This window comes from Populus nigra, chromosome 9, assembly GCF_951802175.1.
Source record: "Populus nigra chromosome 9, ddPopNigr1.1, whole genome shotgun sequence".
Lineage (NCBI taxonomy): Eukaryota > Viridiplantae > Streptophyta > Magnoliopsida > Malpighiales > Salicaceae > Populus > Populus nigra.
Window position 1 is genome coordinate 4703504 of NC_084860.1, and position 55920 is coordinate 4759423.

General features: G+C 32.3%; 2 protein-coding genes and 1 pseudogene across 2 annotated transcripts; 1 reads left to right on the forward strand and 2 right to left on the reverse strand.

The window, feature by feature from the left end:
* The first annotated feature begins 13029 nt into the window (after nucleotides 1-13029).
* Nucleotides 13030-15970, forward strand: LOC133703069 (NAC domain-containing protein 73-like). The gene is made up of 4 exons (XM_062127474.1): nucleotides 13030-13356; nucleotides 13609-13828; nucleotides 13943-14135; nucleotides 14946-15970. Exons 2-4 carry the CDS (start codon nucleotides 13676-13678, stop codon nucleotides 15530-15532), a joined length of 933 nt encoding a protein of 310 aa, XP_061983458.1. The 5' UTR covers nucleotides 13030-13356; nucleotides 13609-13675; the 3' UTR covers nucleotides 15533-15970.
* An 8300-nt stretch (nucleotides 15971-24270) lies between these two features.
* On the reverse strand, nucleotides 24271-33210 carry LOC133703116 (uncharacterized). Its single transcript, XM_062127545.1, has 14 exons — nucleotides 32767-33210; nucleotides 32281-32442; nucleotides 31939-32004; nucleotides 31591-31734; nucleotides 31392-31505; nucleotides 31092-31193; nucleotides 30798-30983; nucleotides 29220-29309; nucleotides 29020-29154; nucleotides 27718-27840; nucleotides 26731-26816; nucleotides 26038-26650; nucleotides 25837-25914; nucleotides 24271-25680 (listed from the first exon to the last, which is right to left on the reverse strand). The coding sequence occupies exons 1-14, from the start codon at nucleotides 33028-33030 to the stop codon at nucleotides 24643-24645; spliced, it is 3201 nt and encodes a 1066-aa protein (XP_061983529.1). The 5' UTR covers nucleotides 33031-33210; the 3' UTR covers nucleotides 24271-24642.
* Nucleotides 33211-45693: 12483 nt separating this feature from the next.
* Nucleotides 45694-54618, reverse strand: LOC133703670 (NAC domain-containing protein 72-like; annotated as a pseudogene).
* Between the last annotated feature and the right edge of the window lie 1302 nt (nucleotides 54619-55920).

Below are 55920 nucleotides of genomic sequence, written 5' to 3' on the forward strand. Positions count from 1 at the left end.
TTGTCTTCATTAGGTCTTTACGTAGACAATTATACCTATCATGTCCTCATTTTTAGGTAGATCTTCAAATTTCTATTGCAATGCTTCTTACAAATGGCATTCTACCACTATTCGACTTAATAAGATTTATGTATTTAGAAATGTAGTTTAACTGGTCAGATTTTGAGTTTATTTTTTAAAGATTATCAGTTTAAATTCCACAAACTTTATGGCCACTGGAGGCTTACATAATCGTTAACTTCAGAACCCGTAAGATTAATCAAAGTGTGCACAAACCGGCCCGAACACCCACGCTAATAAAAAAAAAAGATTTATGCATTTTAACCATACATATAAAGTATATAAAATTACTTTAGTATTTTAATTAAAAACCAAGGAATAATATAACAATTAGACATATAAGGATATATTAAAAACAACCTTTAAGATACATAAATGAGCTACTTATCCTATCTATAAAGGACATTTTCGATATCAAATTATGTCATCTACAAGACACGTGACTAGTTAGCTTCACCACTCTTAGATCGATAATCTCTGACTAGCTAGCTAGTTGCTCTTCGATAAACAGGATTAGTTCATTTTTCAGTTAATCAATGTGGATAAATTAAGAGGGAATGCTGTTGAGCATAAGTATGATAAAGCCGTGTTTCTTGATTTTGAAGCTCTTCTGTGTACAGACTTTTCCGACAGAATGAGACTAAATACAGGATAAATATCGCTTTCGTACTAATTATTTGGGAAATTCTTTCAGTTAACCTATGAAATACGCAAGTGTATTTCCTCGATACATACCCTTGTTGGATGCATAAGCACAGGCAAGTTCGTCAATCTCAGAGCCATGAATCTTCACTGCTGCTGATGATGATTAAGCTGAGAAATAATGCTTAATGGTTCCAAAAAGTACGTGATGCCTCAGAAGTCATTGGTTCCCATGAAAAACTTGGCAGCATCTTTGAAATCTTGGTTAACTTTCTGCGTCCGGGTGGACCACTTTAATTTGAACAGGAGCGCGACCCATGATGAAAAGGGATTCTCATCAGAAGATTTTTTTTTTCTTTGATGGTTGCTTTTCGTCTCCAAGAGATGACAATTTATTATGTTTTTCTTAATTCGTTAAGATACCTACGTAGTGGACCTTGATTTAGGAAATACGGCAGCTCTTCCGGGCTTTCCCAAAAGTCTTTACTTCTAGATAGCAAGCACATATGTAATTTATAAAAAAAATAAAAAAAATTAATGTTTTTACATATATTTTTTATTAATTAATTCATAGAATCCTACAAAAATTATCGGAATGATTTTATTTTAAATTTATTATAATTTAAAGGATATTAGATTTGAAATTGAAAATCAAAAAAAAATAATTCTCAATGATTTAAAAATTTGAGGAAAATGGCATCTATTTAGACATATTATTGGGGCATATTGTATTTAAAAATATTTCATTATCACATCTGAATTTTATGTAGGATGTGATGGGATTTCTAGGAATATTCTAGAATTTTGATGAAAAAAGGATGTAAATGTAATACCATTTTCTATTTTTTGACCTCTTATAAAAGAAATAGAGGGAAAGAAAAACGCAAGCCCTAGTACGTTTCACTTGTTTGGAAAGAGATGGGAAATGGATAAAAAGAAAAATGGAGCGAGAATATTCTTGCGAGACCCTTTACCAACCTTTCAATTTTGGAGAGGAAGTGAAAGGAAAAACTTATGAAATTAGATTTTCTTTCCTTAAAAAATAGACATATTTAGTTTTAAACTAAGGTTACATGCATACGATAATTTTCATTCTCCCTAATTGTTTCACTCCATATTTTATCATTTAGTTAGAAATACTAGATGAAGTTATGATAATAGCAAATGAGGCTATAAAATTTCAGCAGTGCCATAGCCAAAGCCTTGTATTCGGTTTTTGTGGAGAATCTAACAACAATTCGTTACTTCCTATATTTCCAAGAAACAAAAGTATTACCGTGATATACAAGATAAACACTAGTAGATTTATGATCAACAACACTACGAACCCAATCAGTATCAATAAAACTATGAAGAGACAAGGATGACCCTTGGGTAACATGTAAACCATAAGATGTCATAGCTTGAAGATAACGCAAAACACATTTAACACCCACCTGGTGATCCTTAGTGGGAGCATGTATAAACTGACACACCTTATTGACAACATAACAAATATCAAGCTTGGTAAAAGTAAGATATTGTAGGGCACCGACAATCTGTCAATATTTAGTGGAATCAAAGTATGAAACACTTAATAGAATGACTAATTTAGATGAAGAAGATGAAGGTGTATCAACTTATTTACAGGAGGACATACCTACTTGTCGAATAACATCAAGAACATATTTTTGTTGATGTAGTAGAATTCTCATAGTTGTGGGTTTAACCTTAATGCCTAAGAAATAGTACATAGAACCTAAATCCCGAAGCTTAAACTCTAAGCTGAGTAGAGTAATCAATAGAATGTCATCAACATACACAAGTAAATAAAAAAGAGCACCACTAACTTAACCGTTTGTACCAAGCTCGAGAAGCTTGCTTAAAACCATATAATGATTTATAAAGACGACATACATGAGTATGAAAAGTAGAACGAACAAAACTAGGGGGCTGTTTCATTTACATCTCTTCACGAAGAATGCCATTTAATAAGGCATTATGAACATCCAACTGATGAATTAGGCAACCATGAGAAACAACAATAGTAAGTACTAATCAAACAGTTGTAGGCTTGATCATATGACTAAATATCTCTGAATAGTCAATCCCTTTTTATTAAGTGAACCTTCGAGCAACCAATCGAGCTTTGTATCTTTTAATACTATTATCAGCGCGTCGTTTAACCTTATAAACCCATCAACTTCCAACCAAGTTCATAGAGGAGTGATAAGGGACTAAGGTTCACTTGCAATTAGCATGCAAAGCCTGGATTTCCTCTTACATAATATTCTGCCATGCTAAGGAATGATTTGCCTTTTAGAAAATGGATTGTTCATGGGCAGAAGAGGAAGAATTTCATGGCGCAGAGGTGACACTAAGATTAATAGTCTTGGGCTTTCATGGCTGAAAAACCATGATGTGCTGATGAGAAACCAGAGAAGGAGATGATGGAGCATCACTATCCGAGACCTACTAAAGATCAAAATGCAAGAGATCAATGATTAAATTCAAAGTAGGAGGAAAAATATTAGGAGAATCTATCAATGATGTAGCCAAGACTAAACCAAGTCGAAAGGAAGGGTCTGTAAGACAACAATCCAACATTGAACCAAACTGTGGCAAGACAATGGAATCAAGTGAGACATGTTGAGATCAACAAAAAAAATGCATGGGGAGATAATTTATGCGAGCTAATGCTCATGAGGTGAGGCAAAACAAGGGCACTAGACAGACAAATAAGGGGATTCAATTGTGGTATGCGAAACAGGGGTAAGATGTATAGGTAAATGATAAGAAGAAATATGTGATATAAAGGTTAATTGGGGTAGAAAAGTACTGATTTTTCATGTGGGGAGGGAGTGTATATGTTTAGAAGTTGTAAGAGGAAAAGTGTGTTAGTGTAGTTGAACATGACGAGCACTATAAATACGGTGAGAAGATAAATCAAGACAACGATAATCTAAGTGCGAGGTACTATAACCAAGAAAAACACAAGGAAAAGAGAAAATCTAGTTTATGAGTTTTATATGGATGGGGACATGAAAAGTAGAGACACCCAAAAGTACGAAGAAAACTATGGTAAGAAGTTGACCTGAAAAGACTTTCAAAAGGTGTTTTGTAATTGAGAATATGGCTTAGCATGCGATTAATCAAATAAATAGAAGTTTCAACCGCATAACTCCAGAATTTTAAAGGAGCTTTTACATTGACCCATAAGAGTAAGGCTAGTTTTAACAATATGTTGATGCCAGCGTTCAACCATACCATTCTGTTCATAAGTATGTATGCAATTTAAACGAGGGTGCATACCTATAGATTTGAAAAAGGTATTTAATTTATGGTACGCACCACCGTAGTCTATTTTAACATATTTAATTTTTAAAGAGAACTAGGGTTCAACTTGAGTTTGAAATTGATAAAAAAAATCATTAAAACATCAGATTTTGCAATCAAAGGAAAAAAAACCAAATATACTTTGTATGAGCATTTATAAAAATAACAAAATATTGAAAACCATCATAGGATAATATAAAGGAAGGTCCCTAAACATCACCAAAACTTAATACAAGGGGGGTCGAAGTTTTATGACTCGTAGGTCTTAAAAGACACAATGGAATCTGATAAGTGAGATTTTGAGTAAGTGTTTACATAATCTTCTTCTGTCCGAAGAAATGATTCATCGAAATAATGAACCACCATTGATATCGACACGACTGAGATCACCAAATGTTCGGGAGTTCCTAGATGCGATGATTTTTCTAACGAACAAGCTTGACAATCGAAATGAAAATGTTTTGATGTACATGACATTTTTTTATTTGACACAAAAACTAAAAATAAACAAACTATGGTGCCCAAGTCGACGATGCTAGATATCAGCAGAGGGAGAAAGACATGCAGACAAGAAGGCTTATGGCTATGAGGTGGCAGAAGACTCAGACATAATGTAAAGACCATCTCTACTCCGACTGAAAAGAAGCATCCCTTTACTTTTTAGATCCTTAACATAAAACACAAAAGGATGGAATTAAAAAAACACATTATTTTCTAAATAAAAATTTTAAACTAATAACAAAGGCTTTATAATATGCGGTATGTATAGAATATTGGATAAGGTAAATGTACGTTTAGGTGCATGGATTTTAGAATGAGCAATATGAGAGATGACAAGGCTCTTACCATTTCCAACATGCAGTTGATCAGAATCAGTATAAGATTCTGAGCTCGTCATAATTGCAATGTTAGGTGTCACATGTTGATAGCACCTGTATTTGGAAACCAAGTAATAAGAGTACTCACAAATGGAGTATTAAAGGTCAAATTAGCATAATCTTGCATGTTATTGGTGGATAATAGGAACATTACTGTGCTGAATGCTTAAATGTGTTGTATAGCTGACATTTGATTGACCAAGGATTGGACCATTGACCAGAACCATAAAAATGATTATCTTGTTACCCAAAATTTTATCCAAAAAACTAACTAGAACCGAAGCCATTACTGTTAAGATTCTGATCGAACTTATAGCCATTACCTCCACAATTGAAATGACCACGATTGTTGTTCATCATCCTCCACAAAAACAACCTTTGTGGCCAGAATTCTGATTATAATTATTACTTGAATGCCATATAAAAGGAGGGTTGAAGGAGGCTGAGATAGTGTTGAGAATAATAGAGTTGTCATGATAGGTTAAAGAGAAGCCTTGTGCAAAAACTCATGTGTGAAAAGATGGTTGTGAAGATTAATATGTGAAATAGGTTCTGTCCTAGTGGAGAAGGTGGTCACTAGGTCTCCAAAATCTCCTCTCAATCCACAGAAGATATAAAGATTAAAATCTTCTAGGGAAAATGGTTTGCCAACAATAGCAAGCTTATCAAATAACGCATTGGTTTTCTACAAATAAACACTAACAATGATATCATTCTACCTAAGGTCTTGGAAGGAAACATGAAGTTGCATATTTCATGAGTTAGAAGGTAAAGCAAGAACGGTTTCAAGGGTCATCCATAAATCGTGGGATGACAATTAACTACTAAATGTAACACTTTAGTAGACAAGAAGGCATGGGGCAATGGAGTGGTAAAACACTTAGACATAATGTAAAGACTATCTCTACTCCGACCGAAAAGAAGTACCTCATTACTTATTAGATCCTTAACATAAAGCACAAAATGATAAAATTCAAAAAACACATTATTTTCTAAACAAAAATTTTGAATAGATAACAAAGGTTATGTAATGTGCAGTACATATAGAATATTGGATAAGGTAAATGTATGTTTAGGTGCATGGATTTTAGAATAAGAAATATAAGAGATAACAAGGCCTTTACCATCTCCAACATACAGTTAATTAGTACTAGTATAGGATTCTAAGCTCGTCATACTTGCAATGTCGGGTGTCACATACTAATTAGCACCTATATCAGGAAACCAAGTAATAGGAGTGCATATAGAAGGAGTATTAAAGGTAAAATTAGCATAAAAGTGTAATATAGCTAACATTTGATTGACCAAGGATTAAACCACTAATCAGAACCATCAAAACGATTACCTTATTGCCCAAAATTTGTCCAAAAAATAGACCAGAATCAGAGCCATTACTATTAAGATTTTGACAGGAGTTTTAGCCATTACCTCTACGATTGAAATGACCATGATTATTATTCTTCCATCCTCCATGAAAACAACCTCTGCGAATAGAATTATGATTATAATTGTTACCTGAAGGCCATGAATGACACTACGAAAGGAGAGCTGAAGGAGGTTAGGATAATGTTATCGACAATGAAGTTGTTAGGTTAGGTTAAAGAGAAGTCTTGTGCAAAAACTCATTTGTGAGAAGATGGATGTCAAGATTAGTGTCTGAAATAGGTTTTTCCCTAGTGGAGAGGGTGGTCACTAGGTTCTACCCTAAATGTAACACTTTAGTAGATAAAGACGATAGAATAACACTTATGATCAATTGATCTTCCTGCTTTCATGATAAAAATAAAGGATTAAGAATAGACATAGACATATCAGCAGATGCAACATAAACAAGAGGACATAGGAAATAGCCATAAACAATAGAGTACACTCTTTGGCCTAACAAATAAGGTTTCATTTGTATCCTCTAGTACAAGAAATTGGTGTTTGATAGTTTTAAAGATATTACTTTTTAAGTGTTTGATATAGGAATAACAATCCCATGATAAGAGGTGGCTACAACCATGGGAGGTAAAGAGACAGTAGCAAATACGTTGGTAATGACAGTAACAGAGGAATTAATCATGGCGGTAGATGAAAGGAAACCACCAGAGAATAAATTTGCACAAGATGAAGGAACAACAATAGAGGAAGAAACATCAATAGGGGAATGAGTCGTTGTAGCAGAAGAGGGAATCGGTGCAGCCATGTGAAAGTAGCAGAAGAGGGAATCGGTGCAGCCATGTGAAAGTCCATTACAAAGAGGAATGCTAAGTATGCTCTCATACCAAGTTACAAATAGAAGAGCAATATATTTGTATGAATAATAATGGTTGCGAAAGAGAACAACAACCATCCTTTATGTGTGTGTGTGTGTGTGTTTAGGGTTGTGTACAATAGTAATAATAGAATACACTACACATGATAATTAAACTATATATACGGTAAGTCATCTTTTTCATAATAAAACAATGAGGCTATTAGAATCGAGTTTTAGCAACTAAATGCTAATTTAGCAATGGATTGGCAACAAATTGTGTATTTAAAATTTTCTAATATCAATCTCTTTCATCTTCTTTTTCCATTATTAATGCCAGTAACGAATAATTCGTTACTAATAAATTAGCAACTACCAATCTGCTCTGATATTTTATGCTACTGATTTCGTTGTTATTTTTCTTTTCAACAATAAATTCTAATTTTATTTGCAACGGATTAGATAGTTGCTAATATCCTTATTTTTTTAATAGTGGAAACAAGAAATTTATTTCTACTCCACCTTGTTTCCTTTTCATCTACACCCTATTCAAACAAAACATAAAGAAAATATTGTTAATTTTTATCTTATTTTCTTTCCCAACATTCTTGTAAATATCTTTCCTCTTATATTTTGCACCCTAGCTAAGACAGATTTAGGTTGATTGTGTTAGCAAAGTACAATGTCAATTTGTTTAGTTAAATTGCCAATATGCAAAAGTTACTTCACTAGTAGAATCAATCGAATTATTTAAACATATAACTATTTTTATTTACACTTAGCATGCAAATAAAATTATAATCGATTGATCATGACTGATTATAATCAATATTGATCAATCATGGTTGGTAACATTCAATCTTAATTAATTATATCCTATCAATTATAGTCAAGAATTTAATTTTGTGTTCTTAAAGCTTAATTGTCCATAACTTACTAAACGATCTCAAAGCAAATAGTTTTTAAGGAGTTCAATAACATCATCTTGAAATATTGCACTATCGATCAAGATCTATAAATTATTTTGAATAAATAGAGTCAAGTTTTCTCTATAACAAGAGCTTAATGCTCTAGAATAGACAATGGATTGGAAAATAAAAAGAAAAGGAAAATAAAAGGTGACTCAAGATTGTCGCTAGCTGTAAGGTTTTATCATATTGATCTCTTATCTAAACATCCTCTTCCAACACTATTTATACATGATTTTTTAGATAAAAATGATGCTTAATTAATTCTGATTATCACTAGATTTATTTCTTGTCAGTTTTAACCCTTAAATATCAACTATAAAAATTGATATTTGTCTAAAAACCAAAAAAAAATTTCTCTTACGAAAATTGTTCAGGTAAAGGAAGGTTACTAATCAGGCATGTTATTCATGAAATTAAAAAAAAACTTTTATGTGCTAAAAATTATTTTACAATGAACTCGAATCCAAACACAAACCACAAACCAAGCATACGGGTATGGTTTAAGTTTAAAACCCACATAGTTTAGGGCTTCTACCTTCTAAAGTTTTGGTTTTCTACGAGTCCATTTTTAATTTCTAAACATTTCACTATATAAACCACTTGAAAGGTTTGTAATCTTTCAATATAGGATACAATAAATATTTTTTTTAGGTTTGCATTTAGCAAACCAATAATTATTTGACATCAATTTCTTATTCATCCACAAATAGTTTTAGAAGTTTTGATATTTTACATTAAAGTACTTATATTAGAGAATATTTTTCAACAAAGCTTAACCCTTAATGTGCATATTTAGTTTGACCTCAAATGTGCTAATATTAACTATGTTTAAGAATTTATTTTTTCAACAAATTGGCCTAAGCGGTGTTTAAGATATATGTGCTTGGGTGAATGCATAATTGTTGTAATGAAGAAACAGGCCATCTAATCTATACATATAACGAAAATAGAAGACAAGATTATACAAAAGGTTTGTATTGATACAATTTAGTTTTGTGCAATATCCATTTATTTAGGAATGTTAATAATATTCTTTTGATCAATAACTACAATCAATCAACAACATAAATGTTAGATGTCCATTACATATTCTAATGGGAGAAAACAAAAAGTCAAGTTGTGAGGGGATTTGTGTGGTACTAGTCAAGCAATGAGCAACAAAATGGATATTCTTCCTAAAGTTTAGATCGAGTTTGCTAAAACTTGTTATCAAAAACAAGTCTTTGTAGTTGGAGAAATATTAAAGCAAACATCTTCAATTGAAGAAATATTACTACATCCAAAGATTTGAGAGTAAGCTGACTCTCTTTTTTTCTATGGTAAATACATGATAATTTGCTTTTAGGTAGTATTTAGGTTCTCTTAATTATTAATCTTGATGTAATTGTAATATTTTTCTCAAATGATATGAACCGAAAAAGCTATCATAAAAGGAAGATAGAGTCCCAGAGAGATTATGAAAAGAGAATCAAGGTACAACATTATTTTTCATTTCCAATCATTGAAAAGGAGACACAACTAAAGTGACAACATGTCCTAAATGCTTTGTAGATGTGAAAGCCTGCAATCTTAAGTTTAAATTTATGTGAATAAATATTCATAAAAGAAGAAAAGTGAAGAGGTAAGGACTTGTTCATTTTATAAGTCTATCCAATTCATTAGATAGCTAGACTTGGACCGTTTGGCAAATTAATTAAGGACATGTTCTTTTGTATTAGTTAAATCTAGCACTTAAATTTATTTTGAAAATTAATATTGTAATAAACTTCTAATTGCTTATGTGTGTGTTTTTTTTGTTTTTACCCGGGTATCCTTATATCCTTTTAAAGGATGAGATTAGTCCCCTTCGAGATTCGTGGTTGTCCTTTTCAATAAGTGTGCTTTTAGGGATCAAACTTGTGTTCTCATCTTTATAGGAATATAACAATACCTTAACCGCTAGACCAGTACTTTATTAGTGCTTATATGTGTATTTAAATTCTCATAATTAATTATTGAATTTTTTTTGCATCAATTACATTATTGAATGCTTTGCATTCGAATTCTATATCAAACATGATTCCCCGACATGATGTATATAATAACGCGTATATATCTCAGATTTTGCTTCTAGGGACAACCTATTTAGCAAAATAATGTAAACGCTGAAATAATTAATTTCTCGTTCATATTCAATTTTTCCATAATATTCCAAGACTTTGAAGAGAAGCTATTAATTATTGACTCATCATATCTCTAATCATCAACGAATTGACATTTGTTATTGTTTCTTTCCCTCTAGGTTAATGATGAGAAATGATGTTTAAGACCAGGAAATAATTAAAATCTCATTTCTTAATTATATGGAATATCCTAATCATATCTATTGGATGCCATCTCACCGTACTATAAAGACAAAACAGCCCAAAAATGTTTTATTTTTGCCTTTTAAACTGTGCTTGACTTGAAAAAATATCAATTTAATACTTGTTTTTAGTATTTTTATTATTATTTTGATATGATAGTATAAAAAATAAATAAATAAATTTTAAAAAATTATTTTTACCGTAATATCAAATACACATATATCAACACCCTCGTCGAACTTCCATTTTTCCTAATTGCAAAAAGAATGTGCATGATTGTCAATATGGCAGGTTTACATGTTTTTGCTGTTGTATATTCGTGTTTTTGGGTGGATAAAGGCGTATGCATGAAGGTAATTGTGCATGCCACCATTAAGGCATTAAATATTATAGATTTTTCTTCTTCCACAACTTAAAAGCAACCATTACTTCCATCAAACTTATTTTATTTTATATAACCGAAAACATATTAATTAAAAATTTAGACTTTTGGCTATTTGTTCATTAATTTTTTAGACCATTTTTCAAAAAATATATATCAATTTAAAAATTAAAGTTATCGAATAAATTTTAATGACTTGTTTTTGTGTTTAAAAAGTATTTTTTTAAAAAAATATTTTTTTATTTTTAAATTATTCTTTTTTTGTTTTCAAATTATTTTGATGTGCTGATGTTAAAAATAATTTTTTAAAAATAAAAAAATTATTATTTTAATATATTTTCAAGTGAAAAATACTTTAAAAAACAATTGTTACCACAATACAAACACCCACACTGTATAAAAGCGATTAATTCTTGAAGCAAGTTAAGGCGGTTGTTTCAGTTTGAGAAATGCTAAAAAATCATCTCAACCCAATAATTTTAGCTGTTATGTGAGGTTTTAAGATATGATCTATATTATTTCTTAACACACTTTCTCAAGTAAAAGCCCTTTAAATTTGAAACTTGCACAAACACACATTATTTTGTGTTTAATTTTTATCAAATAAATAAAGATATTGGTTCAAACTCGTGAACACTTGGTCATGAAGGTTCTAATATTATATTAAAAAATTATCTTAACTTAATAATTTAAATTATTAAATGAAATTTTAATATATAAATCCCAATATATAATTTATATTATTTATCATGAAATATCAAATAAGCTAGGTTTGCCAAAGATGAACGTATGCACAATTATGTTCGCATACAAATGTTGCAGAAGAGTGATGAAGAAGGCAAAGCTCGAGGAGAGGACAATTTGTGAAGGACCCTCCTGTCTATGTAATCATATCATCTCTATATGGTAGGAAAGGAAACAGGGACGCTAATTGACAGAGTCTCAGAAAAAGATAAATCTATATCCATACGTTGAAGTTAATGTTGAAAAGCTTGGCGCCTAAGCTTAAGAGTAGCTTCTCTGGGAAGATATAGCATATTATATATTTACATTATGACCATGTCTTGTAGTATTATCCATCCATCACATGATGTCGGCTATTATCATTCGCCCCATTGATCCTCTGCTTTTAAACTTCATTACACTCCCGACACGGTAACCAATCACATCCTTATTTTGTTTTTATGTTTGATTTGCAAGTTGTTGACCATTGATATACTTGGCTGTGAAGAAAACTATAATAACACTCTTGTTCAGAAAGATAGCGACCAGTCAGAAATTAAGAACAAAACAACAATTTAGTTGAGTCGGTTTCCAGTTATATTTTACCAGGTTGATCGGCTGTTTTCTTCTTGTTCTTTACCATCACAGCTTTAAAGTCTTAGACGTCCAAGAAAAATCTAATTATAAAGGAAATATATATTAGGTAGGTACAATAAAATATTTCTTTTCTTGGCTTTTGGATGGGAGTAAATGAGTGTTTGGGATGAGTAGTTTTTATTTGTTAGTGTGTTTTAAAAGTGTATTTTACTTGAAAAAATATCAAATTGATTTTTTTAAGTGTTTTTCAATATTTTTGATGTGTTTATATTAGAAATTAAAAAACAAATATGAAAAAATAATATTTTGATATATTTTAAAATAAAAAAACACTTTTAAAACACATACTGCACTATAATACCAAACACACATTAAAACACATTAATTCAACTTCATAATTATTTTCACCTCTTTATTAAAAAAAAAACAGGTAAAGATTACTACTTAACAAACTGATTAAATATCTAAATTAACCAGCCATAATTGTATGCAAGGATAAGAATTTGAACCATAAAATCATCTGAAACATGAAATGCACTACAAATTAAATTAAATTATATTAATCAGATAAAGGATATAGATTAATGTATACATCAATTCACAAATGTGTAGTCTAAGTGAAGAAAAGAATTAGTAGATGATCGATGTAGAAATACAAAGTAGGTGTAACATACATATATATATATATATATATATATATATACGGCTAGCTCACTGTTGTTTTCATGCCTGTAGGCTCAAATTTTACAGTGTTATTATATGGCAGATTTTTACATAGCTTTAAGCAGACTCTAGGGTGACAGTAGAGCTAAGAACCTCCTCCTATATATATATTTCTTTCTCTCGAAGAGGTGAAATGTCCTTGAAATAGAATCGTGTTGATCAAATTCCCACTCAAAATAGCCCGCTTTCTCTTTAAGATTAGGTCTGTTATTATTTACCTTTCAAAAAACAGTTAATACAATAATATTATACTAAAGTAACCCTAATTTTCAGACATGCCCAAAGAGCAAAGAGATTAAGAAGGCTGCATGTATTGTTTGATACTAACGTACATACAATATCACAACCCCCAAGCTTGATGTCCAAGCAACCCATTTTATTCCTAGAAATCCCATTCTCTCTCTCTCTCTCTATTAACTAGCCTTTATCAAATTCTCTTTCTCTCTCTCCCTCTCTCTCTCTGTCCAGGAATAGCTACTTGCAGGTATGATTTATTCAGTACTATACAAAAATAAATCAAAGAAAGCAAGAAAAGGTGTAGAAGAGTTAAATTCTTTTGCCTAACATAGAACACGATTCAACAAGTGGTCAATATTCGAGTAACAAGCTCAAAAAACGTGTATCCAGAGACAAGTTTTCTTTGATTTTCTTACTCTATATGATTTTCTTTTTCTTTTCTTTTTATGTCTTCATCTTGGTAGCATTATATTTTTTTTTTTTTTTTTTTTGGGAGAAGCGAGCCTGAAGCCGAGACAACAGGGAAAATTCCTTTGTGGAATGAGAATAAGAGAAACACTATAGAGATGACATGGTGCAGTAATAATTCAGTATATGAAAGAGCCATTCAATTAGCCACAAGTAGCTCAAAAGAAGATGCTTTTGTCGAAGCAGAAACCAATGAAATTCGGAGGATAACTTGCCCTTCTTGTGGCCATAATTTTGAGTTCCAAGATCAGGTATATAGTATATGCTGCTGCGTGGAACTTACTGTTGTCGCCTTGTAGTCATTTTTGTTTTTGTTTTTATCTTATTTTTTTATGGATAAATTATATATCTATATCTATATATAGGGTGGTATAATTCATGATTTGCCGGGACTACCAGCAGGAGTGAAGTTTGATCCAACTGACCAAGAAATACTTGGGCATTTAGAAGCAAAGGTGTTATCAGACAAGCGTAAACTCCATCCTCTAATTGATGAATTTATCCCATCAATAGAGGGGGAGAATGGAATTTGCTACACTCATCCTGAGAATCTACCAGGTGATTGCACTGGTTTTTTTCTTTTTTTTTTTCCAGCAATAAGTATCTTGCTTTCTAGCTTTTGATTTGGGTTTTACATAACATCAACGCTTGCAACGCTGTTATTGGTAGGGTTTTTGCACCAACAAACCTTAGAATAAAGGATTAGCTAGGGTGATTAGATAGTTAATTAGATTTTAGTTTCAGTTAATAGCTCTTCTGGTCAGTAATTTTATTTTTGGACTTTTAAGGCTGATTTTTTTTCTCTATTCTTTAATTTTTAGGTTTTGGGTTTCAAACATTGCTTTCATATTGTGAATATGAGAAAGTGTAAAGGCACGCATAGGAGTGTTCTTGATTGCCTTCATTACTTAACCAACTCATTTATGTTACAGTTAAGTTGGCCATAAAAATTAATGTTCTGGTGGTAATTGTCTCTCTAATAGGTAATAGAATCTTATTATATCTTACCAGTCTATGCATCATTCGGATTCTAAACTTCTAATCAAGCTATTGATTAGCATGAACAATGGTTAAGGCTATGTTAGGTTACATGGCAGCATTTTTTCAACTCGGAAAAAAAATGGGACATATTTCGTACGGTTAGTGTGCTCTTCCATTTCATGTCAAATGATTAGGTTAGCTAGTAACCAATTTATCTGCCGTCTTTAAGCTGCAACATGGCATTGTAAAGTCTCAAGGAAATAAAAACCCTATAATGTTTCAAATGGTATGTTACAAGTGTTAGCGGCCATTTTTATTTAAGCAAGTGCTTTACCCTTTTACTGTTATTTTATGATTATATGTCATCCGGTCATTCTTATCATGCAGGAGTAAGCAATGATGGCCAAATCCGCCACTTCTTTCATCGACCGTCAAAGGCATACACAACTGGAACTAGAAAACGCAGAAAGGTGCACACTGATGAAGATGGAAGTGAAACCAGATGGCACAAAACAGGCAAGACTAGGCAAGTTTTTGCTGGTGGGACAGTCAAGGGATTCAAAAAAATTCTGGTGCTCTACACTAATTATGGGAGGCAAAGGAAACCTGAAAAGACAAGCTGGGTCATGCATCAATACCATCTTGGAGACAATGAAGAAGAGAAAGATGGAGAGTTAGTGGTTTCAAAGGTTTTCTATCAAACTCAGCCAAGACAATGTAGTTCAAGCATTAAGGATTCACTTGACAATAAATCGTCAAATCAAAGTGATCTTGTTGATAATCACCCTCTAGCCAAGAACAGTACAGATCTCCTTGAGTTCTATAATCCATCTTATATTTCTTATGATCAGGGGAATTACAGCAGTGAAATCCCACCTCAATTTCTCCCTAATTTGGTTGTTCAAGGTGACGGGTCTCCCTTTACTAGATTAGCTGCAGAGACAAGCAAAGGAAAGCTTCAGAGAAAATGGTGATGAGAGAAAGAGCATTTGGTAGAGCAGAAATGACAAAGACTCCTCCTTTGTGCATGGTTGTTGCTGTTGGTGTGGTGTAACACTCATATAATTTATTAGATTGAGGTTTTAGTGAGAGAAAAAAGAAGAAAGGAGAATAAGGTGAATGGCTTCTTCAGTTAAAAAGATAATAAGCCACAAGTTCGTAGGAAGCCTTTGCCATGAAGCTCTTTTTTAGTAGTTTTCGAGTGAGAGAACAAGGGAGGTGGTGATATCTTTATACCCGTATAAGGGTGAGGTTAATCACGTTATTGTAGAAAGTGTACAAAGAGAACTTTATTAATTAGCTGAGGAAATATTGAGGGGTTAGCTTGAGTTTCATCGATCATTGTTTACATATACTTTCTTTCATAAGCTTATGCTTGATGAATATTAAGGATGGAAAATAGTTTTAGATTATGGTTTTCCTCTTCAAAAAATATTATTTTTGATAGTCAAGTATGATGTTTTGTTTTTCCGATTGCACATTTAATTATCTTGTTCTAAATGTGTGTGTTTGTAATTTTTTAATCAAATGCACCTTTAGATTTATTTAATAATGTTAGCTAGTTTCTTTTGTTCATCATATGTATTTCTTTTGTTCATCATATGTATTTTAGGTCCCGAGAATGTAGTAACTTCTATTTTTAAATATTTTTTAAAAGCATATCTATCTTAAAAAAATATCAAATTAATTTTTTTTTAGTGTTTTTAAATGATTTTGTTGTGCTGAAATTAAAAAAAAAATCTGAAAAAAATTATTTTAATTTATTTTTAAGTTAAAAGAACTTTTGAAAAACACTTTGCGGTGGTGTTTGGCATTGTGGTACTTGTTGCATTTCAAAGTTTTTTTTTCATTTTAACATGAATCAAAATAATTTTTTTTATTTTTAAAAATTTATTTTCAACATCAGCACATCAAAACATTCCAAAAACACTAAAAAAATTAATTTAAAAAAAATATTTTTTTTTCAAAAGAGCATTGCCACCACAAAAACAAACACACTCGTATCACAATGTGAAACAAGCACTGAGTGTGTATTTGAGATTATGATACTTTTTGTATTTATGATTTTAAAAGGTAGGTTTAAAAAGAACTATAAATTGCTTTTTTTTTCGTAACCAAGATTTTATGAGATAGTTTTCAATAAAATCCATATAAATTCTTTTTCATAACCAAGATTTTATGAGATAGTTTTCAATAAAATCCATATAAAAAATACAATGTATGTTTAATTAATCATACAATTTCAAAATTATACAGTTTTAACCACATCTCATTACAAAACGGAACAAACCCTTAATTAACAAGGGATTTTAGTGGAAGAAAATTTGGTGTCTTACTAAGTTCGTTTCCTGAAATTCACTTTCTGGGAAACCACTTTCCAAACTTTCCTGTGCTTATTTGACATTAGAAAAGTTGGACAACGAAAAACACTTTCCAATCAAAGAAAAATTTGACTAGGTTTCCAGAAAAGTGTTTTCCTATAAAATTTAGGAGGAAAACACTTTATGAAAGTTGTGAAAAATTTAGAATTGTCATATTATTTGCTGATTATATCAAATTTGGTCCTCAAACTTTTGATTGCTATATATATTTTGTTTTGAATATTTATTTTTCAATTTCATCCCTTAAAATTTAATTTTTATATTAACTTTGATCCTTATTTTTATAATTATTATTTGCTTTTTCCTTATCATTTTTTTATTGAAATTTTTTATTTATCAAATTTGGTCCTTATTTTTTTTATTGTTACTTATTTTTTAAAAATAATTTATGAAATGTTAATTATTATTACTTTAATTTCTTCATCTTTTATTTTTTTTATTTTTTAGATTTGATCTCTATTATTTTGATTATTATTTATTTTATTTGAGATAATTTATGAAATTTTATATTTTTTTAATTTCATTCTCATTCAACTTTTTAATTTGTAAGATTTGTTCCTCGTTATTTTAATAAACTTGAGAAAAATAAAACATTAATAAGTTATTTTGCAGCTTATTTTCCATGACATAACCAAACACTGAAAAATATTTTCCAACTTATTTTTCATTACACTACCAAACATTAGAAAATAATTCACTTTCCTGGAATTTACTTTTTCAGAATTCACTTTTCAAAAGAAAACTATTTTCCAGCAAACAAATAGTCCTTAATATTTGATTATTTAACTAAGTTTTACAAGTCGTCAGTACCATCATTAAATTTTTTTTTTCCCTTCTTGTATGCCCTTTTTTGGTCATTTACTGTTTGATTAGTAGCTAAATGGTCCACCAGTCACGTAAATTACATAGATTTTTCAATGAGCTAATTAAAGGTTCAATCATGAAATATTACAATGGAGTTTGTGTAGATTTTATCTTATTGGTCGCTAATCATCTGTTGGCATTGTTGTGGAGAAATTGTGTTGCCTATATATAGTTAGGTACATTTCCGTAGTAAAAAATGTAGAAACCTTTTTGGACCGAAAGCACTATCTTTTTTTATTATTATTATTAACGTGGGGTGTCCGGGCCAGCTTACGCGCACCACGACTATTCTCCACGGCCCACTGGACATTCTGCAAGCCCAGGGGCAGGTTAGGCACCGCGGGGGTGACAGACGTTTACATAGAAGGTCGAATCCGAGACGGGAGCGGAACAAGTTACACGGTTGACCACAGCAGCTAGGCCCTCAAGTGCACTATCTTAGTTCTGGTCGAACGCTACCCTAAAATGGTCAAATTTAATCAGATTTCCGTTGATCCAATATCGGAGATAATGACTTATAATTGGGTGCGCACCACCAGTATTTGTCCGATAGACTTGAAGCCAAATCTCAATGACAGTAGTCAGTCACCGGAAGTTTGGTCTGTTTAATGAAACCGAATGTTAATTGACATAAAAGTTTGCTGGACTTGCAACTTGGCTAAGAAATGAATTGCCTAGATGGAAATCCCCAAACCGAAGGACTTGCTCTCACGTTATTTTCAGTACTGGAGCAGTGACGTATTAAATCACTCTGGTCATTTCATTAAACTTACCATCAAAATTTTAAGTTTGATTGGATTTAATAAATTTATTTTTCTGAAATAATTATTTATCTAATTTTAAGATGACAAAAATCAGCGATTGTAGCAAAGAAACCAAATAAAAAAATAATTATGATGGGTTGTACAAAAAGAATAATAGTTCAAGACAAAGAAAAAATTAATTATAGTTTAATAAAATAATATTTAAAAAACATTTTCAAATCTAAATAATTTAAAATAAATTATAGAAATTATATTTTAAATTATTATATTTTAATAAATTAATTATTTTATTTTTAAGAATTTTGTAAGAGTTTAAAAGAACTTTTTTTTAAGGAAAAGAAATTATAGATATTATATTTTAAATTATTTATATTTTAATAAATTAATTATTTTATTTTTAAGAAATTTGTAAGAACTTAAAAGATTTAAAAAAAAAAAAGATTAGGCAAGTGAGATTAGGTGGCCCAGCATGTCTAGGCCTTTAACTTTCTTTTTTGATTGGGCGTAGAGGGTGTTATTTGCCCATTGTTTTTTTTTTTAAAAAAAAAAAAGTCGACAGTGTATCATCTGCAAGCCCAAATTCTAAATATAATATAGGTGGCAAGAAATTTGGATTGTCTATGTTTGGACCCAAAAACTTGATTTTCAACTCATTTTCAGCTATAAACATTTCAAAAATACTCTCATAATCTTTTTTTAAAAAAACTCATTCTTCAACTATAAAAAAACTCCTCAAAATTAGTTCAAAAACACAAAATCAAGTAAAAAACAATCTTTCTCTCAACCTCTATCTACTTTTTCAGGCAATATAGAAGGCCAAAACACTTTAATGGCACTCCTCTCGTCAAGAGAAACACTTTAACTCTAAGTTTCACTATTTTTTCCAATTAAATCAGACCAACATACCTCTTTCTCTCTTTCACTATTTTCTTATGACTCTTTCTTTTCTCTCTAAAGCTCGGGGACTATATACGAAAAAAAATAAACTCGTTGACTAAAACATAAAAACCTTAGAAAATAACTATTAAAATGAAAAAAATTGAAAAAACAAACCTAGGGACCAAAAAAGCTAAAAGCACACCCCAACAATAGTAAAAAAGAAACAAAAGAGTTTAGGAATTTTTTATGTGTCAATTTTTACCCTCAAAATCTTAATTATGCTTAATCAATAAAATTTAATTTAATTTTACCAAATCAAACATTAATTTAATGTTGAAACCATTTTAAAACATTGCAAGAAACCCTTAGAACTTTAACCAAGATAAATCACCGATTAACATTAAACTAAGTAAATCACTGCTAGAAAATTAACAAATACAAACGGAAACACTGATGAAAAAATTCCATCGATATGTTGCAATAACCTTTACCAACATAATTTTTCATCCTTGTATCCATCAATAAACACTGACAAAAAACTTTCCCTCGATATATACTGAAGAAATGATGGAGGGGATTATAGTAGGATTCAGAAAGGAAAATCATATAATGATGTAGTATTTTTACTAACAGAATGACCGATGAAGTTATTGACGGAATAATTTTGTTGATAATGTCGTCGATAATATTTAATTTATGACCTGATGATGATCGACCCTCCTTTCCCCCTCCCCCATTTCTTCTTCTTCCTTATATATTTTTTTATGCAACAAACAATCACCCCTCCTCCCCTCTAATTTCAACACAATTCAACCTCTCACAACAAATTCAATGACCACAACACTTAGTTTGTCAGCATTCGTGTTCTGATTCAAATTTTATTGAGGATTCTCCACTTTAAATAAGCAAATCTACCTTTTTTGCATATTTTTTTTGTAGTTTATGTATTTTGTTTGGGTGTTTATTTGTTTTATAGTTTTTTCTCATAAAAATTTATTGTATGGATTTATGATTTATATATGTTAGGGTGTGTTTTAGATATTGTAAAATTGTATTTGTTTTTAAATTGATGAAACTTATGTCAAATGTTTTACTTAAGTGTTTTATGATGAAATAAAAATGGTTTATTTAACGGATTCGTTTTATATTTTGTTTATATTGCTGAGTTAAAATTTTAGGTAAATATGTAGAAATTTAAATTTATGTAGATAATTGATAATGAATTAAGAGTACTATTAAAATAGATTGAATAAATTTGAGAGAAATTAGTATTTTTGCAAATTATGTAGTTAACGTAGTTAATTAATACATGTTGTCATCATTATTTTATATAGGTTTGATACAATAATGGATGATCGTTCATAGATGTATAGAGATTCACCCCAAATGTTGTGGATGATGAGTTATGGTAATGAAGTTTAGAGTTTTATTAATTTCGTACTATCTAATCCGAAAAATATTAGTGGAGGGGTATTAGATGTCCATTTAAGAGGTGTAAAAATTAAAAAATTTTCGATCCAGATGTTGTAACGATTCATCTTTTATTAAAAGGGTTCATAGAGAAATACTTGTATTGGTATGCACACAGGAACCATATGTTCTTGACGATACCATGATAGAAAGGATTGTTAGGTTAACTTCTAGTTCTAGCAACGTGCATGAAATTGTAGATGAAAATAGTAATTCTTATAAAAATATAGTAATGGATGTTATTAAAATGAGTCAAGGTCATGCCAATCAATGTCCAATTGTAGATGAAGAACTTAATACAGACATGGCCAGACTTTTTGATCTTTTGAAAGATTTTAACGAATCATTATCGGATGGTTGCACAAATCATTGTAAACTATTGACTGTTGCATAGGTGTTCAATATCAAGTCAGATTATGGGTTTAGTGAGGCCTGTTATGACCAAATTATCGAATAGACGAGAAGCATTTTACTTTAAAGGAACAAGCTAAAAAAGAACTTTTATACTGTTAAGTCCATAATGAAACCACTCGGTTTAGGATACCAAAAAATTAACATATGTCAAAATTTCTGCATGTTGTACTATCTTAAAAATATAGAGTTTACCGAGTACAAAACATATGGGCATTCTCGTTATAAACATATGATTGGAAGGGGAATGACTCTTGTCACATACAGAAAATTTAGATACTTTTCAATCACATTTAGACTACAAAGGTTATTCATGTCACCAAAGACTGTTGAACATATGACATGACACCAATTACATGATGCGATAGATGGAGTGATGGTGAACTTTTCTAATAGTGAAGCCTGGAAACACTTTAATAGTATGCATCCTCAGTTTTTAGTGGAGACAAGGAATGTGTTTTTTGGGTTACAGACATTCTTTTTATTACAAGCTATGATTCTTGGACGCGATTCAAGCCCGATGAAGCTTTTTATTGAAACGTATATGTGGAGCGATGACTGCTAAAAAAAGATGCAGCAGTTCGTTAATAGCCGAGCTCAACACTTTATGGTATGTTGGTTTTCAATCATTTTTTTTCTTCAGTTATTATTTCCTTCAATTTGATGAATTTATTTTTTCTTTTCAAGATACATATAACAGTTGTTTAAAAAGGAGATACGTGGACACATAATGCTTCAATTGGATGCTTGCAATCGATTTTGAGCATTCAAACTCCAGAGTTTACGACAATGTTAGATTAATAGGTACAGGATTGGACGATCCATCTTAATGATAAATATAAACAACTCATTGTTGATTATGAAGTACTCCAACGATTGGTAATGGAGATGAGATCATAGATGAGTAGTTCATGTGTACCCCTTAATTGGCCTTATTATCTCAGCAACGACCAGCCTTCTCCTCCTCCTCCAACGCTGCCTCTATTTTGGATTTATTATATTTGAATGTATAAGTGTTTAAACTTGTAATAAATCTTTTATTTTTATACTAATTTATTTTATTTTAACTATTTTTCTACTTCTGTTCAATTTAATTTTTTTAAAAAATATTCTTAAAATATTACTAATGGGGTTACCGACGACACAGCTCTGTCAGTATATTTCAATGAGTTGGAAAAGAATTACTGCAAATGTCACTATTACTGATGGGGTTACCAACGGAACTAGACCGTCAATATATTTCAGAGAGTCAGAAAAGAATTATTGTAAATGTCATCGTTATTGTTAATGCACTAAAGGAATTATAGATGGTATTATGTCGATGATATGTTATATTTACCGACAGAATAAAGCAAATAATTTTTTTTGATGTGCTTTGTCTGTCTGTAAATCCATCAGTATACTTATTACCTACAAACTCACCGACAATCCATAAATTATTAAAAAGAGTTTTTCTGATGGACTGTTTTCGTTGATGAGTCCACCAGTAACATACATACCGATGAACTGTTAATGTAAATACCGACAGAAATTTTCATCGGTTAAACTGTTAAATCTGGTAGTTAATGTAGAAGGATCATATTGAAAGAAAAAAAAGAAGTTAAGTGACCTAAAAAAAGACAAAAAAAAAACATTGTGCAAATCTATAATGTTTCCTCTTAGATAACATAGGAAAACATAGAGCACTCTTTAAGTTTTTTTTTTAATTTAATTATACGAATATATTAGAATGTTCTGAGTTTTTTTTCTTAAATCTTATCTTTTAATATTGGGTTGATTTTGAATTGATATTTATTTTTTTCATCATATATTTAAAATGAAAAAAATATTATTGAACCCATTGAAATCCACAAACCAAGTATCGAGTTCGATGAGTTAACTCGGGTTGATCGAAATCGATTCAATACGTCATCGTTTTAATGTTAAAAAAAAGAAGATGTGAGCTTCATTTTCTTTTTAAACGTCAAACTCCTTTCTAACAGTTATCCAGGTTGTCTTTAAATCCACATATCTGGTCTTTGTTTTTATGTTATTTTTGTCTCTTTTTTTTTTTTACGTTGAAACCCATTCAATCAACTGGTTCACATCAAGACAACTCTCATGTGATTTAATTGAAAATATGAACTTGGTAAGAACTGGAGTTGAGAGTTTCAAGTTTAACTTGCTGGTTTAATAATAATATTAAAAAAAATTTAGAATTTAAATATTTTTTTTACATTTTAAAAAAAAATTAGTAGCATGAGAAGTAAACTAGTTAATTGCTAAAAAAATAATCAGTGATGAGCACAGCTATCGGATTCATGGAGTCAATTGGATGGTTCACGGGAGAGTCAATTGTGTAAGATAGCATGCCCAGTTCTCCATCTTCTTTGGACAACAAGAGTATGATTTCACCACCCATTAGTCTAATTCTGAAATTTGGATGGAAGTCCGAATGCCTGTCCAATTGTTAATTTCGTCAGTGCGTATAATTTGAAGAAACCAAAAGAAAATCATGGAGCAAAGTTATAAAAGAAAGCGAGACATTCTGTTGAGTTATAAAAACTAATATTTTAAAATAAACATTAAAGAAATAAATTAAGAACAGATAGACCATGATATCATGATGGCTTCCAATGATGTTGGAGGAACATGTTGGATAGCAGCACAACTGCTACAACTGCTAATATTTAACGACTCCGATTTTACAACCCTGAACCAGCAAACTGCAGTGATCGGATTGGCCCAAAAAAACCTTATAAGAAATTATATGGAGAGAATTTTGCAAGACTTTGAAATCATTTCCAGCCAAATTCATACAGAATTTCTTACTTTTTTTCACACAAATAAAAAAGGAAAAGAAGAGGAAGTCGGTCAAATGGAAACCATCACCAACTAGACGATAAAATCCCCATTAGAAAACATGTTTCCTACACACACATGTAAACTTAAGAACATCAAAACTAAACCAAAATCGTAATGAAGTTCACTCTATAATCTTATATCCTAGAGTTAAATGAGCAACAGGGGCTGCAAGCATACAAGCTGTCAAGGAACCCCAAACTATCGATCGCAAACTTGAATAAATATTTCTTACAGGGGATTAGATTTAACCAAGGGAAAAAAAAAAAACTCACCCTCAAAGCAGCATGATGAACAAATCCTGTAGTTACACCAGAATGATTTTTCTACCTTGCTAGCTGGAACTGATACTAGGAGAATCTACAGATAACCAGACCATTTAGAACTTAAAATAACCTTTATTCTCACACTGTTCTACTCATTAACACTCCCAGTAGACGCACAGACCATCTCTACATGTCTATGATGGAACCCTCATGACTTCTGGAGAACATATTTCTCATATAATGCAAGGATGTCTTTCTTGTTGTGACTTCGCAACTTGAGGATCTCAGCACCATAATTATGTTTTGTAAGTTCCTGCTTTAGTTCCTGGATAGTGAACTTTCTATAATCTTCCTGGTCCGTTCGCTGACTTTGATTATCCTCATTGCCCTTGAACACTGAACCACCATCTTCTGGTTGTGTGAGCATTACGGGGCTGGTTGTACTCCTCGACCTCTTCTTTACTCTTTTGTCATCTGTGCCTGTGTCTTGAACAGATCCTACACCCATTTCAACATCTTCTGTTCTAATTCGTTTTCCATGGGAAGCAGCCTTAAGCTTGCCATCCAATGCTGACTCATTCAGACGAACTGAAGTAAACTCCTGTTGAAGGGAATCAAGTTTAGCCCGTGCTACTTCCAACTGAAGAGAGAAGTCTTCAGCTCTTTTATTTGCAACACTGTGGGCTTTCCGTTCATCATCCAGAAGATCTTGAAGTGCTTTAACTGTACTAGCCCTCTCCACATTGTTTGATTTCAGAAGTGACTCTATTTCTTTCTCCCTTTCTTCAACTCTAGCTTCTAGCAATGCAACTTTCGAGACAGCATCCATCTCCGACACACGAACACTTTCAAGTTCACCAGCCAAATCATTTTTCTGTCTATCCAAGCTTTCAATATGCCTCTGAGCCCTCTCAATTTGGGCTAATCTTTCCATTGCCAATTTCTGAAACTCATTTTTTTCCTTTTGTGCAGATACTGCATCAGTCCTTGCTTTATCAGCTAATTCTGTAGCCCTCTTACATTCTTTTTCAGCATGATTACACCTTTCCTGGACTTCTGCAAACCTCTCAAACTCAGATCGGTACCTTTGCTCCAGATGGATCTTCTCTTGTTCCAGAATCCTAGCTTCTTTCTCATAAGATTGGGCCTTAGTATTTGCAGTCTCCAGTCTCTCAGCCAACTCTTTGATTTCAAGCTTCAGGGAGGATATTTCAGTATCATAACTCTTCATTTTTGACTCAGCAGCCTGCAAAAGGACTTCTTACAGTTAAATTGTCGTCCATGCAAGTGTGCAAATTGTTACCACCATAAGGTTTTGGTTGATGTTTAATTTCACCCAAAGTGCATGCACACATGCATTTTTGGCGTGGGGGGATACAATCAGGTGTTCCAAGAAACATACCTTTAGCTCCATGTTTAAGGTTGTCAAACACTGCTCCGCATGCTCTATCTTCCTATTCTTCTCCTTTATTTCATCTTCCTGCATATCCATTGATATAGAAATTATTAACCTTTCTTCTGGTTACGTTCATTCATTGAAATAAAAGACATGACAGTGAGTTTTGTATGCACAAGCACAAATGCCTGTGTCAGGAACAATTACCTTCACAACCAAACGGCCAGAAAATTCTTCGCGCAGTGCATCTTCCCTCAGTTGTGTTTCTTTATTAATTCTTCCTTGCACATTCGCCGCCTTCTCTAAAGCGGCTTTTGTCTCTCTTACAGCAATGTCATACTTCCGTTTCCACTCTGCTGCCTCTTCTTCAGCTGACCTGGTTTGTTCATGAGCAGCAGCCAACCTTGCTTCAGCAGCGCTGCTCCGAGACTTGAGAATTGCAATCTCTGAAGCTGCCTGCTCTTCATCAGCTTTCTGCTTTGATAACACCTGATCATGTTTTCTTTTCCAGTTGGATGTTTCTTGCTTGGCAGTATCCAATGTTTTCACCAAGTTAGAACACCTCTCATCCAATGAACTACGATTACTTTGTAAATCATTTATGCGCCTCATATAATCATCAGCAAGCTTCTTCTTTTCATTAATAGCTTCATCATATCGCTTCATATATTCAGACTTATCTTTCTCACTAGCTTCTAGTTGCTTGTGAAGTAACGCCATTTTATCCTCCATTGAGCGACATCTCAGCACAAGAGAACTCTTCTCGGATCCAATTTTATCATTTAGCCGTTTTGCAAGGTCAAGTATTGGACCTTCCAAACTGGGGAACAAAATAGTTTTCCTTTTTCAATAAAAAAGTGCAACCTTATAAACAACCAAAAGGGAGAGAAATATACAGACCTTTGTTGTAGGAACATCGCTAATTTCTGCCATTTCCCTGGACCATGACATGATGTCTCATATTCAGATAAAAGACCATCAAGGACCTGCACGACATTCACAAACCAGTTCAATCACAATATAATGCAATAAACCACAACTTGAATCTGGAACATCATTTTAAGTGCATTTCTAACAAAGTCCCTCAGGCAAGGGAAATGCAACTCGCCTCATCTCTATGGCAATATTCTTTTTATCCATGCATAATGGGGCCCCAATGTAACTAAATAACTTTTTGGCAATGACAAACACATTTACAGCTGCTAATGACAGCTCAAGCATGAATCTATCATAGCTCTTCTAGCTTGGCTTCTTTGGCATGTTAATCATTGAATATCACAGTAACACTTAAAAGCATATGCTAAAATTCCTATTTTGTTTCCTCCAGCGACTCCACATTGACAATTCTCTCAGCAACATCTTAATAAATCAGAAAGTATAATTATATGAAACCGGTTCATTTAGAGACAAGGCCCATCTCAAATAAGTTTCCCAGCGAGTGCTGCAGGAGGAATTGAGAGACTCATACTACATCTACCTTGATGGCACAGGCTTGATCACATGGACAAATAATCACATCTGTAGGCCCAAGGTCTCAATGACAAAGACTCATCTGGATAGCACATCTCTATATGCACACTGATTTACAGCTATAAGAGTTCAAAAAATTTCAGAAAAGTTGAAAGAGGAAAGAACAAATGAAAAGGATTCATCTACTAACCCAGACCTTGTATTGACCCATTAAAAACTATTGAAAGCAATTTCATTCTCTAATTTTACCAATCATGTCCACTTTTCAAATAAAAACCTTGTTCACCTTGAGGCATCTAACAAACTCAGACATCATTAGAACTTCTAATGAGAGACAGAGAGAAGTAGAGTCCAAGTAACAAAACTTGGATACCCCGGTAGCTTATAATTGATAATACAACTGAAAAAAATGCTTACTTTCACAACGTTATCAACATTGGCATCAGAAGCATGACAGGCTGCTCTCAGTCTCTTTTCCATGTTTTGTATAGTGTTTGAACATCTCAAGTCTGCCTCCATAAATGCATTCCTCTTGTAATCCTGCATCAGAAGCCATATTTAATCCACACGCACGTGCGCAAACATGGAACAAGTAATCCTATACAAAATCTACCTCCTTTTTTATGGAAAAGAATCTACCATCTGCTTTAACCAGAAGATAACTTGAATCACAACTTTAGTAATTTGGCAACCATATGATCTACACAATTTTAACTATTTTCCCTGCCATCAATTAGATAAAACCCACCAAAACCCTAGGAATTGTCCCAACCCTAGAGCACATGCAAAAGGAAAAAAAAAGTCCAATAGCTATTTTTCTCTTTGATAAATGTTTTAGCTTGTTCGGTCTCTTTGTTGTGTATGACCATGAGGCAATGTTTACATGGTTTCTGTGTGTAACCTTAATAGTTTATGGCTAGAAAGTTCAAATTTTAGATTTTACTCTCACTCATCCTGGTGATTCAAAATTCTCTTAGCAAAGCTATCACACTTTTATGTAACCAATTTAGGCATTGTACAGGAAATACACATGCTTGCAAAATGGGCACATAAAGAGAAGCTTAATGTCTCATAGCTGCGCTAAAGCTAGTTCCTATAGCAGCATGGCCCTTTTTTTGTACATATCCAAATAGGTATCTGTGTGGCAAAAAACCACCAACCAACCACCCAGTCACATAAATATCAGCACCATAATGAAGATTATATCTGCCTAGTGGAAATATATAAGAATATAAACATCTATAAATGGATTTTAAATGAGGACAAGCTAATAATTTGTAGCATATTTTTTGTAATGTTTAAGAATTTTAGATTATTAGAACAGAGAAAAAACAATTGAAAATCTAATTAAAAGTTATCAAGTCACCAATAACTATTTCTAGTAATGAGGTTTTGCTGCATATGATATAAATCTTCTACCTGCGAAACAGTTAACTCTCAGAAACTAAAATAAAATAAAATTATAGAAGTGATTCAAGGCCTACACCTCATGCCCTTGAGTAATCCAACATATAGCCTAAGTTGATGTCATTTGAAGAAATTGGTTTCTTATGTCCTACCATGTTGTTTTGCACAACTTTCCAAATTTTTTCATCATCTACTCTACACTTTCCAGTTACAAGCAGTTAAGCACCTTTAAAACAAAAGGCTGAATACAATAACCCATCATACAAGGCTAGATTAAATATTTCACTGTAGCATTCTTAATATATTCATTACCTCAAATGCTCTTCTGGAGAATTTCTGGAGAAGCTCTTCATATTTCTTCCTTGCTGAACCAATCCCCACAGCAGCAGCATTAAATGCAGCCAATGATTTTTGAACAGCTTCTTCATGTGATTCTCTCAAAACAACCTACAGTTGCCAGACTTAGAATATGATAGAAATCACCAAATAGGTAGGGGATGAGCATCACTTACTTCCTCAGTTGGCTTCGAACGGTCAAAACTCGACATATAAATTTCTGTGGCAGCGTCATATGCTCGCCTACACTCAGCTTCTTCAACACTCTGAAACACAACATTACTAGAGGTGAAGAAAAATGAAAAAAGAAAATTATCACTGCACCTGCTTTTTGAAAAAAAAATAAGAATTTTTTGAGAGTAAAAGTTATTGTTTATCCCATTTGTCCGTTTTATATTAGTTTGTTACAAATAATTTGAATCATGTATATTTACGTGTGTTTGCAATTCTGCATGTGGATCCAGGATCTATCAGCTAATACAATCTGGTTATTTTTATGAGTTGGAATAAACCAAGATCTCTCTCCCCCCAATAGTTTGATTAAAATTGCACTATCACAAATTCAAACCATATGTTGAATCTGTCTCTTATCATATTCAAATCGTGCGCGATAAAAAACCATTGACCTTTTCCTGTTCCAATTCACAACTTCTTGAAGATGACAACAAAGAAGCAAGATCCTTAAGAATATATGAGGCCCAAGTATTCTTGAATATTTAAATTCTTAGACCCATTTACCTATATAGATATTGTTTCCATATCGGTAAACAATAATAATATCAGTAAATAAAAAGAACCATGGAACTCCAACTCTTTAGAAAATTACATATGCTGGTGCTTTCGCACACAGCCAACACTTTAGCTGTCACTTCTGCCTCTGCTTTCTGGGACTTGAGATATTAAAAAGAAAGACTATAAACTGCAAGGAACATGGAAGAAGAAATGGCAGTTTGGTTTCTTTGCAAATTCAGTTGGCTTTATGTAAATGCTTATATATTGCTCCAAATTCAACTAGAAATTACCAAATTCTTCACAACAGTTTAGTAATCGAATAATTTAAAAAAAAAATCATTACAAACACTTTCATATAAAACATTTGGTTTTTGAGCCAATGATCTGTTATCTCTTGCCTGCTTTCAAGTCAGTCAGCCACACTTCGAGAGAGATTATAAGCTGGTCATGTGGATCAACTGTTTTCATCATTTAAATATTCATTTTTAGGACAGGATTTGATTTTATCTATGAACAGTAGCTTAAATCTCATTTATAATCTTGAGACAATGTTCAGTACATTGATGGCCTTAGATTTAGCATAATTTATGCTTTCAGAGAATAACTAATAATCCAAGAACATATAAACTGATAGAGTTAACAAGCTATCAGTTAACAAAATAAAACACTTTTTTTTCAAATAATATAGGTCCATGCAGGAGTAGACAGATTCATCGAAATTGAGTTTTAGATATGCAGAACAAGTAAATCAATCTAATTACATTTTCCTGGGGAAAACAATTGTCCACCTTGATACTGATAACCAAAAAAAGTAGCATATAGGTTAAAGAAATTTATTGAATATTTGAAGGTTACATGTGGACTATTGCAGTACCCAATGCTGATTAGAACCAGTTTGTAGAGGAGTACACTGAATGATTGAAGAAAATGTTGGGAGGGATGACTAGGAATCCAAGCAGCCATCTGCTATATTCACTTTCATGATTTCAAAAAGATAAAAGAGTTCCAAGCAGGATGCATACCTGCCATGAGGAAGATATTGTTGGTACTGCACCATTATTGAGAGCCTCTAGATAAGATTCTGTAATGCCAACAAGGACTGGGCCTGTCATTACAGTGGCGCCAATTTGCTTGGGCCTTGTTCTCTCAAAAACAAATTTTGTCAATGCATCCAGCCCAGCTCTAAATTCAGGCCTTAGTTTATCCAACTGCATAGGAAACAAAGGGCTTAAGTTCACACAGTCCAGTAAGAAAACATAAGAATGCGTGTGCTTGTGTATGAGGGAAGAAGCATGTATACCACATAAGGTACTAACCGAAATTTGATCCATATGCTGTAGATCATTTTCATTGTTCAAAGGCCGCACAAGAGGGAAGCATTCTCTGTCTGGAAACAGAGCTCGAATTGAGTCCCGAATCTATGACCATTACCATTGCATAATTAGCTCCTCTTAACATAAAAAGAAAAAAAAATCCAGCACAACTCAGGTAAGATAAGCTAAGAAAAAGGATATCTCAAAAAATCCTGTCCAAATATCTGACAAAATAGAGACTCCTTTGCAAAAGAGTCTGTGTCACTAAGTTAAACATGCAGTTAGAAAAAAACTAACTTTTACCTCATTTTTAGCAGCTATGTCTTTTCCATTTCCCTGAACTGACCTTAGAGCAAGCTCTAGATAGTCACGGGGTGTTATTCTCCTATTATCCTCAACTAAATCCAGATAAAAATCCTGCAAGGTAATCAGGAAAACCATTTTGAGGGATTTATGTAAAATTAAAAAGTTAAAGTTCCAAAACAAAACAGGAAAATAATACCCTTAGAAGCCAAACAAAAATTGGGGAGAACTGCCCGAGTTCAGAAGCTGAACTTCTTCCACCAGAAGCTCTAACACGAATATGTTTTGTCATTTGAGTGACAAGGGAGAGTCGATCAAGTGCTGCTTCATCTATACCACCCATCTAAATAGAAGAGCATAAATAGGAAAATGAATAAAAATACAGTGAAAAGAGGGAGAGAGGAGACAATATGAACAGTGAAGATTAATCATGAATGTCAGAAATGCATTATAACATGATGAAAAAGATTTTTCAAGAAACATCAACTACAAACAAGCAAGAAACGTTAATAAAAAAGACCAAGGTCTCAGAATAAGTTTCCCTTACCTGATTGTAAATGAACATACTAGATAGAAGGACAGCTAAGGAGAATATCTGAGTGCTGTATGTTCCCTGTCAAAGAAGAAATTTGCTTATGAGAGATTAAGTTAACATGCTGACAAAACACAAGAATATGAATAATTGAGCAATTACTGAATGATCCAAAAGAGCAGCTGTGTGGGAATATAAAAAGGATATGGTGTAAATTATAAATAAGGAGGAATCACACAAAACAAATTCTTCAATTAATAAAATTCATTACTAGCCATTTCATCAATTCTTGAACTGCTAAAACATAAAACCAGCACAACAATCATCAGTTCATCCTGATAAAGTAAATGCGCTTACTGTTTGATCATAAGCATCTATTCCTTCACTGTCTAACAGTAAGAGATTGTACTGAGTTCCATCAAGGGCAGTTCTCTTTAACGGTGCACTCCACAACCAAAGTCCTTTTGTACATGGCCGATGAGTGGATGCTACTTGAAATCCACTACTCCTGCCAATAAGCTACAATACACAAGTCCACCTCTTAGTTAATAACTGATACATGAGGTCAGTTGCAGAAATGGAATGTCATAACAAATAACTCTAAAATAAGCTTCAACAAACAAAATTCCAGTAGACATTCATTGATAAATCTACTAGTGTACATCTTAGGTAAAGGAATTGTGCATAACATCTGACGCAAATACTGCATTTTGTAATTTTGAACTTTTCCACAACCCAAACCCTAACTACATTCCAATTAAATCCCTAAACATATTGCAATCCTAAAAGTCCCAATCTTCAACCAACCAAACAGCATAAAACAACCAGAATCAATTCCCTTACCTGATTCAAAATAAAGCTTTTTCCCTGTCGAGCGCGACCACAGACTGAAACGACACCGATTGGTTCCTTAACAAGCTGGAGAGTAGCCACTGCTTCTGGATCCATCCGAAACTTCCCTTTCTCATCGCAGTAAACAAGTCGGATCGGTCTAGCTGGTCCGGTGACAGGAGGAGCCGACGGAGACGGTGACATGGAGGAAGAAGACGACTGAGAGTAGGATGACTGGGGAGAGGAGTCGGCGCTTCCTTTAAAGAAGCCGAACATCTTGTACGTTTCGGCGGTGAGCCTGTGATGTGCGTTTTGCTTTTGATTTTCTTGCTTTCTTTTCGGTTCTCACTTGTCTGGCAGCGATTGTGGGTTCAAAATATGAGAGGGAAAAAGTAAGAAAGAAGCGGTGAGAACTAATAACGGAGGGGGTGAGGGGGTGAGGGGAAACACCTCCACGCTTCTTTTGAGAGTCAGAACGACAGCGTGGAAATAAAGCTAACATCTCGGTCTGGCTATTTATTTATTTATTGTTATTTTTTTTATGAGATTTATTTATTGGATTGGATCTTTAGGAACATGTCAATTTACAAATCAATTTTTGTATCAAAAAAACATTTACACTCATTAAAATAAGTATATTATAAAAAAATAAAGAAAATATAAAATTTCTGACCAAACAATTTCAAGAATTATTTGAAAATAAAATTTGTTCTAAACTTTTAAAGACTTTTAGGAACAGAAAACATTATATTTTACACTCATTAAAATAAGTATATTATAAAAAATTAAAAAAATAAAAAATTTCTGACCAAACAATTTCAAGAATTATTTTAAAATAAAATTTTTTTTAATCTTTCAAATACTTTTAGGAACAGAAAACACTATATACTCTAGTTACTGTATAAAAAGGGTTTTGATGACAAAAATAACATATTTAAATCAATTAAAAATTACTTAAGTATTGTAAAATAAGAATCAATGAACTCCTCAATGAAGGTCTTATAAGACAAAGTAAGTTTTTATGTTCTTGTGTTGCCTTCTATATCCCAAATGAAAGAAAAAATTGATAAAAAAAAAACAATAAGATTAGTCATAAATTAGATAGATGGCCTACATGTCTTTGTAAGTCGATTAATAAAAGATATAAATTGTTATTGTAATGTCAGTTAAAATTTATTAATAATGAAAATAATAATATCAATATTATTATTAAACATGTCTAATCCAAGTTCATATAATTTTTAATTTTACCCCTCAAATCAAATCTATGATTTTTCTTCAATAGTAATAATTGTTTTTTTCAAATTTAATAATAATAACAATAATAATAAAAAGACTCACGTTCCTTGGGTATAGCATCCCCTTCCAAACCTAAGTAACTTGGGTGTGGCGCTCCTGCTAGATCCTATCTCCTGAAGTGCGGACTTGTCAAACCTAAATTTCTGTGGTCTGGTCACCCAAGAACCATGTTACTTGGGTCTAGCGTCGTAGCTACACCTAAGTAACTTGGGATTGACACCCTTGCCAAACCCATGTAACATGGGTCTGGAGAGTTTTTAGGTCAAGCTCTTTTAATAATAATAAAAATAATAATATTTATAATATTAATAATAATATTAAACGTACATGACTCAAGTACTTATAGTTTTTAATAATCCATTCAAATTAAATTTATGGTTTTTCTTCAATAGTATTAATATTTTTAGAATGAAGGATAAACCGATAAATCCAAGTGGTGAAATGGAAGATGACTTTCATGACAAAAGGTATAATGGTATGATTCAAAAGTTGGATTAGAAATTATAATAAAAAAAATTCATTGACTTTTGGGATATGGTATAACCGAGGGTATTGATAATGTATGTATATTATATTTCAAATTATTTTGATAAAATATAATAGATACAATATGAGAACCATTTATTGTATAATTGTATAATATCATATTAGTTGTTTTGTGTAATATAATTTATGTCAAAAGTGGGATTGTATGATTGTTGACTTGTTATGGATTTAATGACAATTATAATAGTGAAAAGAAATTCTATTATCAGTGGCGATGATTATATATGGCCAATGGTTGCCAATTGTTCTGTTCAATGTAAACATGACATGAACTGCTAGGATATTGTTTGTGTAAGGAAAAATTTGCTATGATAATTTTAATTCCATGGTAAATGAACTACCAAAGTTAGAAATTATCTATCTACTAGTTATATGAAATTTAGTAACAAGTAAACTTGTTGAATCTTAAATAGTTGTGTAATTATATAAGGTAATCATAGAACAACGATATTAACATGTTTGACTTGAAATGTTATGAAATTGTTGGGATGATATCCTAAAGTCAAGCATTTTAAACGACAAAAATGGAGAGATGAAATTTAAAGGAATAACTCTTTCTGTTAATATTCTTGTAGTCATTTTTAAGTAGATAATGCAATTGCCTTGTAGGATTAAATGGTTTATTTTGTGATGAATGAAAGACCCTGGACAAGAGATATAAAAGGTGAAATATTGGAAAGGCTGAGATTAAAAGATCTAGTTTATGCATGAATGTACTTTTAAGCATAATGAAATAAAATGCAAATATGGTTAATGATTCGTTTCATTAATATGATTTGAATACCTGTTGAGTTGAAAATTAAAAGCTAACATAGATAATGAGTTTTGCAGGATATATTACCATTATGATAAAGCCACGACACAAGAAATTCCTAGTATAAAACAAATTCTTGCGGGTTATTCACAATGTGTATTAAGTTCATTAGACATATCAACCAATAAATTTATTATAGTCCAGTGAGGCAAACAATATATATATATATATATATATATATATATATATATACTTGTTTATTTTTCAAAAGTGTTATAAAAATTTTGGGTTGTTACATCATGTGTCGTGCACATTGACAGATAACACGTTGCCTTCTAATATGATCATCGACCACTAAGGTAGCCAGAAAGTTAAGTTTTAACCCATTTAACAAAGAAAACCTATTTTTAACCCTTTTCTCACCAAGAAAACCTAAAAAAAAACATATTAGACATCCTAATAAACTTGTTAATAAGCTAAAATCAATCTTCAATCTCCTAAAAATTGAAAAACTAACCTAATTCAAAAAAACATTTGAAGGCTTGATCTACCTTTTGTGCCAAGATATGGGGTTAAAAACACTATAATGGAACTTCTTTTGCTAAATCAAACTTGCTGACATAGAAAAAAAAAGAAGAAGTGTTCTTAGTGGTTGGATTATAAGTAATCAACTAACCTCATATCTTCTCCCCTATTTCATAAACCCTTCTTCTAATCACTTAAATTTAGGGATTAAAATGTTAACAAAATGATTTTAAAAAATGTGAAAACCTTAAGAAAAAAGGGACCAAAAACAAAACAAAAACTTTATGGACTAAAATAAAAGGGAAATGTGCTCCATGCATAATGGAGAAAAAAGGGGTTGAATATTTATTCTAGTTTCAAATTTGATCTTTAAAGTTTTGATTGTTTTGAATCAATAAAATTGAATTTTATCTTACTAAATCGAGCATTAAATCTATATCTAAACTTATTATTGACATCAAGAGAACTCTATATCAAGCCAACAAAAACAAATCATCAAGTTCACTCATAAATCAACTCAACATGAAAGGATATTGAAAAAAAAAAGTGACTAAAAAAATTTTAAATAATAAAAAAAAACATAACAGGTAATTATTGCAATCAACAATTGATTATGTCTTCCTTCTATGTTGCATTTTCATTATTGTTTTTATATATTATCTCTTTCACCTTGCATTGTCTTGTGTGTTTATAATTTCAAACAACATTTACTGGTTTATCAAGCATTAATTTTACAAAACTGAACTGTAATTGTTACTAAAAATAGCAATTAAAAGAATGTGATCAAATTTGACAAAAATTGACTTGCCACTATGCTATTTTAGAAAGGGCTAGACATAAAAACTGAGAAGATCAGAAGGAAAAGAGGGAGGAGAGGAAAGAAAAGAAGAATGGATAATTGGAGTCACACTGGACTCAGTTCATTGTCACACACAACCTCATGAGGAAGTCTCTATCAAGACGATTCCAACAATAACAAGGAAGGCCACCTCATGAGGAAGTTGTACATTCCACTACAATGCATTGACCTCTTTCACATGCTAGCATGTGTGTTACACATGCCATCCATTTCTTCATTTTAGTCCCTGGTTTGGTAAAAAAAAGAGTTGAACATTTGTTTCAATTTCAAATTTGGTCTTTAAATATTTAATTATATCAAATCAATAAAATTATATTTTATTTTACCAAATTGAACATTAACCCAAACACCCTAAATGTTTTCTTGACATTGCGAGAATCCAAAACCAAGCTAAAAGAAACAAGTTACTAAGTCCAATACCACATCAACAATATGTGAAAGGATAAAAAAAAAGAGTTAAGTAATAAAAAAGGGTTGAAAAAACGGCCTGAATATTTAGTCCCTAATTTGACAAAAAAAAAAGGCTAAACATTTGTCAGTTTCAAATTCAGTCTTTAAAGCTTCAATTACTTTGAATCAATAAAATTGAGTTTTATTTTATCAAATCAAGCATTAACCGAGTTTTGAATTTTTTTTCTCAACATCACAGTAACCAAACATCAAGATAATCAAAACAAATCATTAAATCCAATTCCATATCAACTCAATGTGAAATGATCAAGTTGGAAAAAAAGATTAAGTGACCAAAAATAAATAAATTATGCAACATTATTACAATCCACATTATGTGTACAAAAAAAATCATTGGCTCTTTTAGTTTCTTTTTAATTTTCCATATGGGTGTGTGTGTGTGTGTGTGTTATAAAATATAATTGTATACACCATATAAATATAATATTATGTATACATTTTCTTGTTAAATGTTTTTATTTTAAAATCCATTAGATACTTTTATATTAAAAAAATCCTAAAATAAAATCTCTCATACAAAAAAACCAACTTAAACATTATAATCAAGCTCTAACTATTTTTTTAATAATATTTAAAATGCAATAAATATTTTTTATTCAATCTCTAACTAAAATAATACTTTTAATTTAAAATCTATTAAATATTTTTTAATTTTCTTGTTAATAGTGAGAGTAAGATTCAAATAAACTTTATAATATTCAAGTTCTAAGTAGTCAAATACTATAAAATACAATTTGGTCTCATTAAAATAGGTGTCACGTAATTAAAAATTAAAAACTTAAAACAATGTCACATCATGGAAAAAAACACATACTCTCTCTCTCTCTCTCTCTCTCTCACTCATCACACCTTTTCTCTCTATTTTTAATATAATCTTTCTCTTCAAGACTCCATCTCTTCCAAAGAGTAGGAAAAAAAAAACTTCCTTTCTTTCCACCTTTTACAAAAAAGAGAAAAAAAGATTGAAAAAAAAAATAACACAAACTTCTTTAATGTCCATTGAACTTTGAATCTTATAAATACAAATTATCAAGTTATTTACCTGATCTTAATTAAGAGATTTAAAAACTAACAAAAAAGTCACAGTAAAAAAAAAGTTTCAATGGTAACTCTCTTTATTAAATCTAACTCCTAATTCATTCTTTTTATTAATCAATAAGAAAACCAATAAAAGTTTATCACTTTGATTCGAATTCTTGGTTTTTCATACTTTATACAAAAACAAAATGCTAAACTAGTCAAAACTTATTTTTCTTGGTCAAATTTTTTTATCTAATTCAAATTCATTGATAGTTATTCCTTCTTTATATGGTTTGTACATAAAATCAAAACACCCATAACATTTTTACATCAACAAGAAGAGTTTGTTGACATAGAGAAAATTGATGGAGAGAAAAAAAATCTATTGATATAAAGTGTATGTTTAAAGAGAGAGTTTTTTTTTTTTAATGATGTGATATTATTTTTATTTATTCAATAATATGACATTTATGTTAATAGGATCAAATTATAATTTATAGGATTTGATTAGTTACAACTTAAATACTTACCACCAAACTAACATTCATAAAAAGTAAATATTAATATTTAAAACAAAACTTTGATGTTGGCCTTGATTAAAAATCATTTTTGAAGCATATTAATAAAGCAAAATTAAATACAAAGAATAAAAATGAGATTTTAGAATCAAAATATGCTTAAACACATTTTGAAAATGAGTTGGCAACAACTATAAGTAACAATATATGTAGATGAAACTTTTAAAGCCATCATCGATTCAAAAGTTCAAAAACTAAAAAACAAGACAAAATACGGTCAAAAACCCATTTTTAAAGCATATTAATTGAAGCAAAATTATATATAAAAAATAAAAATGAGACTTTAGAATCAAAATATGCTTGAACACATTTTGAAAATGAGTTGGCAATAGTTAAAAGTAACAATATATTTAGGCGAGACTTTTAAAGCCATCACCGATTCAAAAGTCCAAAAACTCAAAAACAAGATAAAATAGGGTAAAAAACCCACCAACGTGATTTTAAAATTATATTAGTCTAAAAAAAAGCAAAAATTTATCTAAATAATAAAAACATGCATTGGAATGCTAACAAACAAATATGTGAGATGATGTAGCAACTTAAAACACAACAACAAACAAGCAGTTTCTCCCTTAAAATAGGATTGATGATTTGAAGTTGTTTGACTATTACAATAATTTGTGTATGAGATATATTCAATTTCAGTTGCTAATTTTGTTATTAGACAAGCTATATATATAGCAAAAACTATCTATTTTATAGCCATTACTGTTCCTTTAACCACTCAAATGATCGATCGATTCATAGTGGTCAAGCTAATCGGTCAACTTGTTCTTGTAAATTTTCAGGTTTTCATCACCTATAAACAAGTGGTCGACTGATTCATTTGGTATCATCAAATGATCGACCGATTCATGTAGAATTCTAAATTTATCAGTTTTAATTTTGGTGAATTCGTAGAACTATTTTATCAATTATTTTTAAATGCATGCAAAGTGAAGTGTGTGCATTCATTTTAATTTGTGTTATCAAGTATGATATAAATATTTACATCTAAGCACTAAAATGAACACTTAAAAAACTAAATCTTTACTTACTTTGCATCTTGGACTTGTTGATTGATTTTTTCATTTAATACCTTATGCTTGTTGATGTAATTTTCATATAAACCTATTTAAACTTAATCTCATCCAAGCATATTATTAGTCCATTTCTATTTAATTGTTATCATCAAAATACATACAATATTAATATGTGACCTAAAGGTCAACAATATAAGCTTCTAGGATGAGCATATATGGGTTGTTATAACAACCATGTGAATGTGAAAACATGAGTTTTATAACAACTTGAATTCATAAAAATAAAGGCTATCATGACATCCCAAATATGGGAATTTAAGGCTATTATGACAGCCTGAATGTGTGAAAATAGAGGCTATTATGACAGCCCGGATGTTCATGAATGTGGGATGTTATAACAACCATAAATGTGTATATTAAGGAGACATTATGACAATGTGGATGCAGGCTGCTATGGAAGCCATAAATATATGTATTTATGGGCTATTATGACAATTATGAATATGTGAGAGTATTGGTTATTATGGCCAAAACAATGCATGTGTTGTCGTGACATGCACAACGTTGAATGATGAATCTGCTTCCTGGATCAAGGGGGTTTTGATATGTATTGGGGTTAATCATAAAATCATGATTTTGAAGGAGCAACCACCTATTATTATGGTCACTATAAAACCTATTGGAATGCAAGAGTCTGGGTAAGGGGATTAATTATGCATGAGGAAGACGCATCACCCATATTGCCTATCTATGATAAGCTGCATTGTTGATCGATTGTTTTTCTATGTCATGTTTCTATTAATTGGTCTGTCTAATGTTCAAGATAGATCCTCCTCACTAAGAAGGTCTCTACCTTATCAAGCTAAAACTTAATAGTTCTAAAGCCTAAATTTCAATGTTGTATTTATTTCTACTTTGTATCTTTAATACCTAGATATATACTTTACAATGTAACTTTATACCCCACATATTAAAGTCTACAGTTAATTCCTAGCATTTATCTTTATTAATTCATTTGATACTGGGAATATGCATTGCATCATAAAATTAATACCCCAAATATTAATAAAACAAATGAATTTTTGTGGAATTTTTAAAATTTTGGTCAAATTCTAATAAATAATCATACACTCGTTATGATACAAAATTTTGTATTTTTTTCAAAGCATGATCAAAATGTAATTATTATTTTTGTTTTAAATATGCGTGAAAAATTTTTAGAATCTGGCTGTATGCACACAAAAAAATTATATTTTTGTATTTTTTAAATAAGGAATTTTTTTATTTTTTAATATTTTTTTTCAAAATTTTGAAGAAAAGCAAGCATTTTTAATGTTAAATCAATATCTTATAGTGTAAGTCTACAACCCCGTTATTAAGCAAAAGTGTTGAAAAAACATACAAGGGACCATAAATAATTTTAAAATGATCCTTGATTTTTTCTTTTCATAATTTGATTGGAAATTATTTGGAGCTTGTTTGGCAAAACAAGAAAATAAGAGACAAACTAGTGTTAAAAGAAAATAGTATAGCATATTTGCCAAACACGCCCTTATTAAAAAATCAGAGGCATAAAAAATATCGTAAGGCTATGTTTGGAAAAGACGCCTTAAGAATAAGAAAAATCATTTTTTTTCTTTGGTAAAACTCATGCATGCCAAACACGCCCTTATGGCTGGGATGGGCTGGGCTTAATGGCTCGAGGCCTAAGCCTAGAATTATAGGAAACAAAACAAATGAAAATCAAACAAGAGATTTTTGCTGGAAATTTATGAAGAACACAGGGAACACGTTGAAGAACCTAACAACATGAATATCATTTCAGACCATATCTCATAAAATTGAGGGTACCGAGACATGTAAAAACAACATTCAAACAAGATTTTGGGGTTGTATAAACACGATATTCATCCTAATATCATGACTATTTGATTTTTTATGAAGAATAAAATAAAAGAACCAAACATCAAATGCTATGATGTTGGTGTTTTTAAACCCTTTGGATCCTAAATTAATGATCAATAAGCTAAAATGCATGTCTAAGAGCCAACAATCGATAAAAAAGGCATGAAAATCAAGGACCTAAGATAATGTTTATCCGATGAATATCAACCTAGAAACCCAGAAAAACCCAAAATTGCCCAACAATAGTTCAACCCGAAACAAACCTTAAGAAGCTAGAAAATAACCTAAACTTAGCAACCATAACTTAAGTATGCTCAACACAACTTGTTTGATCCATTAAAACAACAAGAAACAAAAAAGCAAAAGCAAAAGCAAAACAGTAAGCAAAGTCTATACTACCTCCAACAACCAAAAACACATTTCAACATTGTTACGTTGGCTATTTTTTACATTTTTAACCATAAACAACATGCATTTGACTTAAGCAAACCCAATTAGCCACTAACAATGACCTAATATATATAAAAATATCTTTTAACATATTCTACCCTAAAACTTTATTAAACATCTTGAACCATTAAAACATGCTAAAATGTGTCTCAAATTGCCATTTAACACTCCAATAAACAATCTTAAACATCAAACCAAGCCTTAAACAAAACATACATATACTAAATCATATTATAACTAATCATCTAAAAAAAGATCAAATAAAACACTAATTACATCAAAACTAACAAGAAGTTAAAAGGGGAATGCATAATAAATATTTAATACAAACATTTAATAAGCAGAAGAAATAGGAGTGGGTATGCTCATTGAGTTTCACCCCCTTCTCAAAGTTGGAAACATACTTGTATAGAAAAATACCTCTTCACTAGGGATTTCTAAACCAACTTTGGACTTCTAATGGTGTATTATGAAAGGTTTTATATTATTTTTCTTGGTTGGTTAATGGTTTGGCTAAGGGTTTTCGGGTTTGGTATATAAGGGTATGTGTTTTCTAGGTTTCTCCTCCCCTTCAATAGCCTTTGGTAAGGGTTTTTAAAGGGCAATGAGAATCATCTAGAGACTATAAGCTTGACAATCCTCACCCTTTGATGTTGAAGAATGAATCTCATCCATCCATTGAGGTTGAGGATCAACCTTTGCAACATTTGAGAGTTAACAAAGGGAGTGCATTGGCTGGGTTTTATTAGTTTCTAGCAAATACGACTAGTTGGGGTATGGGTTTTGACCTCTTGTAGCAATGCCTTCAAGGCTATAAAAAAAAGCTTTTGTTTTGTCTAGGTAGGAGTACAAAATGCAGGGTGTGAGGGGTTATGTTTCTTGTTTTGTTTGGGGGAAGAGATGAGGGGAGAAACAAGCTCTGCAAGGTGGTGGCAAAACCAAGCTTTTTTTCAAGGCTTTTGGAGAAGAAGACTAATAGTGGCTAGATTTCTTAAAAGATGAGGGGTTAACAAGTTCACTTAGTGGCCGTTTGGTATTGTGGCTGCGGGTGAGGTTCACCTGCAGCCATAGATATTGTTGTTTGGTTAAGAAAAAAACATAATTTTTTACTGGTAGGATCCACCATAAACTGTGGCTGTGCCGCAGGTTTACCAAAAGCACAAGAAAACAGCTCTTTGCTATTTCTTGCGCGGAGGAATCACATGAACAGTGGAGACATTCTCCACCGTTCCGGCCGAACCGGGTCCGGTTCAAAGCTAAAAATACATTGAACCAGATCCGACCTAGTAAAATAAAAAAATTATTTTTTATTTTTAATTGTGTTTTATTTGAAAAACTAGTGTTAAACATTTTTCAATGACACTACATAAATTTGATGACGTAGCATTTGCAGAATTTGATCGCAATCCCAATTTTGTTCCCTATTATATTTTACTTGATGTTGTTGCGCTCTTAACAAAACCAAAAAAACTGTAGTCCTTATCGGATGTATTTCATACGTGATGGAATTGTAGATAGTTTAATGAAAAAATAAAAAATATTTTATATAAATTATTATTTATTTCATGATGTAATAGTAATAGTTAAATCTACAATATTTAAATTAAAAACCATCAATATTAATATATATATTTTTAAATATTTTTATAACCTCAATTTCAAAAGCATTCTTAACCAAACACATTAAATTACTTTTTGTTCAACCTCAATTTCAACCACAGTTTTAACCAAACATACATAAATATCAAATTAACCTCAACTAAAAGTACTTTTTATAAAAAAAAAATTTTCAAACCACAATCACAAAAGCTACCATAATATCAAACATATTCTAATATATTAGAAATTCAGTGTCATTTAATTTAGTTGCATCAATTTTTTATCTGATTTAATCAAGATTAGGTTCGGGGATAGGTGTGGGTTTCACATGTCTATCACTCAACCCCTTTTAACTTTTTATTTTTTATTTTTATGTGTAATATTATTTTTTTTAATGTAATGTGTAAATTTTTATTTTATGATTCATAAAATATTTTTATAATCTTCTGAATATAATTAAGTTTAGAGTCTATTTTATAATTTATAAATAAATTTTGTTTTTACTTTGGGGTTATTTTATGTATAACCTAGGAAAAAATCCCCCGTCTCGGGTCGTCGTGGGCGGGGGATATGTCCTTCACTACACTATTAAATGAAGAGATGTTTTGTCCGGCAGTCTAGGAACTCGGGTCGGGATCACAAAACCGCAACCCATCGCAACCGCAACCCATCGCCACCAGTGACAAAGGAGAGAAAACAAGGCAACGAATTTTCGATTTCTAGGGGAAAAGGTCCACACCAGTATATCTTGTGTAGCACAATACATAGTTTACCTACCATTAATTATTACAACCTCAATTTCCTCAAAATCATCAATATATCGACGACCATGAACAGGGTCTGCTAAGCTAGAGGCGAAGAGTCATCATCTGGAGCTTTCCTCTTTCCTGATACTTCACAATGCTACTGGATCGCTGAATCCTTTTTATTCATGGATCAACAAATAAAGAACATTTCACATTCTTCAGTGCACGAACAAGTCTTAATGCTTTTTTGAACAATATATCTAAGTTTTGAATCTAATAGTGTTTCCTTGAATGTGTCGAGTTCATAATAATTTCTGGGTGGTTTTGAGTGTTGGTATGGTTCTCATCGGCTTCCACTCCGAATTTACGTGCCTTAAATGGAGTTTGAAACACTGATAACATTAATTTTTTTTCCCTAAGATTCCTTTGAAACATATCGAACTTCCCATGCAAAAGATACATGAAATGGATTAATTTATGCAGATGAATTTATCTGCATTATTACCATCCCTAAAGCAAATAATAACGTTGATTAATTTATACAAGTTTTTGGTGTCAACGACTCACAGAGAGGAATTCAAAAAAAAAAAAAAACGGTGATATACCATTTATTTCTAGCTTTTACTGTACATGAATATCATTCATGTTATTTTCACGTTGAAAAAACAATGATAATCATCCCTGAAATATTTAATCATGGGTAAGCATACAGATCTGAATTTAACAATACTAGAAGATTTATTGTGGATTGCAGGTGTCGTAGAAATATGTTGATCATTTGAAGAAAAAAAAGTTTCAAGGTAAGTTACGATTTGTTTATACGGTACTTAATTACCGAGTTATTGTATGTATCTATGCAGTTTATATATTGAATGGAAAAATTATCTCAACTTTTCTTTTGTGAAACTATTAATCATCTTGTTGTGCTGGGAAGATTTAGTAATAGAAAAGAAATTACCTTGACATTTTAAAAAAGTAGAAAGCAGACATGATCCACTTAGCATAAATCCATAGCATTCTAATTCCAAGCAATACTAGTATTTATTATACAAGTGGTTTCACCTTTCATATATATATATATATATAGAGAGAGAGAGAGAGAGCTTGATAGATAGATATATAATATTGATCACCATGGCCACGAGCCTTGGATGATAAATTTATTTCAAGAGCCGTGAAAGCTCTGCTGAGATGAGGCTGAAAGAGTAGGAGAAGAAACTTCAAAAATGCATTCATTTTCTGCTTTATTTGAAGAGAATATGTGCAGCCTCTTTTTTGGTGGTGAAGGAAGCTCGTCGAAGATGTATGCATTTTTTGCATTATTTGAAGAGGATACATGCAGCCTCTTCTTTGGAGTTGTTGGCACTAGTTCTTCCAGAGCTCCAATGGAGAGTATCTTCTTGATATATTCAAGTTTCTCTTTGACAGTGGAAACCATTGTTGGTTGAGAACTTGAATCCGAACCTGTGATTGAGTATTCTGGAGATACTTCTTGGAACTCCACTTGTCCTTGCTCATCTGCCTCTTCACTTTCTGCAGGAGCCATAAGACATGGCTGAAGATCATAATAATAGTCTTTAAGGGTTTTGCTCTTCTTGAATATTTCTTGACCTTGTAAGCACCTCAAGCTAGTAAATGGAGAGAAGCTGCTAAAATTGCTGCGATGATCGTCTCCATTTTGTGGTCGAGTGTTGCTTTTGTGGCGAACCCGGCATAAAACCCAATCATCCAACTAGGATATATATAGAAGAAGACTCCACAGTCAGTCGAAGAGAGTTTTGTTATAAAAGCGAATATTTTTAAAATACGGATGAATAATAGAAGCTGTTATCATTAGATTCAACTTTCAATGAACAGCAGCTCCACGGAAGGTAAGAAATGACTGGTAAATAGGCTTCTACATATCGATGGTAATGGAGTAATCTTGTTGCCATTGTTAGGATAGAAAAATCAATTTCCATTTCTCATAATGAGCAAGACCTTTTCAGGGATCTTACTTGCTTAGTTCTTTAACTTGGGCCTTTCAGCTTTTGTTCATTAACCAGTTCCTTGTTTTCATTAAAAAAATTTCCCCCGTGAAACAAGAAGTTTCATCTTACGTAGAAGCAGATATATTATACTGTTCCATGTACGTCTGTATGATACTGTTTCTACATCCTACTCTCACGATCAACATATCTCTGTTTCTTTTTACAGGCTTTTATCGAAAAGAACAGCTTAAAAGACTTACTCACATCGATCCCCTGAGCCTATGCAGATCGTGGGGGTCATCAAGAAGGCGGTACTCAAGCATCAACCAACTCGTTTTTATGGCTTTTGGAGGCCGGCCCTTGTAAAAAACAAGAGCTTTCTTCACCCCAAGGCACTGTGATCCATTGGAGGTGAGGATTGGCTTGACGGTTCCGGTTGCTTTCCAGTAACCTGATCCAGCTGCCCTGTTTGGACGAGCACCATTGGGGTATTTCCTGTCTCTTGGGCTAAAGAAAAACCACTCGCTCTCCCCAAACAAGGCTTTTCCTGCACAGGAAAGCAGAACAACAGTGGCAAAGAGAATGATGCTTCAAGATATCCCAAACTAGGATATCAGAAAAGCAATTTTTTTTGGTACCAAAGCAGCAAGAAAATCCACATCTTTCCATTGAAATTATGAACAATACCCTACTTGAAAGACATAAAAACATATTTTGGTTGAGAAGAATGAATTAAGCACCTGGAAGTTCCCATGGATTGAATTTGTAGATATCCACGTCTGCTATTATAACGACTTCCAGATTCGAAGGTGAGACTTTCTTTCTCAGATAATGAATGATAAGCTCCTGGTCTGTTGGATGAAACCTGAACCCTGGAAGGAGTTCAGGACTGCACATGGTCATTCTATTCATTGAGATAGCATAGGACGCTTGAAGCTCCTCTTTTTTTATAATGATAATGGATTATCTTGGAATCATCATTCCAACAACAGTTGTTGTTATATGATTGTTGGTTTATGAAGTCTTTTCTGTTTGGTAATTTACTTCATATCTTCTTCCTTTTTTACAAGTAATTAATTATATGATGCAATGGAATTTTTTTTCTAATTTAATTTCCTTCCTCCCCTTTCCTATTTATTGTTTGTGTTATTCATAGTCACTATTGAAAATTATCAAATACAAATAGAAATATCAACAGAAAAAATAATATCAATATAATATCAGTAAATTATAGTGAAATTTACTGATGGAATATGACGTCGCTATTTCCATCAATATTCATCGATGAAAACATTTTCTTTGGTGAATACTAAAAATTACAAGTTGAAATCAAGGAATGAAAAAAAATTAAGTAGGTATTCCCTCGTTATTTCTGTTGAAAAATATGAAATGTCAATATTACATATGAAATTATTGATGAAAACTAATTGTCATTAATTTTCATCGGTAATATTTAAGTTATAACTTGTCAAACAACCCCCTCTTTCCCCCTCCCTCATTTCTTCTTCTTCTTTCTTTTTTTTTTCTTGTAGAAAATAACATTATTCCCCCCTTATTTTGTCACAAATCAAGTTTCCATCATCACAAATCTGGTCACCCTAACAATTAGTTTGTCAGTATCCCTGTTCTGATTCAATTTATTTTTTAAGATTCGTCACAATAAGTAAACAAACCAATCCATTTTTTTTGTAACCTATTTTTCTTATGCTAAGTTTTTGGTATTTTTATGTAGTATATGTAGTTTGTTTGTGTGTTTACTTATTTTATAGCTTATTTTACAAAAATGATTCATGAAAAAAATACTTGTGTTGGTTCGCAAACGGAGAACTCTGTGTTCTTTATGAGACCATGATAAAAGAATGGTTGGGTTAACTTCTAACTCTAGCAATGTTCATAGAATTGTAGATGATAATAATAATTATTATTATAGGAGTATGATTATAAATGCAATAGGAATGAATCAGGGTTATGTAAGTGAATGTTCAATTGTAAATGAAGAACCAAATGCATATTCAACTAGGTTTTTTGAAGTTTTAAAAGATTCTGACAAACCATTATGGGGTGGATGCACAAATCATAGTAAATTATTGATTGTTGCATAATTGTTCACTATCAAGTCAGATCATAGGCAGAGTGAGGCTAGTTACAATAGAATCATCGAATGGATTAGTAACATTTTACCTGAATGAAATAAGCTGAAAAATAAATTTTATGATGTTAAATCCATGATGAAACCCCTTGGCCTAGGATATTAAAAAATTAACATGTGTTCAAACTTCTACATGTTGTACTCCAATGAAAATACAGATTTGATCGAGTGTAGAACCTGTGGGTATGCTTGGTATAAACCCAAAACTAGTAGGAAATGACTCTTGTTACACATAAAAAAACTAAGACACTTCTCAATTACTCCTAAACTGTAAATGTTATTTATGTCTCCAAAGGCTGTTGAGCATATAACATGGCATCATTCACATGGTATAGTGGATGGAGTCATGGTGCACCCTTCTAATGGTGAAGCCTAAAAGTAGTTTAATAGGTTGCATCATCAGTTTTTAATGAAACCGTAGAACGTACATGTTGGGTTATGTAATAATAGATTCAATCTATTCGGATCATTTGCTTTACCTTATTCTTGTTGGTCGATGACACGTACAGTTTACAACTTGCCACCATGGACGTGTATGAGACCAGAGTTCATGTTTTTATTTATGGTTATACCCGGTCGTAAGAGTCCGGGTTAGAATATTGATGTTTATCTTTGACATTTGATTGATGAGTTGAATCAATACTGGTCATTTAGGACTTTGACTTATATATGATGTCTCAAGAAAATATAATTTTCAGATGTAGACAACTTTAATGTGGACTATAAATGATTTTCCTACATATACGTTAGTTCTTGGTTGAAGCATATATGAAAAATTATTTTTTTTATAATCTTATTCGATAATTATTTTTCTACAAATCAGGTTGCATGATTTTTTGTCTAAGGCCCATAAAAAAATCAAAGAAATATATATATAACAAATAAAGGTTTTCCAAGCTAAGAAGATATGGCCTTATAAAGGAATTTTATACTTCCATGTGTCTCGAAGGGTGTATAGGATGCTTATATTCAGCACGTGACATCTGGACATTTCTTATGGTGGTCATAGTCTAGTTCAGAGAACCAGACCAAAGAGATTCATAGTTCCATTACTACACACACTACAAAATCCATTTTGTTTATTTTGCGGATGGAAAGATTCTATTTAGATTTAAAAAAAAAATTGTTGTATTACAAGAAAATATTTAACTAACAATAGCTTTTTTTTACAGGCTATGATGTTTGGGCGTAATCCATGACCAATAAAGTTTTTTATTGAAACCCATATGCGAAATAAGAACCATCAGAAAATAGTGTAACAACTCATGAATAATCGAACTCAAAAGCTCGTGGTAAGTTGGATTTCAACAGTTTTTTAAGTTATAATTTTTTTACTTCTGTTCAATATATTTTTTAAAAATATTTTAAAAATATTACTGACAAGGTTTCTAATGGCACAACTCCGTATATTCTAGGGAGCTGGAAAACAATTACTATAAATGTCACTATTACTGATGGGATCATCAACGAAACTAGACTGTCGGTATATTCCAGAGAATTAGAAAAGAATTACTACAAATGTTACTGCTGCTGTTAACACACCAAATGAATTACAAATGGTATTCTGTCGGTGATAACTTATATTTACCTATGGATATACCGACAAAATAAAACAGATAAAATTTTTTTAGTGTCCGTTGTTCGTTTGTAAATTTATTGATATATATTTTTTTATCATCAAACTCATTAATAATTCATAAAATATTTTATTATGCAATATTCTAGGAGTTAGAGTTTTATAGTACTTTAGTACATCATGTGAATATTGTTTGTTTGTTTTTTTATTTTAGAAATTGATCGTTCACTATTGTGCATGTGTGTACACAGTTTTTATTTTAGAACGTGATCGTTCACTATTTACCTATTCCTTCTTATGTTAGGATAAGGCAAAGCTTTGGTTTCATCGATATACAATTAATCAGAATCTCTTGATAAATTTTGTAATCACAACTAGCTAGTACACTAGTAGTGCTCGTTGACTGCGTGGTGATCAGCTGGTACCTACGTACATTTTGGGATTTAATAAATTAATAAGATTATATAATGGTTTTGTAATTTGCTTCGCTGTTTCCATTTAATTTTTTTTTCTCATAAATTTGACTCTCATGAGTGTTGCATATCTTTTCACTTCTTTTTAGCTAATCCAAATTGGTTGTTTTTTGGATGCTCAATTTAGAAGGATTTTTTCCAATTTCAAGTAAAATTGTATCAGAACTCTCAGGACTCCGAAAGCTATGTTTGTCACGGCACCTTGAAGCCCCAGGGACGATTATAAATACAAGCTGTAAAGAATAAGAACAAAAGTGCACATTATTTGAATTGAATGAATTGCTTTTACTGAATGGAAATGGCTAATAAATAGCCTTACATGAATAATAATAAGATTGAAAAATAGCTCACGTTCACAGTAACGTGGCGCATGAAATAACGAAAAATAAGCAACTAAAATCCTTAATTTAATCTTAACCATGTATATCTTCCTGAAGACTAGGGACTCATGGACTTATTCAAATACTAAAAATAAACCCTTTCATTCCTTCCCTTAAACTTACTGCAGTATGCAATTAGTTTACATCAGTAATTCCTTGGACTCCCAGCAGTGTTCTTAGTTTTAGAAATGCATCAAGCTTTAAAGGCTTGGTCATTAATGTTGTAACCCATTTTTGGGTCCCCCACAAAAATAAAAATATATAGCCGGAGGAAAATTAGAAAAATAATAAGAGATGGGAGCGCTTAGAAAGAATCAGAAAAAAATTGATTAAGGAGGTTCAGAAATGCAAGGAGTGAATTTTTTGACAGTATATTCTTGAAGGAGGAGAGCCCTGTTGAAAGAGAAAATTTAATTTGAAGAGAAAAAGCCTGAATTTGGATGTTTATGGACTTAATTGGATTTTTAAATGAATTTATAGGGGATTTGATTACAAGAAAAATTGATTTTTAAGTCAATTTAGGCTTTAATTGGAAGAAATTAAAGTTCTGGGGTCAAATTATAATTTTTGAGAGTTGATTTGGTTAAATCAAGGGCTAAATTGAAGAAATTGAAAGTTTGTTGATCAATTAAGGGTTCAATTGCATAATTCAGAGGCCAAGGACCAAAGTGAAAAACGGGGCCAAATATAGGGACGGGGTTCGAATTGGCAGGGATGCAATTGAAAGAAAAAAAGATGATTAAGGACTGATTTGGAATTTGGCGTGTTCTGGCGCCATATTTAAATGAAACGGCGCGTTTTCTCCAAAACGACGCCGTTTCATGCATGTCAAAAAAAAAAAAAAGGAAAGGAGCAGAACGGTGTTGTTTTGAACGACACTGTTCATCTTTCTTCTTCCCCCCCGAACATGCAGCGGGGAAGAAGGCAAAAAGGGATGCCTTTCGGTTTGAATTTTTGGCCGGCCCACCGACCGAACACAATGGTCGACCACCCACCGCGCACCAACCACCGAACCTTGGCAGTCGCGCCCAATGGCCGACCAGCCGGCTGCTCCCATGAGAGCTGTAAAAGGCAGCGCCCTTGGCCTCTATAAATAGAGGCCAAGAACGCTGAGGGAAGGGAGGAGAAACGAAAAAAACAGAGGAGAAAAGAAAGAAGAGAGAAACTGGAGTAAAACGGACCAGAAGGAGAGAAGACTTTGGGACAAGGGAGATGAAACAAAGATAGTGACAGAGAGAAAAAAAAAACCAGAGGTGGGCACCTCTGCACAGGGAAGAAGAAGAAAGAACAGCTGCTGTCATCGGGCTCTCCAGCCACCGACCACCCTCCCGGCCATCCTCCGGTCAGCAACCGCCACCAGCGCCACCCTAGAGCCACTACCAGCTGCTGCCTCCCTCCCTGTCATTGATAACAGCCCTGTACCGTGAGAAGAAGCAGAAGAAGCAACAGACAGAGGAAAAGCAGAAACAGAGGAGAAAGGAGGAGAAGTCGCCGCCTGGAACCACCGTCAGAACCACCGAAAGACCTCGTCGGCTGCCTCACCACCGCCATCAGCATCACTAGGAGTGTTCGCCGTCGTCTTCAACATTGTTTCCGCCACCAGGTTTGTCCCCTTTCTCGTCTCTGTGCACAGACCGTTTTCACGCATTTTACTGTTCAAGTGAAATATAATTCACTTGAACAGTGAAATATAATTCACTGTTCATACCAAATATAATTCACGTGAACAGTGAAATGCTATTTCACTGTTCACGTGAAATATAATTCGTGACCTGGTAAGGCCTGCTGGGTTTAGCCCAGTCACATGGGCCGAGCTGGGTCCGGCCCAAAAAAATAAAAAAAAATAAAAATTCTTCAAAAATTATTTCAAAGAAGATGTGATTTTTCTGTAATTTTATTATTGTATTTTGATTAATATTGGTTTGTATTTTTATACTGTAAAGATACAAATCCAGTATTAAAATACCCGATTTTCGTCAAAGCGTCAAAGATTTCAAAAAAAAAATGTCTTTTTCTTTCTAAAAATCTCCTAAATATCTTTAAAAATATTTTTGATTTTTCTGCATATTTTTATCAAAATGGATTAACATTTGGTTGTATTTTTATACCGTAAGAATACCAATCCAGTATTAAAATACCCGGTTTTCGTCAAGACATAAAAAATAAAATAATTTAAAAATATTTTGTTTTCATGCATACGGCCTAGTCTCTCCAATATATATATATATAAATATTATAACATCATATTTTTCATACAACAAGGAAAATTTCAAAACAATATATGTATTAGCATGCATTTTGGCTTTAATAACCAGTTTATTCAAGCCATGAGAACTAGGCCAATATTTCAAAAATTCTAAAAAATCTTTTTGTTTTATTTTATTATATGGGATTTATGAATTTATAAAGCGTATTCTCGATATTAAAAATGTTTTTTTTTAGACATTAGAACAGTTAGGTTTTTTTTTTACCCGATAAGATAAGGACCTCCTTATTGAGGAGGGCTTTTCTTGAACCATAGATGGACCAACATACATAGACGTTAGAACGGTTAGGTTTTATCCGATAAGATAAGGACCTCCTTATTGAGGAGGACTTTTCTTGAACCATAGACGGGCCAACAACTAGAAAACACAACGAGACCTTGAATTTTATCAGACAAATAAACAATGCAGCTTACCTTAGGTAGGGCGTATTTGGGGTGCTAATACCTTCCCTTTACGCAACCAGTCCCCGTGCCCGATCTCTGAGACCAGTTAGGGTTCCTAGTGACCAAAATACTAGGTGGCGACTCCCATTCCATTTTTTTCACTGCGAAGAGACAAAGAATTCTTTGTCCCCCTATATTTACCAGATATATATCCCCCCATACATGCTTGAGGGTGGACGATCGTCTCGACGTCGCGCACCCGCGACAATTAAATCTGCCACCTGATCCTGACTTCCGCAATGAACTAATGCAATTGTACCTTCTTTCGTAAGATTTCTCAGAAAGTGATATCTCACATCGATATGCTTATTGCGTCCATGCATCACCGGATTTTTGGACAATTTAATAGTTGAGCTGTTATCACATTTCACTTGTGTGCACTCATTATTTGAGTGTCCCAATTCCTTCAAGACTCTTTTTATCCAAAGAGCTTGACATACACACATTGCGGCTGCTACAAATTCTGCTTCAGTTGTAGAAAGAGTCACTATTGGTTGCTTCTTCGAACTCCATGAGACTGCTCCTGAGCTTAACAAAAAAACATATCCACTTGTACTCTTTCTATCCTCTATATCTCCAGCATAATCACTATCCGTAAATGAGAGTAGTTCATCACTTCCCATTTTCTTGTAATAAATTCCAAAATTTATTGTCCCTCTTAGATATCTAAGTGCCCTTTTTGCTACTTGTAGATGAAGTTCCGTAGGTTTGGCCATGTATCTGCTGATGAGACAAGTAACAAACATCATGTCTGGTCTTGTTGCTGTGAGATACATTAGGCTGCCCACTAACTGCTTATAATATGTTTCATCTACTTTAGCTCCGCCTTCATCTTTGTTGACTCTGCATCCGGGAACTATTGGATTTTTCACCGCATTGCATTCCATCATACCAAACCTCTTCAACACCTCTAGTGCATATTTCTTCTGACATATGTAGGTGCCACCTGAATGCTGTAATACTTTGATTCCCAAGAAATACAGCATCTTCCCCAAATCTGACATGTCAAACTCCCTCATCATGGAGTTTTTGAATTCAAACAACATATGTGTATCATCGCCAGTAAATATTAGATCATCAACGTAAACACTTACAATAATAATCTTTCCTTCCCTGCTTCTCTTTGTGAATAAAGTTTGCTCACTTTCACACCGTAGAAAGCCTTCATTGACAAAATGACCCTCGATTCGACTGAACCAAGCTCTTGGAGCTTGTTTCAACCCGTACAACGCTTTATGCAGCTTGTAAACTAGATGTTCGCTGCCCTTCTTTTCATACCCTTTTGGTTGATCAACATAAACATCTTCATACAATTCCCCATGCAGAAAAGCTGATTTGACATCCAACTGATAAACAATAAAGTTTTTTTGAGCGGCGAGAGCAATAATCATCCTTACTGTATCCATCCTTGCCACTGATGCAAAGACTTCTGTATAGTCAATTCCGTGTTGTTGTGAGTACCCTTTGGCAACTAGCCTTGCCTTGTATTTATCAACATCCCCATGTTCGTTGTACTTTGTTTTGTAGACCCATTTGACTCCAATTTTTTTTGCTCCCTCCGGCAACTCGTTGAGCGTCCAGGTATTGTTCTTCTCTATGACATTAATTTCACTGTCCATAGCAAGTCTCTAGTGTTTAACTTTCACAGCATCTTCAAAATAAATGGGATCAGAAGACATAATTAGTGCCATATTGGACTCATATTCAGATAAATCCTCCCCTGTAACATAATCTTGCGTCCAAACCGGAGGACCCTTTCTCTTCTTCCACTTGTCAGCAGGCCACTCTCCCCGTCAGATTGCATGTCAGCCGCTGGATTGTCTCCACTTGTCAGCAGCTCATTCTCTCCATCTGCCATGTTTTGTGCCGTTGGATGTACGCCACATGTCATCTGATCACTCTCCCTATCAGACTGAATTCTCACCGTTGGATTAGCATCTATTTCGCCATCTGTCATCTCCCTTCGTTCACTTGACCGTGTTCGTGCCGTAGGATTGACCTGCTCACCTATTCTTCCAACTGGCAACATACACACCGTAGGATCATTTAACTTAGCTTCTTCTTCTTCTTCTCTCTCGGCATTTTCATCATCTTCACAGACAATGTGTCTGTGTTCTTCGTTTTCTTCCCTTTC

What these genes read in the sequence shown, in the direction of transcription:
- LOC133703069 (XM_062127474.1), top strand. Translation starts at nt 13,676, where the DNA reads ATGACATGGTGCAGTAATAATTCAGTATATGAAAGAGCCATTCAATTA. An exon ending in ATTTTGAGTTCCAAGATCAG is followed by an intron (nt 13,829 to 13,942) that starts GTATATAGTATA and finishes ATCTATATATAG; the next exon opens with GGTGGTATAATTCATGATTT. An exon ending in TCATCCTGAGAATCTACCAG is followed by an intron (nt 14,136 to 14,945) that starts GTGATTGCACTG and finishes CTTATCATGCAG; the next exon opens with GAGTAAGCAATGATGGCCAA.
- LOC133703116 (XM_062127545.1), bottom strand. Translation starts at nt 33,030, where the DNA reads ATGTTCGGCTTCTTTAAAGGAAGCGCCGACTCCTCTCCCCAGTCATCC. An exon ending in AAAGCTTTATTTTGAATCAG is followed by an intron (nt 32,443 to 32,766) that starts GTAAGGGAATTG and finishes TGTGTATTGTAG; the next exon opens with CTTATTGGCAGGAGTAGTGG. An exon ending in ATGTTGATAACGTTGTGAAA is followed by an intron (nt 26,817 to 27,717) that starts GTAAGCATTTTT and finishes AATGTCGTGCAG; the next exon opens with GTCCTTGATGGTCTTTTATC.